This window comes from Cannabis sativa, chromosome 9 (assembly GCF_029168945.1).
Source record: "Cannabis sativa cultivar Pink pepper isolate KNU-18-1 chromosome 9, ASM2916894v1, whole genome shotgun sequence".
Classification (NCBI taxonomy): Eukaryota; Viridiplantae; Streptophyta; class Magnoliopsida; order Rosales; family Cannabaceae; genus Cannabis; species Cannabis sativa.
In genome coordinates this window covers 36,629,339-36,701,427 of record NC_083609.1, presented here as the reverse complement: position 1 = coordinate 36,701,427, position 72,089 = coordinate 36,629,339, and the positions used below count along the sequence as shown (strand labels likewise).

Below are 72,089 nucleotides of genomic sequence, written 5' to 3'. Positions count from 1 at the left end.
GTGTAAGTTTTCAAAACCTATTATTACTTGATTGCAAATAGCCATGGTTACCTTTTTGCCAGATCTAATGATCTGATGGCTCCCTTGGTCAAGATAATAATTTGTAACAGGTATATTTACAATCTTCTTTCATCTGTGTATGACCTAGCAACATGATAGGACCCATCCAAAGTGTGCCTGTGTGAGCCTATGTGTTTAATTTGATTATAGATACATATAGGTTGTTGTTGCTAAAATAAATTATCATAGTTCTTGATAGAATTTATTTAGGCCCATTTAGTTATTGGGCTTATTCAATTAATAACAGTTGTTCTTATTAAGGTTAAATTCCTCTCTTTTGGGCCTTGTGTGAGAGTTGGGAGCCATAGAAGTGGGTACGACATACTGAACCCAGCACCCCCTCACATGAACCACCCCAATTGTGAAGGCCCATTTGCTTGATTTGAACAACTGTACTAGGTTAATTACACTAGTTTAACCTAATAAAATTGATTAGCAACATAATTAATTTCATTTATTTTGAAATTAATTTAAGAAAATTATAGTTTAAAGAATTTTTTATTCTAAGCTAAACTATATGTATTTTCTTGTATTTAATTAAATATAGAATTATAACCATCTAGATTCTTTCTGGAACTTAATTTAAATTTTTCATTAAATATTCTTATTTAAGTTGATATTTAGTTATCTACAACTAACCAACTTAAATCTGAATATCTTTTGAATTTCAAATTTCAAAATTAAGTTGAGGAATTTTAGGCATTGGTTATTAATATTCTTTAGATATTTTTTAAGTTAATATATTTTCAAATATTAACTTAAAATGGAATATTTTCAAATTAAGTGGTTACAACTTAATTTTTGATATTTAATTAAATTTAAATTTGAAAAATATTTAAGTTCTAGATTTTTTCTAATACAACTTAAATTAGATATTTTTTTTAAATTTTGTGGAAAAGATACTTAGTCAAATAAGATATTTTCTAGATAGTTATTTCTAGACTACTTATTATTTCTAATATTAAATAGGAAAATATTATACATTGTGAAATTAATTATTTATATATAATTAATTTTGGTACAATTTATTTTAAGTATATTTTTCCTAGTATTAAACTAGAGATTAATAATTAAGCCTTCTCTACACTTAATTATTTATTTCTTGAATTTAATACATTTAATAAATTTGAAAATTAAATATCTAAGTTGATTTTTATCATCATACTTAAATATTTCTTTTTCATGACATTTAATTAAATAGAAAATTATTTTTAGTTGAAATTTATTTTTTCAACTAAATTTAAATAATTTTCAAAATATATTTTTTTTTCTTTATTTTATTAATCAAATTTCGAAATTGCATTTCTTAAATGCTAGAATTTTAAATTTTATTTGAAAAATAGATTAAGTTGTAAATTAATTATTTATTTTAATTAATTTTTGGATCAACTTAAATCAATGATTTTTTTCATTTATTGATTAATTTAAAATAAATTGAATTAAAGTATATTATTAGAAATTGAATGAATTAGTCAAAGGAAAATCTAGATAGATGATATTTTTGCTTGAAGTATTTTTCTAGTGTATTTAATTAAATAAAAAATTAATATTTAAGTTGATTTTCATCATCATACTTAAATATTTGAAATTTTTCTTATATATTTAATTAAATAGGAAAATTATATTTTTTGTTGTAAATTAATTTTATTAATTAATTTTGGGCCAACATTAAATTAGAATAATTTTTCCAGGATTAATTTTTTATTTTAACATGCATTTTCGAAAATTGTATTCTTAAATACTTTAATTTTTCGAAATGCAATATATATTTATAGAAAATTAAATTTGAGTTGTAAATTAATTTATATTAATTTTGTAACAACTTAAATTGAATATTTTTCTAAATATTTATTGGAAATTATTACTAAGATGGAAATAATTCATGTTATTTTCATATCCATCTAAGTAAAATTTATAAATATTAAATTAAAATTTATATTTAGAATTTTTCATTCTAAATTGGAAATTTTAAATAAATATATATTTAAAATAAATAAATTAAATAAAGAGAATCAAAGAAAATACAACTCACTTTAAATAATGAGCTTGATTATTATTAAGACATTCTATCTCCATTGTGGGTTTTACACCGCGTTTGTTTTAGTGAGTAATTCTCCCTAATGGAGGAACGTTCATTAGCAATTTCGCACCGTTTAACCTCGCATGATAAGTAGTTTGTAAGTGTTTTGTATGGTATGGATCACCCTAATGGTGGCGACCATACTTGACTTGCAAATTATGAAACAATGGTGGAAGCTCATAAGATAGAATTGCCTTGACTCTCGCCTAAACGGGACAACGCTGAATTCCAATCTTGATCGAATAAAAGGTTGCTAGAATGTTTAACATTTTAGATGAGCTGACAACTCTATTCAATGGATGATGCTTTGACTCTCGCCTAAACGGGACACTGTATCAGTTTGTTGAAAAACCTTGGAAATTATTTAGGATTGTATGTTTTAGTATTTTCACTAGTCATTCCTACTTGCTATATGTTTATAATTTCTGAATTGTGTATGAATTTATATTGAACCATGTTATTTTCTGTTATTAAGTTGTAGTTTAATTTCGAATCTTCATTGTTGGTCTAACATATTTGTTTTTCTAATGAGATAAATCCCTAATGGATTTTCACCATTAGACATACATAATAGTGTAAGATCTCGAAAGATAAATATTGTATATGCAACATCTAGCTGTTCATCAATTGATGACACCTTAGACTAGTATTTTTACAATATGAAATAAGAAGATTACATAAATAAGATTACTTTGTCTTTCGCTAATCGAAGCATCGTTGGATTCTTATTTATAAACGAAATTATCCTAATTCCTCTTAGCTTATTCATTTCGAATTAGCTCCATAATATATCATTGGATGAATGGTCTATAAATCATTTCATGTCATTCTATATTTTCTCTTAAGAAATTAAATAACGCATATGATTATAATCCCGAAATTCTATTCCCAATTGATATAAAACCTCAATCTTAGAAATCTCCTACTTGTATGGGCCAATCTGACTTAGAGTTTGTATTAGTAGTGCTGGTCCAAGATAGAATTACTCATTATTTTTGGTATAAATTTAAGTCTTTGACTTTAATTTTAAATTCCAAATAGAAATTTTCTTATATTTCTAATTCCAGAATACAATACAGTTACACTTTCTCAAGTGTTTAATATCCATCTTCTACTAATGGATTAAAACTGTATGGAATATGAGTTAGGTATTCTGTGACCAGGATCCACTTGCAGTATTCTAAGAACTCTTTGATGTAACTAAACCTATGTCATCAATAGACACTACCATTTTTTTAATCTATGGCATTTGTATCTTGTTCATAGTGGATTTGACAAGATCAATCTCTGCAAAGAGTTTAATATGCCTATATCCACTGAAAGTAGTTCATCTCATTCGCAGATGGATGTACATTCAGGGGTGGATATGAGTTTTTTCGTTGTATTCTTAAAACGATAACTCTAGATTATACCTTTTAGCAAAGAAATTTGAAATGTTTGAAAAATTTCATTAATTTCTAGCAATGGTTAAACCATTAAGGTAAGTGGTTAAAGATCTTGCGAACTGAAAGGGGTGGAGAAATAGTTAGTAGATATGCAGTTCAAAGATCATTAAATTGATTTTTGAATTATATCCAAACTTACCTCCCCAAAAATTTCGAGTTACATGTTGATGATTAGTTACTAGTCTGTTATAGTGAGATTTCTCTCGCCTAGAAACTCGAGACTAGATTCCTCCTTAAAAGGACACGTGTATTCAGATTCCCAATGAAAGCTGAAATGTCCGTGAGAGACTTCTCGAAGTTTAGACCTCGCCCAGGATAGAACCAGCGAGATATTGCGGGTGCGACCTAAGTCGCACCGCATAACCATAATCCTCATCATGCAGGGTAGACCCAACTCGCATATGTCAGAACATGTGCGAGTGTCCCCCTCTATACCTCCGCGACGAGTATGGAGACCGATGCTCTATGAGGCAGATTTGGTCCCAGCGACCCAACAGCCCTAACGGACCAATATAAGCTCGCATGTCCAGAAGTTACCAGCTTCAACATGCGACGTCTACAACAGGCGATTACTTAAGGACGCAGACGTTCCAAACGTATGTGCGATCCTACGAGCTCAACAGACGGAACATGAACGGTCAACTCGCAGATGCGAAAGACGCATACGTTGATGAATTCAGTATCTGTCATACATTTATTAATGTTAACGTTGTTTGAGTTTAATCATTGCAATTCAATGTGTAAATAATGGATTAACAATAAATGTGATCCTCTTGTAACCGATTGGGCACCTGCTTTGTATATAAAGGGGTGACCCACCGTGAAAATGGACCTACGAATCCCTTGCTACAGTGGACTAAGCAGAACGAAATCTGACTGAACCACTATAATTCACCGTCTCATCTATTTTTCCAGCTTTGTTGTTTACTCTCGCATTCCTAATTCGAGTACTCGCCATTCTAGGTCGAATACTCGCATTTGTCATCTCTCAAATAATTCTCTCTTTTTCCAGTTAAATTGTACTTTTTGGTGTTGCGAAATATCAGTAACAACATTTGGCGCCGTCTGTGGGAAATCGACTGTAAGATTCTGTTCACATTCAAAGAACATCACTCAACATGGCTGGAAATCACGCTAACGGAGCTAACAATGAATCCATCAACATTGGATCGATGAGCGTACCATTGCCTGGAACCGGAGTGCCACCTGTAGACGTCATCAACGGCGGGGTAGGGAGGAGCAATATCAGACCACTCAACCTATTTCCAGAGACGACTGGTCCTCAGGTCGGAGGCACGTCCACACCACCAGCAACCATGCACTTTCCCCCTGTCACCCCGGCGGTCGTGTCCGAAGGAGTGGTCCAGCTCACGACTGATCAATACGCTGCAATCCAGGATCAGTTGCGAGCACTACAAGCCGAGGTGGATGGACAGAGCCGAGCTCGACGCCCTCCTCGGGTCCCTGCCGTTCGTAACGAAAATCCTCAGGTAACGGTTTCTAGACGTCAAACTAACCATGCACGCAGGGAACGACGAACTGATCCTGAAGTCTTGGACTTGAATCACCCAACGTCAAGAGACCAATACGCAAGGTTACCTAACCAGAGCGCACAAACCGACGAGGATCCTGAGCGCCGCAACCCTCGCAGTCGTCACCCTCGGGATAACGACGCAGAGTCAGCCTCTTCCTCCTCGCATGACCGTACTCCAAGCAGGTATACGAGGTCTGGCTCTGTGCAGACACAGCAAGGAGGACGCTACCGTGTACACCGAGGTGATCTGCGTGATCATCTCAATGCAGTCTTTAGGGCGCGCTCCCGCGGTCCGCGTAACACGGAGACGCTCCATGATCCCCATACGGGCGATCAGGGTGTCAACACAGTTAACAACCCGCCCATCGCGCCGATCGCGACCACTGGGATTAATATCCCTTCGAACCTTGCCGCAGTGGCTGCGAGCCCTACTGTTGTAGCAACTCCGCCTCCTGCGACAGGAGGAATCGACCAAAGTATGCTTCTGTAAGCTTTGAAGATGCTCGAGCAGCAGCGTAAGCCCATTTACAAGCTGCACGGCACCTCGCCCTTCACCGCAGAAGTGCGACAGGCCCAACTTCCAAAGGGATTCCGTTTATCCGAATCCCTCAAATACAAAGGTACTTCTAACCCTTTAGACTACCTAGAAAAATTTAACACCATAATGGAAGTGGACCAGGTGCCGCAACTCGCGAAGTGTCGCATTCTCGCGGCCACACTCGAGGAGAATGCCCATGATTGGTTCACCCAATTACCAGAGGCATCAATATCGACATGGGAGAACTTCGTCGATCTGTTTCTCACACATTTCCAGGCCACAATGACGTATAGGCCACCCTATACGACTTTGGCGAACATCAAGCAAGAACCTGGTGAGTCTTTGCAGAATTATTTCAAGCGTTTTAACGCTGAAGTAACAAAAGTTGAGAAGGCCCCCGAGTCTTCGCTTGTGTGTATGTTAATAACAGGTGTCTTGCCAAGAACCGACTTTTGGAAAGAGTTACAGGCCCGCAGGCCAGAATCCTTGGTAGAATTCTTCGCCATGGCCGAACCTCATAAGAGGATCGAGAACTCCTTGGCGGAATTGGAGAAGGGCAAGAACAAGCGGCGATCACCCATACCGCGGTCGCGGTCCCGCAGTCCGCGAGGAAAGAATTCCAGGGGCCGAAGCCCCAGGAGACGCAGTCCACGCAAACCGCGAAGCCCGAAGTTGGCCAAGTCGCCTCCAAAAAAGGAGTCCTCACCCAAAAGAAAAGGAGGACCTCGCTTTGTCAATTACACCGAACTTGCCGTACCTCGAGACCACATCTATGCGGTTGAGGAAAGGAACGGCATCTTCAAGAAGCCACCCCCCATCAGGGGAAATCGCGATCGAAGAGACCCCAAAAAGTTCTGTAAGTACCACAAGGATATCGGCCACACTACCCTTGAGTGTTGGGTCTTGCAGGACGAAATTGAAGAACTGATCAGAAGGGGAAAATTCGATAAGTATAAAAGGAGCGAGGAAAGTCACCCCCGAGCGGATGACAAGGAAGAAAACCAGAATGCGAGTGGCTCTAGAGCACCTCGCAATATCTTGACTATAATCGGAGGGCCACACATCGCAGGCGACTCTCGCAAATCACAGGAACGATATGCCAGAGAAGCCAGAGAGAAGCCGCTTACCAATGTGAACAATCTTGGTGAACGGCCAGAGAAGCTCTTCAAAAGAGAATGCGAGGACATTGTCTTTATGGAGAGCGATACGAGATGGGTCCACCACCCGCATTCTGACGCACTTGTGATAGTCGCCAATGTAGGAGGAGACAATGTCCATCGCATATTGGTCGACAATGGAAGTTCAGTGAACTTATTGAACTTCCAAGCCTTCAAGCAAATGGGGCTACAAGAAAAAGATTTGCGGCCAATGACATCGAGCATCTACGGTTTCACGGGAGATGTCATAGCCATCAAAGGGATGATCAAACTCCCAATCACTTTGGGAACTGCCCCAATAACTGCCAAGTCGATGGCCGACTTCGCAGTAATTGATCAATACTCAGCATATAACGCCGTAATTGGACGGCCAATTCTGAAGGAGATGAAGATCGTGACTTCGATCTATCATCTAACCATGAAGTTCCCTACTCCCTCTGGAGTAGGGTCAGTGAGGGGAGTCCAATCTGACTCTCGAGAATGTTACAATGCGGCTGTCAAGCTCGCAGAAAAAAGGACGGTGAATGTTATCCACCTTTTGGACGCACCACCACCTCGCCAGGAGATCCTCAGGATCGAGGAGGTACCGCACATAGACAAACCGGACTTGGATCCAAGAATCCTTGATCACACCGCCGCAGCCCAAGCCGCGGAAGACACAATCGAGGTACCTATAGATCCTATAGATAATAACAAGGTTTTAAAAATTGGTTCTAGATTAAACATACAGTTGCGAGAACAATTAACAACTTTTCTGAAACAAAATCTTGATATCTTTGCCTGGAAACATTCAGATATGGTCGGGATATCTCCACAGGTCATGTGTCATCGCTTGAACATTGACCCCGAAGTGCGAGGTGTCCGACAAAAGCGCCGCAAAATGGACCCCGCGAGGTACCAAGCGCTGAAAGAAGAAGTTGACCGCCTCCTTGCCTGCGGCTTTATACGGGAGTCATTTTACCCCGACTGGTTAGCCAATCCGGTACTCGTGCCAAAGCCCAACGGCTCATGGCATACATGCGTCGACTTTACAGATTTGAACAAAGCCTGTCCCAAAGACAGCTTTCCTCTTCCTAGCATCGACCAGCTTGTCGATGCCACTGCAGGCCACGCACTTTTGAGCTTCATGGATGCATACTCGGGATACAATCAAATCCCGATGTACGAACCAGACCAAGAACATACCTCGTTCATTACTGATCGAGGATTATACTGTTACAAGGTCATGCCTTTTGGTTTAATAAACGCAGGTGCAACTTATCAAAGGCTAGTGAATATGATGTTCGCAGATTTGATTGGAAAGACGATGGAGGTATATGTTGACGATATGCTCGTAAAGTCGCAACGTGCGAAGGATCATATCACGCACTTGCAGGCCATGTTCGACATATTGCGACGATATAAGATGCGTCTAAACCCCTTGAAGTGCGTCTTTGGGGTGGGTTCCGGAAAATTCCTCGGTTTTATGGTGAATCAGCGAGGAATAGAGGCCAATCCTGCGAAGATTAGAGCATTGGTAGAAATGCCGTCTCCGACTAAGCCAAAGGAGGTTCAAAGCCTCACAGGTAAAGTCGCGGCCTTAAACCGCTTCATATCCAGATCCTCTGACAAGTGTAAAGAGTTTTTTCAGATCCTGAAGGGTAACAAGAGGTTTCATTGGGACGAGAAATGCGAGAAGGCTTTTCAAGCGTTAAAAGCGCATCTGGGGCAACCTCCAATTCTTTCAAAACCGTTGCACGGAGAGGTCTTGTCTATTTATTTAGCAGTCTCCGAGTATGCGATCAGTTCAGTACTTGTTCGCGAGGACCAAGGACGTCAGCACCCGGTGTACTATGTCAGTAAGCGGTTATTGGACGCCGAGACGCGTTACCCCCAGATGGAGAAACTAGCTTTTGCCTTGATAATATCCTCAAGAAAATTGCGACCTTATTTCCAGGCTCACAGCGTTGAAGTTTTGACAAACTTCCCCTTAAGGCAGATTCTGGCAAAGCCAGAGGCATCGGGGAGATTGTTAAAGTGGGCCATGGAGTTGAGTCAGTTCGACATCAAGTATAAACCAAGAACCGCGATCAAGGGGCAGGCCCTAGCAGATTTTATACTTGAGTTCCCGAGCACAGAGGTAGCGGTTGTAGAGGGTGGAAATGATATCGCCGTGATAGACAAAGAGGTATGGACATTGTATGTCGATGGGGCCTCAAATAATGAAGGTTCTGGCAGTGGGATATTGTTAATCAGTCCCAATAATTTCAAGGTACACGCTGCTCTACGTTTCGAATTCTCTGCATCTAACAATGAAGCCGAGTATGAGGCTTTAATCGCAGGTCTGAAATTGGCTCTCGAGATGAAAGTCGAATACCTACAAGCATTTAGCGACTCTCAAATCGTGGTATGTCAAGTAAGTGGAGAATACCTAGCGAGAGGCGGAAGATTGGTTAAATACTTAGCCATCGTTCGCGAAATCATGCAGAAGTTCAAACATGTAGTTGTATCTCGAGTACCGCGTACTCAAAATGCCCATGCAGACGCCTTGGCCCGACTGGCCTCCACTAGAGAAGCCGAATTACTCGATGTAATTCCGGTAGACGTATTGTCTCATCCAACCATAGATCGAGAAACAATCATGGAGATCGATGACGTTCAGGAGATTACCTGGATGACCCCTATCCTCGCATACCTCGACAAGGGGCTCTTACCTAATGATAAAGTAGAAGCAAGGAAATTGCGACAACGAGCAGCCCGCTATGTGATATATGACCAGAGCCTGTATCGCAGAAGTTTTAGTCAACCACTTCTCAAATGTATCAGTGGAGAAGACTGCGGTTATACACTGCGTGAAGTACACGAGGGAATTTGTGGCAATCATACTGGAGGTAATTCCCTTGCCCTAAAAATTATGCGACAAGGGTATTACTGGCCAACATTGCGACAAGATGCCCTCGCATTTGCAAAAAGATGTGATAGATGCCAGCGAATAGCCACTTACACACACCAGCCCCCAAGTAACCTCCATTTTATCACGAGTCCCTGGCCCTTTGCAATATGGGGAATTGATTTAATTGGCGAGTTACCCAAGGGAAAAGGAGGAGTCAAATATGCTGTAGTCGCGGTTGACTATTTCACAAAGTGGGCTGAAGCGAAAGCACTCGCGACCATCACAGCAACGAAGTTACGCGAGTTCGTCTACACTTCCATCATCTGTCGCTTTGGCATTCCGCACAAGCTCATTTCGGATAATGGGAAACAGTTTGACTGTAAAGAGATGCGACAGCTATGCGATGATTTAGGAATTAAAAAAGCCTTTTCTCGCAGCCGCTTACCCGCCGAGCAATGGGCGGGCGAAGCAATCAACAAAATAATTAAACACACCATAAAAGGAAAATTAGAAGACCGCAAAGGGGCATGGCCAGATGAATTACCGCAAGTCCTATGGTCTTACAATACAACCCCTCGATCTACAACTGGCGAAACACCCTTCTCACTTTCTTATGGGTGCGAAGCCATGTTACCAGTAGAAGTTGGGGCGGGATCCTTGCGCAGAGATGCTTTCGATATCTCGCAGAACAGCGAGAATCAGTTGTTTTGCCTTGACCTTTTAGAAGAAAAGCGTGATAAAGCGCAACTACAAAACGCGGCTTATCAACAACGAACAGCAAGGTACTTTAACTCGAAAGTAAAGATAAAACCTCTGCGAGTAGGAGATTTGGTCCTTAGAAAAGTAATGCCAAATACCAAAGTTCCAGCCCACGGGGTCTTTGGAGACAATTGGGAAGGACCATACAAAATCGCAGATCAAATTGGTGATGCCACTTATCGACTCGCAACACTCGATGGAACCGCGATTCCACGAGCATGGAATAGCGAGAGCTTGAAATTTTATTATCAGTAATATTTGCGTTATTCAGTTATGATAATTCGAGTACTTATACTTAGATATTTTTTGTTCAAAATACTTCCTAAGTATAGGGGCATGGTACCCGCATGTATTACTGATTGCTTGAATAAAATCACTTATTAAGTTTTTCGAGTAATTTAATTTACCGAGTTACACCAAGCTGTAATATATATAATTGCATTCACACCAAGCTGTGATCAAAGTTAAATATAATTGCGTTCACACCAAGCTGTGATCAAAGTTAAATATATATATAAAATCGCAAGTACCCGTGTACTGCGTAAATATAAAACGTAAGCTATCCCTGCGAGGATAGAAAGATGTCCAAAAGTAAGATAAAATTCTCCAAGTACAGAAGTGCGAGTACCCGTGTACCGCATATATAAAAAAACAAAGTAAGAGTGAAAATTAAACAAACAACATAAGATAGCAAATAATCAAACGCCTGGAACGATGGGAGTAGTCTCATCAGGAGCAGCCTCGTCTGCGATCTTGCTCACGACTTCATTCTCGACCTCTTCAGCCTGTACTCCCTCGGTTTCATCAAGAAGGTTACCCTGAGTCTGAGTAGGAGACATCGCGCGAAAAGCTTCAGCCATTTCCGCAGCCTCAGCTCCAAGCAGCGAGAAGTCGAAGTCAGGGACCTTGGAAAGAGTAGTGTAAATATAGTCAGACACAGCCTGATCGTACTGTTTCTTCCCACTCTCTTTTTCAGCCTCCAAGTCGCGAGCCATCTCAGCGTTAGCGTCCTGCGACTTCTTAAGCTCGAGCTCCACCTGTTCTTTGGCCCTGTTGACTTCCTCGAGCTCCTTCTCCTTGGCCTTGTTAAGCTCCTCCATCCTCGCCACCTCCTGCTTCAGCTTCTTTATGCTCTCTTGAAAATGGACGTTCTGCCTCTTCAGCGAGTCAGTTTCCTTTGAAGGAGTAGCCGCGGCTTTCATAAACAAAGCCATGGATTGCACGGCCAGTTCAGTAGATCGAGAAGCAAGATCCTCGTATGGAATCTCAGCCAGTAATTTTTCCTGCATGGCCAGAAAATCGCGAGCACGAACAGGAGAGTCGATGACGACTTTCTTCCCTTTGTCCTGAGTAGTCTTAGCCAACTTCTTGGAGGAATCTGCAGCAAGCGAAGTCATCACATCGCTCTTCCTCTTCTGGGCAACGACCGGCGAAGTCGCTGGTGTTCCACCCTTTTGCTTGATCTTCAGGACAGGGGCAGACTTCAAGAAAGTCATGTCTACAACACAAGGAACAGATAAGTAAAAATCACAATCCTATCCATCAATTTATAGCAAAAGGGCGAGTTACCTGAAGTTTGTCGAGGAGTTTGTTTAGAAAGACGTTTATCTATCCGCTCCTGCTGTTTCTCAGAAGGTTCTTTATATACTGGCTCCCGTTGAAGACTCGCGTTCTCAGGGATCAGTTTATGTTCTCGCAATTTGGCAGTCGTACACAGCAATCGCCAGTCGCGATCTTGTACCGGAAGACTCCCAAGAATTTCGGCTACCCCCTTCTTATTCGCGTCAAGCGTTGGTCGAGCTGGTCTATCTGCGATGACAACAAAGAAGAACGAGTTAGCAAAAGATCTCGAAAAGCAAAGTAACAAGTTTTATCTAAGTCAACAAAAATGCGACATACTGGGTCTGCGATTAAAGTCAGTCCTGATCCCAGGAACCTTAAAAATATAAAACCATTTCGACTTCCAATCGCCCATGTTCGAGACCATCCCCTCAATACCGTTTATTTCAGAAGTCGCCCATTTACTAAAGCAAAAGAAGCCATTATGAAGACCCACGCTCTTTATGTCATAGAAGTAACTAAACTCCTCTACTGACGGAGCCCTATGGGCGTACTCCATGTACATCGCATAGAATGCTAGAACAGTGCGATAACTGTTGGGTGTTAGCTGAAAAGGCGATACGTCATAACGTCTGAGAATCGCTGCAACGAAAGGATGAAACGGGACCGATACACCACATCGAAGAATGGGTATTGAGATGACCACGTCCTCTGTAGGGATGATCGCAGGGTTGGTGAACGGAAGATGCGCTCTAGGAGGGTTTGGGACTTTGAAACGCGAGTCGCAACAAATTCAACCTCACAAAGGTAGTGAAGTCAGATTTGACGACTCTCGAGACTAGGTCTTCGCATGAGAAAGGTTCGTTCAATTGGGAGTCATCAACTGAGTCCGTCCCACTCCCTTCCGCTTCCTCTTCTTCCTCACCTGACTCGCGGACTGGAGTAGTCCATTCCTCCTCCACCTCCTCGACCTCGATGTCGGGAGCGTGTCTCGTATGGATGAGGTAGTCGCGTGCTGACACTGTGGATTCGCTATCCCGGATATCGATTGTCCCAGGTTCAGCGAGCTCCTGTACCATCCTCTCGATGTCTACGGAGGACATCGGACCTAGCTCTATCTCCGCAGCCTCCATTTCGGAGATGTCCGTAGGGAGAAAACTGTCTCTCTCTTGTGACGACTCCCCGTCAAAAGCGCGACCTCCTGAGCCGAGCTGCTGGCTGTCCGATAGATCGCTCATCTGAAAGATAGAAGATCTTTTCAGCGTGATGAATGTGTGAAAAAATAAAGATAAGTGATCTCACCCGCAGTAAACTATAAAAGTCGCATTCAGCAAGAAAGTCAGACTCTGTGCGAAAACTGACCCTTCTATCGATATGCGAGAAGAAATGTAACTATCTTTGGGCGAGTAATTCACGCATCCTCGGTTGTGCGGTATACCTCCAGAAACGGCTGGGCGTTTCCCAGTGACTCAAGAAGTATGCATTTTCGAGCATAACCCTGAAGTTACTGGGAGACACCCACCGTTTCGAGACAACCTACCAACCAAAAAGTACGATCATTCGAGCATTAACGCACGTCAACAAATGGCTGGGCGTATCACAGTATCTCAAGGGACATATAATCGCATATATAGCCATTAGAATACTGTGACACACCCACCATTTGGAATGACAATTAATGCTCTCACCACTCAGCCCGCGACATGAAAAGATCCTAAAAAGTCTAGTCAACAGTTAAGCGAAAATAAGTCTTGGAAATATGCGAGTATTCAAGTTGTTCAACTGAATACCCGCGAGCATTCAAAATTGTTCATCCGAATGTCCGCGAGCATTCGAGACGTGAATCAGTGCATATGAGTTGTATGCGATTATGTCAGTTTACAGGTCCTACACTATGAATGTTGCCCAGTTTCATTGGCCCAGAACACATAAATACCCACTAGCATACACTCCTAAAAGTTTTCAAAAAAAAAAAAATCCTAACCCAGAAAACAAAGCACATTATCTCCAAAAACAGAAAGCGAAAATGCAGTAATTTAGAAGCTAACCTTTAGTTTTGATCCCTGCGGTTATTCTCGATCACTTCTGAGAATGAAAATGTTGTGGAGAAATTGCAGAAAATCTGGGAGTGGATTTTGTCTGAAGTATATGCACTGGAGGGAAGTTAAGAGAAAAGAGGGAAAAATGGGAAATTTGATTCGTATCAAAACATTTAAATACCCACATCCCTTATTAATTGGGATCGTGACACGTGGCGGTCGGAATGCCTAAGGTCGCCCAATCTAACGGCCAATTATGGCCACGCCTACACGAAAACCGAAGGGTTTTTGTGACGTGGCATCCTAGAGATAATGAAAATTAATCATTACAGCCGTCATTTTTCGAAACCCTCGATGGGACAACCAAAAGGTCACCTCCTCGTGACAACCTTTCACCTGTCTCTCGAGCAATAGTTTCCCTCAGTGACCGCACTAGTCACATCGCGAAACTAGGGGCATGTGTTATAGTGAGATTTCTCTCACCTAGAAACTCGAGACTAGATTCCTCCTTAAAAGGACACGTGTATTCAGATTCCCAATGAAAGCTGAAATGTCCGTGAGAGACTTCTCGAAGTTTAGACCTCGCCCAGGATAGAACCAGCGAGATATTGCGGGTGCGACCTAAGTCGCACCGCATAACCATAATCCTCATCATGCAGGGTAGACCCAACTCGCATATGTCAGAACATGTGCGAGTGTCCCCCTCTATACCTCCGCGACGAGTATGGAGACCGATGCTCTATGAGGCAGATTTGGTCCCAGCGACCCAACAGCCCTAACGGACCAATATAAGCTCGCATGTCCAGAAGTTACCAGCTTCAACATGCGACGTCTACAACAGGCGATTACTTAAGGACACAGACGTTCCAAACGTATGTGCGATCCTACGAGCTCAACAGACGGAACATGAACGGTCAACTCGCAGATGCGAAAGACGCATACGTTGATGAATTCAGTATCTGTCATACATTTATTAATGTTAACGTTGTTTGAGTTTAATCATTGCAATTCAATGTGTAAATAATGGATTAACAATAAATGTGATCCTCTTGTAACCGATTGGGCACCTGCTTTGTATATAAAGGGGTGACCCACCGTGAAAATGGACCTACGAATCCCTTGCTACAGTGGACTAAGCAGAACGAAATCTGACTGAACCACTATAATTCACCGTCTCATCTATTTTTCCAGCTTTGTTGTTTACTCTCGCATTCCTAATTCGAGTACTCGCCATTCTAGGTCGAATACTCGCATTTGTCATCTCTCAAATAATTCTCTCTTTTTCCAGTTAAATTGTACTTTTTGGTGTTGCGAAATATCAGTAACAACATAGTCGTTGCCTAAATCCTTCTATGGTAATACAATTTCAGAATGATGTAATGGTTGGGTACTTAATGTAAATCATTACTAGATTCATGGATGATCTAATCAAAATCTTAAGAAAAGCTAGACCTATTAACCATGGTTTGTTAGCTATTCTAAGTGATTAGGGGTGGACCATCCCATTGTCAATAGATAAGAAAGTGTTTGTTCAAACAAATACTACTTTTCTAAGAAAATGACTAAGTCTGAAAAACAAGTAGCAAATAAAGGAGATATTTAATTCTTGATTTCAAAAGTGTTCTATCATCTTATATAACATATGATGATCCCACTGCCTCTGTTGTCTTGTCACAACCGAAGAGATCAATACCATTTAGTTTTCTTAGACATAATTCACGGTGCCTTGTCGTAGTGGGAGAGTTTCTAGGAACTCACCTTCTTATGACTTGGGAGACACTAGTGATTAAAATCCATTGTGAGTTTAAACAAGTAATGGATTGTCAAGATAAGAAACTAAGAAGAAAGCCAATAGAACTATGGTTTAATCCATTCACATGGAGTAACCTAAAGTTTTCTATTACAAGGACATAAAAGGAAATTTTCGTTTATAAGTCCATTCAATGGACTTAACAAAACTTCTTGTTCCTAGTATTATAGGTTTGAGTTTATCTAAACCTATGGCTTGTGGTATACCTGGTAATTACTTACTCTAATGCAAGCAACTTACTTTAGTAAGATGCTGAAGCATTTTCTTTCTAATGGCAATCTATAGAAGCTTCACAACTTCTTAGGTATAGATTTTATTTATCTAAGGAAAAGTCTTAACTATTCCAGAAAAGATAAAGCCATGAAAGAATTTCTTATATCAACAGTGAGAGGTCTTAGATATGCTTTTGTATGCCTTAGACCAGACACCTGCTGTTGAGTGGGAGTAATGAGTAGGTATCAGATTAATCCAGGAGAAGAACATTGGAAGACAATCAAGTAAATCCTAAGATTAAGAAGAGGAACTATATGTTAGTCTATAAGAGTGTGTTTAAAACTCTTAGACTACACCACATCAGATTTCAAAATTTGCCTATGTGCTAGTAAATATTTCTGATAAGATGGTGGTTACTCTGGGGGTGGAATAGTGATTTTGGAGAAGTGTAAAAACCTATCTGAAGTCTCTAGGTCTACCAGAGAGGGACTGAATGTTAAGGTTGCAGGAAAGGTACTTATTCAGTCTAAGGAAAGTTCTATACATTTTTGGCATCATTCCAAATTGCCTTAAACTACTAGTGTTAATTTCCTGATTAACCAAAAGTAGTTGCCAAAGATATAGAATCCAGTATCCCAAGAGAGTAGACATATAGAGAGGAATTTCACATTATCAGTGATTTTTTGATTAAAGGAAGAGTAATGGTGGAGAAAAGGTTGTGTTTAATTCAACCTTTCAGATCCTATTACGAGGAGTTTACTACTACTACACTTGATTTGTATATCGAGGTGTTGAGATTATTTGAAACGCACTTTTTGTTTTATATTAGTGCAAGTGGGAGTTTGTTGGGTTTTATGCCCTAAATAAAACTCATTTCAATATAATCAGATTTACTTATTAATATAGATCAGAAATAACATTTAATGTTGCATGGTTCACATGATTTATTTCATGATTATATGTACATAATGTATAAATTCATCTGAAACCCTTTTCACATACTTGATCCTGTTTATTGTGCCGTCAACACATTGGAAAGTAAACATGACTATGTGAATAAAGTTTCCTAGATTTATCAGACACAGGGTTTTACTGATATGATAATCTACAACAAGAGTTTACTTGTATTTGGAGAAATACTATGTTCTTTCCAGGACATTGGTTAAAGTAAAGCTCAGGTTGGATGCATGGAGTATCATTGGAAGGGACCGATATTGAACTTTGACTTAGATTTAATTAAACTTACCGTAAAATCTATTCAAGTCAATATCGCCTAGTTGATCCTAGATCAAATGATCTTAATCCTGTTATGATTAGGCTCAATCTTGAAAGGCTATTCGTGTTCCTTGAATTGTTAGTTAAGCCTACTTTTAGGTCAGGGTGATACGTACTTTTTGGGAACACGGTAGTGCAATTGAGTGGGAGCGCTAGCATAAACATGGAATCTATAGCTTCTATCTGGCGAATAGTAAGCAAAGGATGATCTCCTTCGAGCTTGACCAAACAAAAATAAATGGTGGAGATCTCATTTCACATAAGCTGAAATATCATTTATACGGGGTCAAGTGTTTTAAGGATAAAATACATAGTAGGCTGTTACGGTAATTTAATCCCTTTACTGTGTAGATCATTCATATAGAGGATCATTGATCAAATTAGGATTATAACAATGGATAACTAATGATGTGTCTATATGGTTGAACATATAGAGCATTCTATATAATGAGAGTGCAATTCTAAGTTCTATGCGTGGATTCAACGAAGAATTAATAAGTTAGTGAATTTTAGTGCTAAATTCTTGATCTACTTATTGGAAGCTCGGCTATACAGACCCATGGTCCCCCCACTAGTTGAGATAATATTGCTTGTAAGACTCATGTAATTGGTTTTGATTAATCAATTATAATTCTCAAATTAGACTATGTCTATTTGTGAATTTTTCACTAAGTAAGGGCGAAATTGTAAAGAAAGAGTTAATAGGGGCATATTTGTTAATTATGATACTTTGTATGGTTCAATTAATAAATATGATAAATGACAATATTATTTAATAATTATTTATAGTTATTAAATAGTTAGAATTGGCATTTAAATGGTTGAATTAGGAAATTGGCATTTTTGAGAAAATCAGATACAAAAGGTGTTAAAATTGCAAAATTGCAAAAAGCAAGGCCCAATCCACTAAGTGTATGGCCGGCCACCTTTGTATGTATTTTAAGTTGATTTTTTCATTATTTTAATACCATATAATTCAAATCTAACCCTAGTGGAATGCTATAAATAGATAGTGAAGGCTTCAGGAAAATCAGACTTTTTCCTGACACTTTCTGAATCAGAAAAACCTGAGCCTTCTCTCTCCCTATCTGGCTGACCACTCCCTCTCTTCTTCTTTAATATTTCGAAATCCTTAGTGATTAGAGTAGTGCCCACACACATCAAGCAATACCTCAATCATAGTGAGGAAGATCGTGAAGAAAGATCATCAGCAAAGGAGTTTCAGCATCAAAGATTCAGAGAAAGAGATCCAGGTTCAGATATTGATAATGCTCTGCTACAGAAAGGAATCAAGGGCTAGATATCTGAACGGAAGGAGTCATATTATTCCGCTGCACCCAATGTAAGGTTTCCTAAACTTTATATGTGTTTAATTTATCGTTTTAGAAAGTTCATATTTAGGATGTTAATAAACATACTTGTGAGTAGATCTAAGATCCTGGTAAAATAATTTCCAACAGATTTCATCAAACCTTTTGTTCCAGGAGCGAGAAGCTTGCTTAAGTCCATAAATGGACCTATTGAGTTTACAAACTTTCTTTTCCCGCCCTTGAAAATCATAGCCTTCTGGTTGCTCCATATAGATGGTTTCTTCAAGAATTCCATTGAGGAAAGTTGTCTTGACATCCATTTGCCAGATTTCATAATTGAAAGCGGCTGCGATGGAGAGAAGAATTAGGATGGATTTGAGCATGGCGACCGGACTAAAAGTGTCCTCATAGTCCACGACTTCTCTTTGGGTGTAACCCTTGGCGACCAGTCTAGCTTTAAAAGTTTCAACTTCGCCTCCAGCGCCTCTTTTCTTCTTGTATACCCACTTACATCTAATTGGATGATAGTCATCGGGTGGGTCTACATATTCCCAGACTTTGTTCTTTTTCATGGAATCCATTTCTGAATCCATGCCGGCTGACCATCGTTTCCGTTCTAGACTTGCCATTGCCTGTTTATAGGTTAATGGGTCATCATCAATACCGTCACCAACGACCATATTGATTTCACCATCCAAGCCATAACGAGATGGTTTAGTAGAAACCCTCCCACTACGACGAGGAGCGGTGATCTTCTGAATAGGAACTTGAGTGGTAGTTCTCTCGGTTGTATCAACTTGTATAGGTTCACCCGAGGAAGTGGAATTATCCTCTACTTGAGTAGAAGAGGATGGAACATTAGAAGAACTTATATCTGAAAGTATTTCCTCCAATACTACTTTATTTTGTGGCATGAAATTCTTAATATATTCATCTTCAAGGAAAGTGGTGTTTGTGGAAACAAACACTTTATCATCCTTGCGACTATAAGATAGTCCACCCCTAGTCTCTTTAGAATTTCCAACAAACATGCAAACCTCAGTTTGTTTTTCAAGTTTGCCATCTTTCTTTCTTAAGACATGAGCAGGGCACCCCCAGATTCTATAATGGTGTAAACTAGGTGTACGACCATTCCATAGTTCTAAAGGTGTCTTAGGAACTGATTTAGATGGAACAACATTTAAAATGTCGGTTGCCATCTGAATTGCATATCCCCAGAAGGACGTAGGTAGAGTTGAGTAGCTAAGCATGGACCTAACCATTTCCAAAAGCGTGCAATTCCTTCTTTCTGCAACTCCATTTTGCTGTGGAGTGCTAGGGGCAGTTAATTGGGATTCAATGCCAAGTTCGATCAAAAGGTCTTTGAACTGCATATCCATATATTCTCCACCCCGATCAGTTCGCAAGATCTTTTAAGGTTTTACCCAATTGGTTTTGAGCCAATACAAGAAATTCCTGAAACTTTTCAAACGTTTCAGATTTCTTATGCATAAGGTAAATGTGACCATATCTAGAGTAATCGTCCATGAAAGTGACAAAGTACTCATAACCACCTCTAGCTTTGACATTCAGTGGTCCACATAGATCTGAATGTACTATGCCTAGTGGTTCCTTGGCACGCTCTCCCTTTGCAGAGAAAGAACGTTGGTCATCTTTCCTTCTAGGCAAGACTCGCATACAGGTAATTCACCTAAGATGACATTTTTCAATAGACCGTCTTTGGTTAACCTATTGAGTCTGTCATAGCCTATGTGACCTAAACGTAGATGACATATATATGTTTCATCATCATTATCGATATTTTACTTTTTATGGTTTCTAGGCTTAGCTACTTTAAACAGTTCGTTATGAAGCGCAAATGGTTCGTCTGGTCGTAGAGCATAAAGCCCCTATTCCATGGATGCAACACAAATATGAATGCCATTTGTAGAAACGGTTGAACCAGAACTCAAAAAATCTAATTTGTATTGTTGCATTTGTAAGCATGAAACAGAAATCAAGTTTCTACTGAAATTTGGAATGAATAAGACATTGTCTAATTCCAAAATTCTGTTATGAAACTTGAGTTTGGCTTTTCCTCTTTCTCTAACCGTACCATTTCGCCATTACCAACTTTAAGTTTCAACTCTCCGGATTTCAAATAATTCAGTTTTCAAGCAATTGCAATGAACAACTGACATGGTTTGTAGATCCAAAATCAAGAATCCAGATGGATTTATCATTCTCTAAAACACATGATTCAAAAACTAAAGCATCACTGCTTAATCGTTTTTGAATTGTTGTTATTGATGGTTCAATCTGTTGTGTAGGGTAATTTAAGGAAGTGGAAACACTTTCTCTATTCTTCTCAACTGAGCTTGAAGTAGTAGGATTGTCGGAGTTATGAACTCTTTGCTCTTCAGATTGAACAATTCCTAGCTTAGCTGCTTTGTGGAATTTCATGTTCATCATGAGCAAGTGTGAAGTATTACTCTGACTAGGAGTCTTATTCACACTTTCAAGTTTGTTCCTAAAAGAAATTTCTAGATGAGTGTTGGGATGTGGGTTGTACATTTTGGCACTACAAATATCAATAAACAAAAGTAAGCTTTTGGTTCAATAAATTCATACACAAGTTCAGAAAATAACAAGTAATCAGATATGTTTGCAAAAATACTAAAAACTCTAACATATTTTTATTTTCCAAGGTTTCCAACATAATAAAATACAGTGTCCCGGTAGGCGAGAGTCAAAGATAATATTTGTTGAATAGAGTAGTCAGCTCATCTAAAATGGAAACCATTTTAGCAACCCTCTATTCGATCAAAATAAGAATCCAACATTGTCCCGGTAGGCGAGAGTCAAGGTTATTCTCATTTTATGAGCTTCCACCATTGTTTCATGTTTTATAAGTTTATCTCTAAGTAGTCACCGTAGGGGAGAGTCCAATAGAGACGAAAACTTACAAAATACTTATCAAATGAGATCTTACGGTGTTAAATGCTTTCAACAGATAACCATCCATAAGGGGGACGAAGTCTAGCGTCTCGAGGTTATATTGAAACATTTAACTATTGTAAGACCAACAATGGAGATCGAATATCTCTTGATTAAAGCTCATTATTTAAAATAATGTATTTTTAATTAATCATTTATTTTAATCCATATATTTTAATAATGAAAATTAATTAATTTAAAGTTGGTGCAAAATTAATTAAAAATTAATTTCTAACTTTAATTTAATTTTCAATATTAAATTTTTGAAAATCATTATATAAAATTTCAAAAATATTTAAATATAATAAAATAAATACTTGAAAAATATCTAATTTAAGTTGTTCCAAAATAATAAAAATTTTAACTTAAATTATTTTTCAAATAAAATTAAATTAAGTTGTAACTACTTAATTTGAAAGATATTCCATTTTAAGTTGATCCAAAATCTTAAAAAAATTTCAAACTTAAAAAATATCCTAAGAATCTTTAATAACTAATTCCTAAAATTCCTCAACTTAATTTTGAAATCGAAAGAGATTCAAATTTAAGTTGACAAAAAAAAAATTAGTTAGAAATAACTAATTTACAACTTAAATAGGAACATTTAATGAAATATTAAAAAAAAAGCTTCAGAAGGAATCTAGTTAGTTATAATTCTATACTTAATCACATACAAGAAAAATACATATAGTTTATCTTGAATTAATTTCATTAAACTAATTGTATTTTTCTTAAATTAATTTCAAAATATACGAATGAAATATAATTCTATTTATTTTGAAATTAATTATGTTGCTAATCAATTTTTATTAGGTTAAACTAATTTAATTAACCTAGTACAGTTATTCAAATCAGGTAAATAGGCCTTCACTGTTGGGGTTGTTCATGTGAGGGAGGGTTGAGTTCAGTATGTCGTACCCACTGCTATTGGCCCCCTAACTCTCACACAAGGCCCAAAAGAGAGGAATTTAACCTTAAAATGAACAATTGATATTAATTGAATAGGCCCAAAAACCTAAATCGGCCTAAATAAAATCTATCATGGTGTGACATTTTATTTAGCAACCTAGTCCATATTAATTAAAAAATTAAATGAACTACCTATATGCATCTAAACACAAAGTAAACATATAGGCTCACACAGGCACACAGATTTGGATGGATACTATCATGTTACTAGGTCATACACAGATGAAAGAAGAATGTAAAATTTACCTATTACAAATTATTGTCTTGATTTATTGACAATTGAACCATGGGTTAAAATCAAATCATTGGATCTGTCAACAAGTTAACCATGGCAATTTGGATCAAGCAATAATAGGTTTTATAAAACTTACAAACAAGCTAAAAACACATACACCTTCAACAAGTTGGATAGTTGGATATAGGATTTATATAATTTTAAATTAATTAATTTAAAGTTGAACCTACAATTTTTGAAAAATTAGGTTTCAATTAACCTAAATATCTTTTCAAAAAAAATGCTAACTATCTATCAAATTTCATGTTATTTTATAAATTAAATATTCAAGATAATTTAATATCTTTTTTATGATTTTATAATTTAATTTAAATAAAAAAAATAACAAAATTTTAAAGTTAGCATAATATCATATTTCTATTCAAAATATCATCATTAAAATAATCTTATTTTAAATTTAAATAAGGTCAATATATTTTAAAATAGAATAATTTGAAAAATATTAATATCTGACCTTAAATTTAAAAATAAGATAAAATAATCAAATTTTAAAAATAAGATAATTAATTAAGCAAAAAAGATAGATTTTTACCTATTTCAAATTCAAATTACACTAATATCTTAAATTAATTTTAAAAATTACTAATTAATTTAATTCTGATAATTAGATTTGAAATATGAAAAGTAAAAAATCAAAGTACAAAACTACACAAAAAATCGAAAATTAATTCCATGAAAAAGCATGAAAAAATGAAGAAAATCGAAAAAAAAAATGTGAGTTGTCCGGATGGTATGCACAGCATACGCGCGCAGGGGAGAGGACACAGCTGAGGTTTCTTGGAGCTGGAGGCTGCAAGCAGCCATTCCGCGCGGAGGAAGGGATTTCGGACATCCCTGAGCGTGTTTCTTCAGATACAACATGTCTGAACACGCGTCTGACCGAGTGAAACTCAGTGTCCGCGCGCGTGAGGGTGTGTCATCACCCTATCTTTTTTCAAAACTTCAAAAAATCATAACTAATTCAAATAAAATCGAAATCAAGTTCTATAAAAAAGTGAATTGCTTAATTTTTTCCAAACTATCCAAAAAAAATAATTCTAGAAACGAAAATTCAATTATTTTTCATAAAATTTCACAAGCATCAATCAATCATCAAATAACACACAGATCAACATGAAACCATCCAAATCACACACAAATCGTTTTAAGCCTAAATTTCTTGAAAGTAAATCAATTACTATGGCTTTGAGGCCAGTTGTTGGAATTATTTTACCAGGATCTTAGATTTACTAACAAGTATGTTATTTAACATCTTAAATATGAACTTTTAAAACGATATGAAATAAACACATATAAAGTATAAGAAACCTTACAGTGGTTGCAGCGGAATATAATGTCTCCTTCCACTCAGATCTCTAACTCTTGTATTCTTTCTGTAGCACAGTATCACCAACATCTGAGCCTGAATGTCCTTCTCTTGAATCTGGATTCTTCACAGCCTTACACACTATGATTGAGATACCACTTGATTGTGTGGGCACTCACTCACTCACTATAGGGCTTCGGTTTTCAAAAGAGACGAAGAGAGAGAAGGTGGCGGCTAGGAATAGGAAGAAGGCTTTGAGTTTTTCTCTGAAGGAATGAGATGCATCATCTTTTTCCTAAAGCCATCACTATCTATTTATAGCAAACCACCTAGGGTTAGGTTAGATTTATTTGGCATTAAAATAATGAAAAAATAAATGATAAATTGCACTACATAGTGGCCGGCCATAGATAGGATAATGGGCCCCACTTTGTAATTTTGCCATTTTGTCATTTTTCCATCTCATTTTCTTAAAAACACCAATTTTCCAATTTAACCATTTAAATGTCAATTCTAATTATTTAATAACTAAAAATTAATTATTAAATAATATTGTCATTTAATATATTTATTAATTAGACTAATCAAAGTCTCTTAATTAACAAATGAACCCTAGAAACTCTTTCTTCACAATGTTGCCCTTGCTTAGTGAAAATTCATAAACTAGACATAGTCTAATTTTAGAATTATAATTGATTAATCAAAATCAATTAACTTAGTCTTACAAGCAGTATTGTCTCAACTAGTATGGGACCATGGGCCTATATATCTGAGCTTCCAATAAGCAGACCTAGAACTTACTAGGTAAATTCACTGACTTATTAATTCCTTGTTGCATCCACTCATAGAACTTGGAATTGCACTCTCAGTTATACAGAACGCTCTATATGTTCCACGATATAGATACGGTATCAATTATCCATTGTTATAATCCCAATAATCAATGATCCTCTATAGATGATTTACATTGTATAGGGATTAAATTACCGTTACACCCTTCAATTTATTTTATCCTTAAAACACTTAGCCACCTATAAATGATATTTCAGTGAACTAAATATAATCACTGAAATGAGTACTCAACCATTTATCTCTGTTTAGCCAAGCTCGAAGGAAATCATCATTTCACTTCTATTTGCTAGATAGAAGTTATAGATTCCATATCTATGTTTAGCGCTCCCACTCAATTGCACTACCATGTTCCCAAAATGTACGTATCACCCTGACCAAAAAGTAGGCTTAACTAACAAATCAAAGAACATGTATAATACTCTTGAGATCGAACCTAACCATATCAGGATTAAGATCATTTGATCTAGGATCAACTAGGTGATATTAAATTGAATAAATATTACGGTAAGTTTAATATATCTGAATCAAAGTTCAATATCGGTCCCTTCCAATGCATACTCCATACATCCAACCCAAGCTTTACTTTAACCAATGCCATGGAAAGAACATAGCACTTATCCAAGGTGCAAGTAAACTATGTTGTAGATTGTCATATTTGTTAAACCCTCTATGTACTGATAAAACTAGGAATATATATTTAATCACATAATCTTGATTACTTTCCACTGTGCTGACGACACAATAAACAAGAACATAAATGTGATAAGGATTTGGATGAATTTATAAATCAAATAAACATATAAATGATAACATGAACCAAATGACACACAAAGTGATGAAAAATACTTCTGATTCTTTATTGATATTTAAAAAGATAAAGATTACATTGAAAAGGAATTTTATTTAGGGCATAAAACCCAACATTATATGGCTTAATATGCAATATATACATTTCTGTAAACATCATTGTGGAGCAAAAGTATTTCCTTGCACCTATTGCATCTATAAAAATGTGCACCTGAAGCCCTACCCCCCTAAGAAGACAACTCAAGACGATTGGCCACAGCGCAGGCCCTACTTCTTTCTTTGCTTTCTGTATCCGCTCGACTAGTTCCATCGACGTGATTATGGAAACCACTTTTTCACTGAATCGAGCGCTTCCGAGGTCGGTTGGAACTCGACTATTGGTGTTTCGAACCCGATTATCCCATTGTAGCAGGAAAACAAACTATAAGGTAATCGGGAAAGGCAGAAAGTCAGAAAAGTATTCACTTCTTGCAAAGATGGACCTAGAATACTTTAAAGGACTAAGTAGGGAGGAGGGGTAAGCGTGATTTGGAAGCTTTCAATAGAGTCTGAGACTTCTCCCTGGCTTCGTATGGATAGACACACGTCTTCGAATCTCTAAACTCCCACCCTCTATCGGAACTCCCATACACTCATCTCCATACAACATGTCCGCCCGTATAAGCCAAAAGTCTAGTAGGTGTTATGTTAGTTGGTTCCTAAAGCTTATGTCAATAAAGTTAGTTGTTATGTTCAACATATTTTCAATTATTGTTAGTATTAAAAATAAAGTTCAAAATAGTATAATGTACACACAAATAAAATAATATGCATGTAAATGACTGTTTGAAGTACTATAAATTATTTTAAAATTTCTCATTGAACAAAAAAAGACAGAAAACAATTTAAAATGTACCAAAATTAGACATGACCGTAGGAGTTTTATTATGATTGTTTATATAATTGATTAAGATTTTTAAGGGAAAACAAAAAATTTAAAGTAAAAAAAAAAAGAGAAACTTTAAGAATAAAATATAGAAACTTTAATTAAAGTTTTTAGAAAAATGACACAAAATATCAAATAACAACACATAAGTCACTCTTATCTCAAACCAAAAAAAAAAAAAAAAAAAGACATAAGTGAGCATAGTAAGCTGAAGAATAGCAACACTGCTCCGCCTTTGCATTTTTGCTTGATTAAAGCCTATAAATGTAGCAGTCATTTTTAGTTTTGAAAAAGTTGAAGGCAGTGAAAAATTTAGACAATAAAATCAAGCAGTTTAAAGAAAATAATATGTACCTCTTTTCATGCTTTTGAACCTCTGATGCTAGGACAATTAACGGATCATGTACATAATCGTGATTAAGTGCAACCCACTGCTGCATTTGCGCTAACCCAGCAAATGTGTTTTTCTTAGAAACTTTAAAAATAAAATATAGAAACTTTTATTAAAGTTTTTAGGAAAATGACACAAAATATCAAATAACAACACATAAGTCGCTCATCCCCTGTTGATCGTCATCATGACGAGCTGCTCCGAGTTCGAGTACTTCCACCGATACGGCGTCGTTTCGGTTGCTGCTATGCGAGTCGCCACTGAGTTGGATATGTAGCTCAGCCGCGTTGATTTCTGGCTCGGAGAAAATTGACGTAGAAGAGAGCAACGACGAGGAAGAAGAAGAAGAGGAGGAGGAGTACTCTCCGTAGGGAACTCAATCTTTCGGCTCAGAAATTTGGGTTCTATGTTTCTTATCTTTTAGTTTTTGTTCCATTTTTTTTTTCAGGTTCTTCAAATCTGGATTTTAAAATTTCTTTTTGTTTTCTTGAAATATTTTTAAGAAATTAATGTGTTTTGCAATGATATTATGCAATGGTATTCATGGTGGATATTTCTATAATCTATAAGTTATATAAATGTAGTAAACTTTTGAATAAATTGAAATAAGAATGAATCAAAATAAAATTACAAAAAAAAAAAAAATGCACTAACATTCACCTTCACCGGAGAAGATGGTCTGGGCGAAACTTAAGAGAATGACTTCCTGTTTTCTTTTCCCTGAACTAATTTTTCATTTTAATCCTTTTTAACACTTTATGTTTAGCCGGTGGACTAATGAAATAGTAATTAAGGATATATATGAATGTTTCTATATTGACCAAATCAACTAAATAATAATAATAAAGTGTCTATCAGTATATCCCACTTTGACTAATTCAAATCCAATTTTAATTCAATACACTACAATCTACAATAACTTTCTAAAATTTTCCTATGTGGACCAATTATACTACACGATAGTGGAACTATTAATGAATTTCTTTTATGGGTGTCTATTAAAGAATTTCCCTATATTAATTATAGGGAAATTCTATAATGCACCCCCTTAAAAGAGGTATATCGATACATCTCTATCTGTTTTAGTATCCGAAATAATTTTTTAGTCAAAATTTTTTTCAAGGTCATGTAAATTATAGTTATTTAAGACATCCTGCAAAATTTTAAGAAATTCGAAAAAGTTTAACACGCTGAAAATTGCGTTCAAGCAGTGTGTTGCACGGGTGACTATTTTATTTTATACACGTGTAAAATAGACTGTTTGAACATTATTTTCTATATTGTAAATTATTTTGAATTTCTCAAAATTTTGTAGGATATCTTAGATAGCTATAACGTACATGGATATGAAAAAAAAAATAAACTAAAAAAATTTTGGATGCCAAAACAAGTAGAGAGTGCATCAGTACATCTCTTTTAAGGGGCTGCATTGTAAAATCGCTCTTAATTATATAAATTTAAATTTATTAATAAATAAATAAATAATAAAACTTTACAATTTTTATAATATAATAATTAATATATTTAATAAACATTAAAGAAAAATAAAAAATAATAAATAAAATTATTATTAGTAAGCAATTTAAATAGAAATTTTTACACCATAAATACAAAATGCATTCTTTATTACTGAAATACCCTCACACGGTTATTGTTACTTTTTTACTCATCAAGTTTATTTTATTACACTTTTACCACTTTGCACACACATTTTCATGCATCACACTTGTTGCTTACACGTGAGGGGTCTAGGATTGACTTCTATCAATCAATCCATCATTTCACTCTCTTTTTTTCTTCTTTTCTTTTTATTTTTAATTTTATTTCGGTTTTAAATTTTTAATTTTTAATTTTATTTCAGTTTTTAATTTTTAATTTTTTTCCATAACAATTCTTCTTTTCTTTTTATTTTAAATTTTTAATTGTAAAGCTAGTTTCTTATATATTGTTGCTTACACGTCAGGGGTCTAGGATTGACTTCTATCAATCAATCCATCATTTCACTCTCTTTTTTTCTTCTTTTCTTTTTATTTTTAATTTTATTTCAGTTTTTAATTTTTAATTTTTAATTTTATTTTAGTTTTTAATTTTTAATTTTTTTCCATAACAATTCTTCTTTTCTTTTTATTTTTAATTTTTAATTGGAAAGCTAGTTTCTTATATATTCTTACGAAGAAACGGACCTTGATAACATATGGAGCGACTGTGTAGAGAATAAAGCCAGAGAGGGTATAGACAACAAAAGCTAATACCTGAAGACAAAATTAAATAATAAAGAATAGTCGAAGTCAAGGAAAGTGTTCTGAGAAATGAAAAATATTTTCACTGGTTTTAGGCACAATCTTAGGAAATCATTGTGCTTCTTATGTATGTTTGCTCAACAAATAATGCAGAGATTTCATTGTCAACGTTTCTGGGAAAAAAGCTAATGTTGGTGCTGATGTTCGAACCGAGGTTTGTTTTCGGTTTCTTTTTGGTTTTCTCCCATATTTGAAATTTTACACCTTCTGTATGTATTTTTTTAATATGTTTTTTATCTAGTTGTTTCCTGTCCATTTTTATATCATCAATGGGTAACAATGAGATTTATCATGGATGTTGATGTTCAAAGAGTTTTTCCTGTATTTTAGTTTGTATACAGTTGTTTTGTAGTTTTATTATAGTTTTGCTACTTGCATATGTTATTTCACTATAAAATTAATATGCAACTATTTGCACAAAACTTACTATGTATAACTACTATTTCTTAGTCCCCATCAAATTAAATTCTTGCATAATATATAAACTATCATAAAACGATAATGCAACTATAAGGCAACTATTTGCACTTGCATACAGTTGTTTTGTAGTTTTATTATAGTTTTGCTACTTGCATATGTTATTTCACTATAAAATTAATATGCAACTATTTGCACAAAACTTACTGTGTATAACTACTATTTCTTAGTCCCCATCAAATTAAATTCTTGCATAATATATAAACTATCATAAAACGATAATGCAACTATAAGGCAACCAAAACAAAAAATAAACAGACTTATACATAATTGGTTGTACCTTAATTCGATTTTACTCTTCTTATTTTATTTTTCAAAAAATATATTTATATTGAAAACCAGTAATCAATCAAAATGTAACTGTATATAACGTAGATGTATTATTCATGAGGTTTTTTTAAAAAATTTCACATCATACATTGTTTTGAATTTGGTGGGAGCTCCAGATCTGTTTGTTACAGATCTACATTTCATGAATCTGGATTTCGATATTAAGGGGAGTTGTTTTGATCGAATAAAACAGAAAACAAATGTGTAATTTCAGTTTCTTCACAGTTTTTCTGATTTTTTTTTTTCGTCATTTTCAGTTTAGATCATTGCAGGTCTTCTTTTCCAGTTGATTTTGACAGAATTAATAGTTGTATTTTTCTCGTTTTGGTTTCATTTTGGTTGTTTTGCGGTTTTAAAACGAGCGCGTATTTTCATCTTCATGGTTCGCTCTGTACAGCTGAAGGCTTAGTGCATGTGGTATTTTTGTAAATATTTATATGTGGACTATATAAATGTTTAATGGGCCGGCCCAAAGTATTTTTGTAATTTTTTTTCCTTTTTTGTATTTTTCTATTTTTTTCCCATTTAAATATCATTATATATTAAAATAACATTTTTTTTTGTTTTCTTTTATTATTATATTAAGAAAATATTATGATAGAGTCGCGCGAAAAACTATATTACCTAGTTTATAGAAGAAAGAAGAAAGAGAAATATTTAATAAAGTTTTAATAAGTTTTTCTATTTAAATTTTTTTGACACATGATAATTTATTATGCATGCGACAGGCTTACTACAGATTACTGGCAACAGTAGATTTTAATCCTTCTTAAACTACAACAAACTACATTCCTTCATCTTTCCTTTGACTTTCAGCCTTGCCGTAAAATTTGTATGAAAACTCATTGCTCGAGCATTGTTCCACCAAGTTGCAAATTCCTTATTAAAGGGAGTTGTGTCCTGGCCAGGAAGTATCAAACCGGAAAGGACATGGTCCCACACCACAACAATGGATTGTAGTCCAAAACGATAAGGCTGTGATTTGATACATCCTGCTTAATAAAGGAATATAACTCAATTCCTTTGTTTTTTTTTATTTGAAAAACTCATTCCATTTGTTAGTAAACTGGAATCTATCCAATCTACAACAAACGGATTGTTCTGACCACGAAATATTTACCGTTATTCATGTTTACTAATGTCAGAAATATGATTGCTCATGTTTTTGTCAAATTTAATATGTTGCTGAATACAAAATGTATAGTTGGAGGTTACTAAGTGACACAGACAAGTTAACACCAAGCAACTCCTCGTGCCATGAGAAAGATGACAACAACGTTTAAATAAGCAATGGGAAAGAGGTAATGAACATCACTTCATTTTGTAGAAATAGTCTCTGCTAAAAAGAATATCACTTTTTCCACACATTACACATGAAACTTTACTAAAAAACCAAAAAAAAAAAGATACAAAGAAATACTCTGTAAAATAAATTATGACAAAAAGGAAAGAAAAAGAGAAGGGTCAGTAATACGAATTCACTGATGTTGCAAACCAAAGTCTTCTTCAGCTTGCTTCAGCACAGCTGAGACACTAGTGAAAAACTCTGGCTCGTGTGCTTTGATTTCATCAAGAGTCTTCGATTCGTGTTCATCCACCTGAAAACATGTAACAGCAAGGAAAGGACAAAGTTGTAAACCAAGAATCATTTATTATAAAACTGAACTTTTAATTATATCTAAAAAAAATACCTTTTATTAATAACAAAAGTCAATTACTGAAGTAATTTTTATATATTATATCTATTAAACGTTTTTTTTCATCCAAAAATATTAGGGGAGCCCATCCCTAATATACACAATGTTCGACCCCTGATTGTACCTATGTTTAGAGGAAATCTAGTAACATGGAGAAGCAGAAGTCAGAGCATTGCTCTTGGAGTTTGTGAACAAATGTGGATAAGAAGATTGCTGTGTCAACTACGAATAACTTTGACGAGATCAATCAAGATGCTATGTGATAGTCAATCAGCTATAGGTATTTCAAAAAGTCAAGTCCATCATATAATTAAAAATGCTGAATTAGATTGAGAATAAAATTGTGCAGACACTCCAACAAAGCTTGTGTATTCTTGTCAAATATTTTAAACACCTACAATTAAGTTATTGAGAATGCTCTCTTGTCTCTCCTCCCTCCTCCAAGTAAGTAGTTTATGGTTTCCATGAGTCCAGTTAGAATAGTGAAAAGGACTAGATTGTCGGGAAATGAGATTTCAACTACTGTGATGCTGCTTTCTGGCTTCTCGGATCAGTAGCAGAGTTGCTCAGAAAAGGGATAGCAGGGTAAGTTTAAAAGAAAGTATTTACGAAGATGAGTTTACTGGTGGGAGTCTTCAAGAATAGAAGAGGGGAATTCTAAAGAGTTCCAAAGTAGGCAACAGCTTGGCTTAGAGTGTTATTGTCCCGGCAGAGAGAGTTGAAATGGTGGAAAGAACTTCCAAACTGTTTGGATAACATAGTAGGAGCCAAGAAAAAGGATACAAGCCATAGTTTTCTAAACAAACAATGGCCCATAAGAACAGTCCAAGGAGGACATGGGCCAATGGTACGGCATGGAGGGAAGGAGAAAAGGCAGGGAGGATGAGGCTGGGGGCTAATGTCTGATTTTTACTTCCTCAGAAAAATCTGATTGGTAGAAAGATCAATGATTAATTTCACATGAAGAAGAAGACAGGGAAGAAATTCGAATAATTCAGGAAGGCTGGTAGGACGCAAACACTACAGCAATGCTGTCAGTGTTCGGGATTCCATGGGGCGATTCACTATGCAATGGAGACTTTTTCCTCAAAAGTCATCGAGATGAGTCCCTTGAAGGATGATAGAACCATTTTGTGGTGTTCTTTGAGTGAGGAAAGAGAAAGGTTGGAGGGTGTGGGACAAGTAAGATTACCTTATGAAATCATCTCAACTCTTCGAATAATAATCTACGATAAACAAGTTTTGAAATGAATTGGCAAATCAAGATATAAAAAAATGCATCAAACAAATATTAAGATGGATGTTGCATTCCAACACTTACTTCTTTAAATTTCAAGAGAACTAAATTAGAGACAGATGCAGGTTTTTCTCTATCCCACCTGGAAAAGTAAGAAGCACACAAATTCCAAGCATGTCAGTGTAGATCCGTACTGCATACTATAATAAAATATAAATTATGAATTCTGATTCTAATTTATATGGATAACATTTGTAATTTTATTTCTGTAATGTTATATTCTGTTTAGAATTAAAGCAACATTTTCCAATTTGTCACAAGAGCATTTAAACCTCCAGTATAGCTAATTTTTAACTAACTTACACAAGCATGACCTTATTGATCTGTGATTAAAGCACCGTACCTCACAAGCATTAACTCATTGACAGAGCGCCACATTCCACGCCCTACATCTTTAGGAAATGGCTCTCTTGCACTCCTTCCATGCCATAACTCTTTTGTCACATACATCACTTCATCAACATCTACCTGTAAGAAAGATAATTAATGTGCAACCAAAAGGTAAGAATGTAAGACTTGTTACCAATTGTGGTGTTGTTATATTATGTTGAAATGTCAGAAGAGTATTTTATATTTTAAAACCATTCAATATGACGAAGAAAAAGTATAAACTGCTGAGAATATTTACTTTCTATTAAGAGTAATTTTTGAGTACACATTACATAGTGTATATAGATATTTAAAACGTACATTAAGAGAGAATAAAACAACAAACTCTTATTTTCTAGGAATAACATTCTCTGACTAAAGCTGATTAATTTATTCATTTGAATAATTCAACACTTCCCGCTCAAGCTTGATCATATATACTATATAATCCAAGCTTGTCAATCAACCTTTCAAACAAAGGCACATGCCATGCCTCTGCAAACACTTTGAGAATTCTTTGATCAATCTTCTCCTTCATGAAATGACAATCAACTTCAACATGTTTTGTACAATCATGAAGAACTGGATTATAAGATATGGAAATAGCAACTTTCCCATGAATTTTCAACATGTAGCCTTTGTATATCCAAGCTTGTTGCAATGTTCACAAAAAGGGCGATTATGCCATGACCTAGGAGCATCAGTACATAGGGTTAGACATCAAGGGAGAGTGCTCAATTTCAGTAGTTGAGAGGATACCACATCTGTATGTAGCTTTCTTCACGACGAACCTCATCAAAGGCCGCAAAAATAGAGGACGGAGGATTTTTCCCAAGAAGACGACCATGAACCTCTTCATAATCCCAGTTCCGGCCATGCAAGAAATCACACAATCTTTCATGATCAAGCAATTTTTGATCACTTCATCTCACCGACATAAAACAAATCAATTTCTTGCCATAGATTATACAAACAACTATAATATTGTGTTGGAGTTAGGATTTGTTTTCGGGGGTCCCGAACTTGAGTTTTGTAGAGAATGGTGAATAGAATTATGTGTTGTATTCCATAAAATAGTATATATTTATATACAAAGCTAGGAGACAAAATGGGAAACTACTAATTGCAAAATAGAAAACTACTAAATACAAATTACCATAATTTTTACAACTAATATACAGTTAATATTCTAACACTCTCCCTAAAGGTGGAGCATAGATGTTAATCATGCCCAGCTTGTTACAAAGATAATCAACTCGCACCCCATTCAAATCCTTTGTAAAAATATCTCCAATCTATTCTCCGGTCTTCACATATCCTGTGGAGATCAGACCTTGTTGAATTTTCTCACGAACAAAATGACAATCAATCTCAATGTGCTTAGTTCGCTCGTGAAACACGGGATTCGAGGCAATATGACGAGCAGCTTGATTATCACACCACAATTTTGCTGAAATAGAAGTCTTAAATCCAAATTCAGTCAAAAGCTGATAAATCCATATTACCTCACACACAGATTGTGCCATAGCCCTATATTCTGATTCAGCACTGGATCTAGACACAACATTTTGTTTCTTACTCTTCCAAGAGATCAAATTGCCCCCAACAAATACACAATATCCTGAAGTGGATCGTCTGTCTACCTTGGAGCCTGCCCAATCTGCATCAAAAAAACACTCAATCCGGGTATGTCCATGATCCTTGTAAACAATACCTCATCCGGGTGCTCCTTTCAAATAACATAAAATTTGCTCTAGTGCCGCCCAATGATGAAGTGTTGGAGAAGACATAAACTGACTAATGACACTAACTGGGAATGCAATATCTGGACGGTCACAGTTAGATAATTCAACTTTCCAACCAATCTGCGATATTTCTCAGGATCTTTAAATGGTTCCCTGTCACGTGTAAGATGCACAGCTGGATTCATTGGAGCATTACAAGGTTTTGCTCCTAATTTTCCTGTCTCAGTTAACAAATCAAGTACATACTTCCTTTGAGACAGAAAAATACCTTGTTTACTACGAGTAACTTCAATACTTAAGAAATACTTGAGCTCCCCTAAGTCCTTCGTATGAAACTGGGTATGAATAAAAGACTTAAGGGATGAGATACCTTCAGTATCATTTCTAGTAATAACGATGTCATCAACATACACTACTAACAAAATGATGCCAGCAGTTGATCTTTTGTAGAAAACAGAATGATCTGACTTACTTCCAACAAACTAAATTTCTCAACAGCCTGACTAAATTTAACAAACCAAGCACGAGTGCTTTGTTTCAATCCATACAAAGATTAGCGAAAACAACAAACTTGCCCTAACTCCATAAACACTTCTTCCTCAAGATCTCCATGAAGAAAAGCATTTTTAATATCAAGTTGATGCAAAGGCCAATGATCAGTAGCTGTCATGGAAAGGAACAGTCGAATAGATGCGAGTTTAGCAACAGGAGAAAAAGTATCACAATAGTCCACTCCATATGTTTGAGCATAACCCTTGGCAACAAGACGGGCCTTTAAGCGAGCAATTGTTCCATCTTGATTGAATTTAACCGTAAACACCCATTTGCACCCTATGGCCCGTTTTCTTGAAGGTAAATTAACCAAGACCCAAGTACCATTTGCAACTAAAGCATTCATCTCTTCTATCATTACAGCAAGCCAACTAGGATGAGACATGGCTTCACGAACAGTTTTAGGAAAAGTGATAGAATCAAGAGAAGCAATAAAATAGCAAGAAGAAAAGGAGAGATGATTATAAGAAACAAAAGAAGAAATAGGAAAGTACATTGGCGTTTACCTTTACGTAGTGCAATGGGAAGATCATCTTTGATTTCCGAATCTAATGACGAAGATGCAGGTGAAGAACATGAAACAGGAGGTGGAGGAGGGGGCGCCTCGTGTATACTATAGGAGGCCGAGGGTGTGGTGGAGGTGGTGGAGGTGTAGACATTGTGGGGGTGACGACCGAGGCAGGTGAAGGAACAAGAGACTCGCCAGTACATGTATCAGGCGCAGAGGATTTGACAGAATAAACCAACAAATCATCATCCTCCCCCTAACTAGTAGGAGTAGTAGAAGATGAAAAATAATGTGTATTTGCTACAAAGGTAACATGAATAGAAACAAGATATTTGTTGAGATCAGAACAATAACACCTATACCCTTTCTGAAGACAAGAATAACCAAGAAAGACACACTTTAGTGCCTTAGGGTCTAATTTGGTGACAGATGGGCGGACATCGCGAGCAAAACAAACACTGCCAAATACTCGAGGAACAACTGGAAACAATAACTTATTAGGAAAAGGAATTTTAAATGGGATTTCACCATTAAGGACAAGGATGGCATGCGATTAATAAGAAAGCATGTCGTGGAAACTGCATCGGCCCAAAAAGGTTTAGGAACTTTCATTTGAAACAAGAGGGCACGTCAAGTTTCAAGAAGATGTCTATTTTTACGTTCTGCGACACCATTTTGAGGTGTCGTATCAACACAAAAAGTTTCATGAAGCATGCCATTAGAGGCCATGTAAGATTGAAATTGAGCAGATGTGTACTCTTTGGCATTATCACTTCTCAAAGTACGAACAGATACATTAAATTGATTTTAAATCTCAGCACAAAAAGCAAAGAACGATTTTTCATTAAATATAACTAAGTTGCACGAGAATAATCATCCACAAAAGTAACAAAATACTTGAATCCAAATTGAGACAAAAATAGGAGAAGGACCCCAAACATCAGAATGATCTAACTCAAAAGGAACACTAGCACGTTTATTGACTCGAGGACTCAAACTAACACGATGATGTTTGGCAAACTGACATGACTCACAATCTAATGAAGGTAACGTACTATATTGGGGACAAAGTTTCTTGAGCAAAGGAAGAGATGAATGACCCAAACGGCAATGAGCCTCAAAAGCGGAAACAACACTCGAACAAGCAATAGAGGTTGGTGGAAGTGAGTCAAGAACATGCAAGCCACCAGATTCATGCCCTTTGCCAATAATCTTCTTCGTCATAAGATCCCGAAACACACAATGATCAGGAAAGAACGAGATGCAACAATTTAGATTAAGAGTGAGTGAGTTGACTAACAAAAAGCAAATTAAAATATAAATTAGATAAATGTAAGACTGATGAGAAAGTGAGCAGAGGTGTAGGAATAACAGTGCCAGATCCAAAAACAGAAAATGGTGACCCATCAGCTAAGGTAACAATAGAAGTGGGACTATGAGACTGAAAAGTTGAAAATAGACTGGAATTACCTGTCATATGATCTGTGGCACCAGAATCAATGACCCATTTTGAGGATTTGGAAAGAAGACATGCATTAAAGTTACCTAAATCGGCAATCGCAATGACAGAAGGAGATGAAGACTTAAGTGTTTCCTGATACCTTGAGAACTTGGCGAATTCATCAGCAGAAATAAGGACCGATTTGTCAGATGCATCACTAGTGCTTGCAATATTAGTAGTGTTGTCGATTTTTGAACTGTAACTTCCTACACTCAAACTTAGTGTGACGTAGTTTCTTACAATAGTTGCACATGATGCTCCCAGAATCTGGTGTTCGATTATCAGGTCCTTGTGAATTACCTCATTTGTATCCGCTTGGAGTAGAGTTTTTTCCCGGTGTAGAATTGTTACGACTCACCAAGGCACTATTAAGAGGAGCTGAAGAGGTAGTTTCTGTGCGAAAAACACGAGTAAACACATCTTGTAAAGAGGAGACATCAGAACCAGAGAGAACTTGTGACTTTGCAGAGTCAAATTCAGATGAGAGTCCTGCAAGAAAACTCATAATAGCCATCTGCTCTCGTTGGCTCTGTTGCACTTTCACATCAAGACTAAATAGCAATAACTCATTAAGCTCATATTTTTTTTAAATGCCATAAAATAACGCATAAGAGACTTATCTTGTTTCTCCGCACGATAAAACGCTTTGAAAACATCATATATGCGAGATATGTTATCTTTGCCAGAATACAAAATCTCCAAGTAATCCATTAGTTCTTTAACCAATTCACAATAATTAATCAAACTAATTACTTCATTATCGATAGAATTTAGAATTTGAAGAAACAAGCGAGCATCCTCACAGAGCCATATTTTCCTTGAATCGTCTTTTTCTTTGGGAGGATCATCAGTCAAGTGATCATCTTTATCAACACTCCTCAAATACAGTCGAATAGTCTTACTCCATTCCAAATAATTCGAACCAATCAATTTATGGTCCGTAATTTTAGACATCACGGGAACCACATCAAAAACAACGATTGATTTCGAATCTGATTTTATCTCTGCCATAATCTCGAAAGAATAGATACCCAAACACAAAGAAGGCAAAAGTATCACACCACAAAATGCCAAGAACCGCCGGAGATCGATGCAAGGAGGACGAGGAAGGGGCAAGAGTGCGACGCGCGTCGACTGTCACCAGAGACGATGCCGGACGCGCCCTCACGGGCCGGTGCATGGGCCCACGCGCAGTGAATCTGGACGCCGGAATTTTGGGTTTTGCAGTGCGGCGGCTGGGCAGTCCTTCTATGTGGGCGGTGAGAAAAAAATTTTCACTCCAAATATGGTTTCCGAAAAACAACCCTAAACTCAAACCCTAATCTCATTTTTTTTATGAACTCTAATTTCGAATTTTGAATTATAATTCTAACCCTAGTGCTTTGATACCATGTAAAGAATGGTCAATAGAATTATGTGTTGTATTCCATAAAATAGTATATAGTTATATACTGTTAGAATATTAGTTGTCAAGAAATTAAGGTAACTTGTATTTTAGTAGTTTCTTATTTGTATTTAGTAGTTTCCCATTTAGTCTCTTAGTTTTGTATATAAATATGTACTATTCTATGAAATACATACACAATTCGATTCACTATTTTCTACATGGTATCAGAGCCATTGAGATTCGAAATTCAAAATTCGAAATTAGAGTTCATAAAAAAAAAAATTAGGGTTTGAGTTTAGGGTTCTTTTTCGAAAATCTTATTTGGAGTGCGAATTGATTCTCACCGCCCACTCAGGAGTGTTGCCCAGCCGCCGATCTACCAAACCCCCGAAGTCCGGTCGCCGGATTCCACGTACGTGGGGCTCACGTGCCGCCTAAAGTTTCTACGCGTTTTCCCACGTGCCGGAGGCGCGTGTGACGGCGTCTTCGACAGTGTTTTTTTGTCGTTTCTTTATTCTATTCTTCTAAGCCCACTCGCATCTGTTTAAGGTTGTAATTTGGTATTTTTTTTTGTCTTCTTCGTGTTTGGGTGTTCATTCTTTGGTGTTCTTTTTGGTCCTTTTCTCTGACAATTATTTTTGTTTTTGAGATTATAGCAGAGATAAAAATCAGTCATTGTTTCTAATGTGGTTCACGTGATGTCTACAATCACAGACCACAAGTTGATTGGTTCGAATTATTTAGAATGGAGTAAGACGATTCGACTGTATTTGATGAGTATTGACAAAGATGATCACTTGACTGACGATCCTCCCAAAGAAACAGACAATTCAAGGAAAACATAGCTCCGTTAGGATGCTCGCTTGTTCCTTCAAATTCGAAATTCTATCGATAATGAGGTAATTAGTTTGATTAATCATTGTGAATTGGTTAAAGAACTAATGGATTACTTGGAGTTTTTGTATTCTGGCAACGACAACATATCTCACATATATGATGTTTGCAAAGCCTTTTATTGAGCGGAGAAATAAGATAAGTCTCTTATGAATTATTTTATGGCTTTCAAGAAAACGTATGAAGAACTTAATGTGCTATTACCCTTTAGTCCTGATGTAAAAGTTCAACAGCGCCAACAAGAGCAGATGACTATTATGATTTTTCTTGCAGGACTCTCATCTGAATTTGACTCTGCAAAGAAGTTCTCTCTGGTTTTGATGTCTCCTCTTTACAAGATGTGTTTACTCGTGTTCTTCGCACAGAAACTACATCTTCAACTCCTCTTAATAGCGCCTTGGTGAGTTGTAATAATTCTGCACCGAAAAAAACTCTACTCCAAGTGGATTCAAAGGAGGTAATTCACAAGGACAAACACCAAATTCTGGGAGCATCATGTGCAACTATTGTAAGAAACCAGAGCACACCAAGTTTGAGTGTAGGAAGTTACAGTTTAAGAATCGACAACAATACTCTGTTAATATTGCAAGCACTAGTGATGCATCTGACAAATCGGTCCTTATTTCTGCTGATGAATTTGCCAAGTTCTCAAGGTATCAAGAAACACTTAAGTTTTCATCTTCTTTTGTCACTGCGATTGCTGATTCAGGTAACTCTAATGCATGCCTTCTTTCCAAATCCTCAAAATGGGTCATTGATTCTGGTGCCACAAATCATATGACAGGTAATTCCAGTCTCTTTTCCACTTTTTAGTCTCATAGTCCCACTTCTATTGTTACCTTAGCTAATGGATCAACAACTTTTGTTCTTGGATCTGGCACTATTGTTCCTATACCTATGCTCATTTTGTCATCAGTCTTACATTTACCTGATTTGTCTTTTAATTTGCTTTCTGTTAGTCAACTCACTCGTAATCTAAATCGGTGCATCTCATTCTTTCCTGATCATTGTTTGTTTCAGGATCTTATGACGAAGAAGATTATTGGTAAAGGACATGAATCTGGTGGCTTGTATGTTCTTGACCCACTTCCGCCAACCTCTATTGTTTGTTCGAGTGTTGCTTCCGCTTTTAAAGCTCATTGTCGTTTAGGTCATCCATCCCTTCCTTTGCTCAAGAAACTTTGTCCCCAATATAGTAAGCTATCTTCATTAGATTGTGAGTCATGTCAGTTTGCCAAACATCATCGTCTTAGTTTGAGTCCTAGAGTCAATAAACGTGCTAGTGTTCCTTTTGAGTTAGTTCATTCTGATGTTTGGAGTTCTTCTCCTATTTTGTCTCAACCTGGATTCAGGTATTTTGTTACTTTTGTGGATAATTATTCTCGTGTAACTTGGTTATATTTAATGAAAAATCGTTCTGAGTTGTTTTCTATATTCTATGCTTTTTGTGCTGAGATTCAAAATCAAATTAATGTATTTGTTCGTACTTTGAGAAGTGATAATGCCAAAAAGTACACATCTGATCACTTTCAATCTTACATGACCTCTAATGGCATGCTTCATGAAACTTCTTGTGTTGATACTGCACCTCAAAATGGTGTCGCAAAACGTAAAAACAGTCATCTTCTTGAAATTGCACGTGCCCTCTTGTTTCAAACGAAAGTTCCTAAATCTTTTTGGGCCGATGCAGTTTCCACGACATGCTTTCTTATTAATCGCATGTCATCCTCTGTCCTTAATGGTGAAATCCCATTTAAAATTCTTTTTCCTACTAAGTCATTGTTTCCAGTTGCTCCTCGAGTATTTGGCAGTGTTTGTTATGCTCGCGATGTTCGCCCATCTGTCACCAAATTAGACCCTAAGGCACTAAAGTGTGTCTTTCTAGGTTATTCTCGTCTTCAGATTGGGTATAGGTGTTATTGTTCAGATCTCAACAAATATCTTGTTTCTATTGATGTTACCTTTGTAGGAAATACACCTTATTTTTCATCTTCCACTACTCCTACTAGTCAGGGGAAGGATGATGATTTGCTGGTATATTCTGTCACATCATCTGCGCCTGCTACATGTTCTGACGAGTCTCTTGTTCCTTCACCTACCTCGGGCATAATCCCCACAATGTCTACACCTCCACCCCCTCCACCACCTCCTCCACCTCCACCACTCCCTCGGCCTCTTATAGTGTACACCAGGCGCCCCCCTCCACCTCAATACTTAATTCTCTACCCACTTAATTGAGTTCTAATCTCCTATATATAGATAATAAGCCTGCCACATCAGCAGCTTTAATTAAACCCAAGTGACCAATACAAAAAGACAACTCAGACCTAACATAAGGGACAAGATCTAACCAATGTCAAAGGAGCGGACACATCAGGGGTGACATCCAGCTTCTATTCTTCGGTAGGCTTCCGCGCACCCTATGGTACGCCTGGAGGGCTTCGTCCCTTATGCATTCCGGGAGGTTGGGCAGACTTCTGGGTCTTAGGAGATCATTGCGTTCAAGGGAAGGCCCTAACCCTCCACTGGGCTTGGGCCCAATCCGAATCTAGCTTAGCCTTCTGCGACTAGGGAAGCTTGAGTCCCAAATTGACACGGTGATTACCTTCACCTTCGTGCCACGTGTTTTCCTTCCGAAAACGTAAATAACAGCCATAAAAATATAGGGGTGTGCTGAAAGTCATCCAATCCAATTACAACCGACCGATCCAATAGAATCGAATATCCAATCATAATTGGATCGGATCGGATGTAAATTTTGAAAATCCAATCAGATCGGATCGACTGTTGGATGGGACATCCGATCCAATGGACAACCGACCAAACCGATCCAATTAGCATCCAATGGTCATCCAATTATATTTATATATTTTTAAAATACATTTATAATTTTATATATGTAATATATTTTATTTAAAAATATATATTAATTGATTTAATATACATTTATCACATGAGATTAAAGAATAAAAACTTTAGATCTAAAATATTAATTCTCATCTACTTAAATGCAAACAAAATTGTCAATGCGTATGAAATAAATTTTATTTTTAGCGAATTTTATTATGAGATCATGAGAATTAGGTTGAACTAAACTAATATTTATTATGTATGTTGGATTATAAAGTTTTAAATTATGTTTTTTTACATATATATTTTTTTTAATGAAATTAACTTAAATGGTAGCTAAATGGATTGGATGGATCCAATTCAATCCAATAAATATCCAGTCAAGACATCCAATGGTTGGAACCGATCCAATCCAATACATCTATTGGATCGGATCGAATGACTCAATTCGATTGGATTGGATTGGATCAGATGACGAAATTCAATATCCAATAAATAATTGGATTGAATCGGTTGGGTCCAAATCCATTAGATGTGATCCAATAAACACCCCTAAATTTTGCATGTTTCTTTTAATTTATGTAGTGCTTGATTCTAAGACTAATTAGTTGACCTATGATAGCTGATTTTGTATACAGCCCATAAATAGAATATATTTTAAATAATAGGTTATTTTGTTTAAAGATGAAAAAAACCAGATTTTATCCTTCTCCATACTAGTTTTGCTTTAAGACACAAGTAAATTCACACACAACACATCAATGGTAGTATTTGAGAGACCTACCTCAAGAGCACCAACTCCTAATCATACAACAATAACTTGAGATAATTTATAAATATAACACTAGCCCCTTCAATTTCTCCTACACTATCTAAATATATTCCCCATTCTAGAAAGTCTTGTACACTTCCCCAAAACCATCTTACACTCTTTTGTACCATTTTTTTATGGGACACTCTTTTGTACCCTTATTCCCATGTCTTCACTCCCCAGTACTTATTCCTATGAACCCTTGATTGGGGGCCTAACATTTTGTTTGATGCACGGGTACCATCAGAGATGAAAACTGCAATGGTCAAGTTTAGTATGTCTGAAAAAGGACATATTTAATTTATTTTATGTTTTGAAAATCTCTAATTTCCCGAATAATAATTCTTATTATTAATAAAGAAAACAAAATGAGGATAGAATAATATTCCGCGATGTAAACAGAAAACTTATGAAACGTTAACATGAAACTGAAGATACATTACGTGGACTTTCATACCTGGACTAGCTCGGAAGTGCCATATAATGACTCTTCATGCTCAATAAGCCGTTGGTGAAGAGTTCGATAATGATCCAAATCCAAACTTACCACAGGTTCTGTATGAATTTGCAACCCTGCCAATTGTGTGACAACATAGGAGGCCATCACTTGTCCAAATATTGCTGGGATGGTCCCTAGTACAGGTATGATACGAACCCTAAAACCTGGCACTATCTGAAATACAATATGCCTTACAAAGTCAACCAAAGAAGAAATAATAACAGCAACAAAGCAACACTAGATAACATAATATTTAAAAAAAACACCATTAGCTAGAAAGAATGTCATAGAAAAATTGACAATAAATTTACTTTTCTGCCTATATTACAGGTTCATGTGTCTGCTAAGCATTTTCTTTATTCTTTTGATAAAAATAGAGTTGCCAAACATGGGTTTGTCATGTTTTTCGTTGTATAACAAGGATAATGGGTAGGCATTTATGGTCCTTCCAGAACATAAGAAATAGATACTCTGTGCATTGTAATATAAATTTTATATTTGAATATTGAATCGTCATTTCATATCGGATGGCCAAGAGTAATTTTGTCTTTTATTAAGATACAGAAATATAGGTTGCAGAAAATAGTGTATATAGAGGCATTTACTCGGTATTAATCCAATATGGAAACCAAGCTCTATAAGTTGGATAATAGCGGTGTAAATTGTGTAGTTATTGTATTTGAATGATTTAGTCTTTAGGCTAATTGATGTACCCTAGAATTGTGTTTACACTGGAATATATGGTATTTAATACCAGATTTGTACCTCTCAGTACGGTGCCTAATTAAAGGCCTAATACTCTATCAATAAGATGATAAAAGTCTTATTATTCACGTAGTTAAAATTTTGTTTGAGATGAATGAAGAGCTTACAGTCACTTGGTACTAGGAAAAGATCTGTAAACCTAGACTACAAGGTGGCTTGGGAATAAGTAACTTGGAGAAACGTAATATACTTTTCTCCAAATTCATCAAATCAAGAGTCTAATAGCGAATAGCGATGATCTCATGCTTAGTGATCAAATCATCAAATCACTCCACCACTTATTGATATCACCGTTGGGGACGATATCATATTGTTATTCCAAATTTCGCCCACATGACGTGGTATATCCACGTAGGCAAGATTGGGGCCACGTGAAATACAGTATGTTTATAGGTATGCAAAATCACCATGCACAACACATCAATTGGCAAAAGATCCAAACACTCGGGCAAGGTCAAATTACAAGAAAATGGCCAGCTAGAGGGTCTGGCCCGACCATACCCTGGCTGGCCAAGGATGAGTATGTGCCGGCCAGCCCCAGACAGAAGGTCGGCCAGCCAGCACAGATAAAGAGCAGCGAAAGGAAGCCCAATTGGAGAGTGGGGGTCTAGAGCCATTCTCCTGGACTGATCACAACTCAGTTTCACCCACCAGACAGCTCCAACAACCCACAAAAGTAGGGTTTCAACCCCAAAACATCTATCAATCTTTTAGGGAGATTAGTTAGTTATTTTTGTAACTTAAATATATGATAAAAGAGTAATATCTCTTATTTTTGAGGGATATTAGTTTATTTGAATATAGATCTTTTGTAAGCTCTAAACTATATAAAGAGCATTAGGGTAAGTGAAAAGGGACCTAAATTCTAAGTCCTTCAAGCCCTAGAGCACTCTTGCTTCTCCTCTCTCACACGCCACTTACCATTCACTAGACACTTAGTCTGTTTTCTCATCTCACTTATTCAAAAATCTGTCATATCTCAGTCTTCACTATTGTAACATTCAAAGAGAGTCATAGCTAGAAATTACAAGGTAAAAACCTATAATCTGGGTGGTGTTATCTCTCGAATTAATACAACTAAAAGGGAAATAAATCATTACCTGCTAAACAAGGAAACCGAACCTTTATAAATTTTTGTGTCAATTTTTTTATTTGCTTTTACAATTCACACGTGGTGATTGTCAGTCATAAATAAGGCTCCGCTGTCAATTGACCAAAGCTGAGGTCAACATTTTGGTGTTTTTATTGAGAGCATTGTTTATCATCATGACTACTCATCATGGTTGTAACGAGGAGAACCACTACCTCCACTTCCTTAGGTCTTCCTCAAGATCCTATGGCAACTGATCCCAATGTTCGAGTTCCTCCCACCACGGAAGGCATCACTAATCCGACTCATACTGTCGATCCGACGAATCCTGCAACTCCAACCAATACCACTAATCTTGTTGGTCCTACCGACACGGTGAATCCTAGTGACCCACCTTTGTTGCCCAGAACAGATCCGCCAACAACACCTCAAAGAAAAGGTCCTGTCAACACAAAACAACCTCTACGGAGCGAAACTGGACTGGTCCCCAATATTATGCCGGAGAAACAAGGCCAGGAATTGACGAACTAGCTATTAGTGAGCCTCATGTGGACCTAAGAGAGGACATCGAGCTGCCTAGGCTCAGAAAAGTCGTGGGCCAGGTCACCCAAACAGAAGAACCACACGTTGGTTGCGATGCTTTCACCCAACAGAGACGCGAATTCCTGAGATGGATGGACGACCAAGAGGCCATCCCTGGGCCCATCAGGCAGAGCTGGACCGCCGTTATAGGGAGGCCAGTAACCTGATAAGGCGATTCAATGAGAGAACTGCCATAAGAGGTCAGGATCTAATTAGAGATCCTTTGCAAGGAAGGCTCATCAACCAGGTCCCTCGAGCACGAGGACAGGCCTTCCCCTGCCAAAAGACAGTCAAATCTTGTTAAACAGATCGTACAGCAGGAGTAGCCAGTCCCTGGCACCAGGAGGTGTTGGGGGACGACCAAACATTTCGAGAACATGAGATTCACCAATCGGCCAGCCAGCATAGTGATTCTCAAGCCCAAAACATTCAAGAACACGTCGTTCTAAGGCCTATTTTTGACAGGCTAGGTCTTAGAATAAGCAAAAACACCCAAGACAACGTCAACTCGTGGAGCAAGAACTGAAATAACTTTGTTCTGCCATTGAACAATAATTTCAGGCAGGTGGATTCGCCAAACCCAACTATTTACCGAAATTTTCAAAAACCGATTAATTAGAGCTTAAGGAAAATGCAAAGCGATAAATAATCGACACGTAATTTATACGTGATTCGGGCATTAATAATCCCTAGTCCACGAGTCCATTGTATTAGCCTTGCAGGCAAGTGTTTAAATATTACAAGTGTTTACTGTATGAATACTGCTCTGTATTCCTTTAGTTTCTCTTGGAGAAAAAAAAAGTTTATAGGAATTTTGACAAAGGTTCTGTAAGTATGAAAAAATTGTTCAGTTTTGTATACTAAAAAAAACTCAATTTCAATGTAATTTTGAATATTCATTTATCAATAAAGAAACAGATTTATTTCATTACTTGATTAATGTGTTATTTTGTTCATGTGACCACTTGTATGATTTATAAGTTCATCTAATTTCTTATCACATTGATATTCTTGTTTATTGTGATGTCAACATAATGAAAAATAATCAAGATTATGTGATTAAATGTATTCCTATGATTTATCAGTACACAGGATTTAACTGATAGGATAATCTACAATGTAGTTTACTTGCACCTTAAATAAGTACTATGTCCTTTTCAGGGCATTGGTTAAAGTAAGCTTGAGTTGAATATATGGAGTATGCATCGGAAAGAACAAATATTGAACTTGAATAAAATATAATAAACTTACCGTAATATCTATCTAATTCAATATCACCTAATTGATCTAGATCAAATGATCTCAATCCTGAGATGGTTAGGTTCTAATTCATTTGTATTATTTATGTTCTTCAATTTGTTCGTTAAAGTCGACCAATGGATCTTCTCATGACATACAGATTAAGGATATGGTAGTTCAATTGAGTGGGAGCACTAATCATAGATACAGAATCTATAGCTTCTATCTGAACATAGAAGTGAAATGATGATTTCCTTCGAGCTTGGCTAAATAGAGATAAATGGTTGAGTACTCATTTCATTAATTATATTAGTTTACTGAAATATCATTTATAGGTAACTAAGTATTTTAAGGATAAAAAACATTGAAGGGTGTAACGGTAAATTTGTCCCTACTCGATGTGAATCATTTATAGAGGATCATTAATTATTAAGATTATTACAATGGATAATTCACAGCGTATCTATATCGTGGAACATATAGAGCGCTCTATATAATTAAGAGTGCAATTCCAAATCTATAATGGTGCAAGAAGAAATTAAGAAGTTAGAGAATTTACAAGTAAATTCTAAAGCTACTTATTGGAAGCTTGATTATATAAGTCCATAATCCACACACTAGTTGAGACAATACTGCTTGTAAGACTCAGTTAATTGATTTTAATTAATCAAATATAATTCTAAAATTAGACTATGTCTTATTTATGAATTTTCACTAAGCAATGGCTTAATTGTGAAGAAAAGATATTTTAGAATTTATTTGTTAAGGGAAATTGGATTATATATGCATACTAATGGAGGAAATTGTTTCCCTAAACTTATGCATTTAAAAATTAAAAAAATATGACCACTTTACATTAAACCCAAAAATACTCCTCTCATTTTTCAAACCTCAACTCTCTCTCTTCCTCTATTTCTCTCGTTGTTCTCTCACCGCCTCACCCTCACCAAATCACCACCACCGAGCACCAAATCACCGCCTACCCAGACCACCGACCACCGTGAGACGCGACTCCAACGCTCTACCACCGAGCTTCGAACGGAGATGTCGAAGGTAAGCCTTTGGATCTTTTTTTTTATTATTTTCGCCGGATGTGATTTGGGCAAAATCTAGGTTTGGGGTTTGATTTCGTCGAGCTCGATGCAACCCGATACAGGCCCGACACCGGTCCGATGGTATCACAGGAAAATTAAGGAAGACAAAAGCCTGATAGGCCCGATGGGTCCGATGGTGGGCCCGATGGGGCTCGATGCCTGTGTAAAAAAAATAGAATTTGATATGGGCCCGATGGTGGGCTCGATGGGCCCGATAGTGGGTCAGATGGGGCCCGAAGGCTTGACAGTGTAGTGAAATAAAAGAGAGAAGAAGAGAGAGGAGGGTGATGTAAATGGGGGGTATTTTAAGGATATTATAAAATGTGTCATATTCCATAAATATTAAATATTATGAGTTTAGGGAAAAAATTTTAAGTATATGTAAGCATAAAAAATCAAATTTCCCTTTGTTAATTAAGAGACTTAGTGGAATTTAATTAATAAATAAGATAAATGACAATTTTATTTGATAATTAATTATAATTATTAAATAAATAGTTTTGTATTTATAAAATTAAAATTGAAAAATATGGCATTTGTCAAATAAACGATAAATGGTTGAAAAAATGACAATTATAATTAGTGGGGCCATCTATATGGCCAGCCACTTAAGGCTTATTTTTGCTATTATTTTATCATTTTTTATTCTATATAATTTAAATCTTAACCCTAGGTGAAATAGTATAAGGAATAGGATAGTCTCATTATCCAACAACTCTTATAACCTAGTTTACATGCTTTGGAGGACTGCAATTTTAGCATTATTATGGGCTGTGTGGAATGAGAGAAATAGCAGAACTTTCAAAAGGGTGGAGAAATCAACAGACCTTGTTTAGGAGAGAACTAAATTTTGGACAGCCTCTTGGGTCTTTAAAACCAAACACTTTGAGGTTTTTTCTTTTCTAAACTTAAGCAGGGATTGGAGTGTTTTGCTGTAAAATTCTGAGATCTTTTTGTTTGCTGGGTCACTCAGTTTTATTACACTGTATCTGTTTTACATTTTGTATACCACGATTTTCCTCTGCCACAAGTGAGGCTTTAATCTTTGCAGGGGAGACCTGTCAAGTGGTCTCCTTCTCCTTTTCAAAAAAAAAAAAAAATCTAGATCCTGGTAAAATATATTCCAACAAAAATGTTCACTCTTTGCACATGAAAAATAAGGGTATTTATAAGCACATGTATGGATGAGAACATACCCTTCACCGACCTAGGGTTTCATATTCAACGGGTAACACTGGCTGATAACTCAACCTGGCGATCCAACTGTTGGTTGATAAGGAGTCTCCTCATCGTGTGGTGTGTGGCTACTGCAATCAAATTCGTGGGGCGAAAGACACGTGTAGCCCAAAGGTTTTACCTTGCAAAGTTGATAATTTGGTGTCTAGACAAGTCGTTGGACAAAAGAGAGTTGCAGAAGCACATACACGCACTACCAAGGTCTAACGTAGGTGACAAAATCTGATTTGGTGTCAAGAAGGAATGCAACCGTCGCCTTGAGTTCCGGATAAGACACCCGAATAAGTTCCAAGAACATCTAGCCAGAGCTTTCCCGAACCAGACTAACCTGCTAACCTCCTGGAACACCCATAACTTTTGATCCTTCTCAATAATAGTTTATTAATGAGAATCTCAGAGTTCTTTCTGCCTTTGCTGACAGGGAGAGCCTCCGAATAACTTCTGGTATATAGCACCTTCCGTGACACCGAAGGACGGAAGATATATACTAACCATGCATGATCTGTACGTGGCATCCTTCTGTGATTGTCACGTACACAGCATCTGGAAATACAAATAACACCAACCAATTGGTATGATCATACATGTAGCCAGCTGATCATGTGCAAGCTGAAAGGAGGGTGGAGAACCAAACAATTGTGGACAGCAGCAGTTTTTGGCTATATTTTGGGGTGGTTGGCTGGAAAGAAATGGGAGGACCTTTGCAAGAGTTCAAAATGGGGCTGAAGTGGTTTAGGGAAAGATTAAATTCTGGGTGGCCACCTGCTTATTTAAGTGAATGGTTTGAAAGGTTAGCATTTCAAGATTTGACTAGAGAATGGAGTCTCATTTTACACTAGGAAAACATAGTCAGCTGTAATTAAGATTCATGTTTGTATTTATTTATTATTTTTGTGTCTTATGCTTGTGTTGTAACCACAATTTTCATCCTCCATAAGCAAGACCCGAATAAAATTTGGGAGGGGGTCAATCTAACACAAGTGACTTCTTTTTCAGAAAAAAAAAAAAAAAAGTTTTCTTTACACACACAACAGAGTTGTTAGAGCTAAACAGATCTGTTACTGAAAGTCCTCTTTCTCTTTTATTGATAACTTGTTCTAAAGGAGAGAACAATCAAGAATTACAACTGAACATTTAGACTGATTAAAGGCAGTCAAACCTCTCTATACAGATGATCTCTTATGATACTTTTACAGAGTCTACAAGTCTCTTTTTACACAGTTAATAGGTCCTGATATGTCAATAAATTTTCTCTCTCCTTTCTTCTCTCTCCTCTGATTGAGAACTGAGCCATGCACACGAGGGGGTTCCATGGCCCTTCTGTCCATGGAATGCACCGAAACCCCACTGGTTTTGGGAAGAAAAAAGGTCACTACCCCACTGGTTTTGACTGGAAAAATAATACTGCTTCGACTTATAATCAGAATCTCCGAAAATATTGGAGTTTCCACACCAAACACAAGGTGTTCATGATTACTTTGACGTCCGATGGCGGCTCTGTCCGCATTTGTGAAAGAACTAGACATTTTGGGTATGAAGTTGCTATAAGGATTGATGTTGTGGATTGGATCATCGAGACCTTGAAGGAAGTCCAGCAGAAAGAGGAAAGGCGAAGAGTCAGCTTCAAAAGATCGTTTCAAAATAGTTCTGGTTGCTATCTCGTGGAGTGCTTTTCGAATACAAAAGGATGTTTTTTGAAAATTTCAGTGCTTAAGAACAACGTGATGAAAACAGTCATCATACCTGAAGAAGAGAAGGCGAAGGGGTGGTCTGATTTTTTAAGGTGTCTCAACAGCACTATGAAGAGAGAGCAAGCTATTGTTAACGGGAATAGGCTTCAGCAGAAAGCAGAGACAAACAATAGAAGATTATTGAATCAGCGATCGTGGGCGAATGTAGTGAAGGAGCCGTGGAAACCAACGATCAAACAGAACATTCAGGTGGAGAATGCTAATGCAAAAAAGTTTGTATCTGCTAAAGAGTTTGGCCGCAGGAAAGGAGATATTGAGTGGATGGAATTATTCCCAGCCATCAATCCTAGCTTCAAACCAAAAAATCCTTATCCAGAGAAGAGATTCCACCAACCAAAGTTTTATGAATACATGAGATCGAGGGCGCAAATCAGAAATTGGGAGCTGGCCACTATCCTTATCCGAGACAACAGCCATGCATCCTGGAGTGTCATATTCTATAATCTCTCTAGGGAGTTAGGGAGAAAATTGGTGGTTAGTCAATTATTTGATGACAGATGCATAGTTTGGTGTAAGGACAAGATGGATAGAGATGACTTAATCAAAATTCAAAAAATGAGTGTTCCAGGGGCACAAACTGTAGTGTCTTTTTGTCCATGGAGTTGGGAGTCACAAAAGGAAAATATTAAAGTGGAGTGCAGGGACTCTTGGATTGGAATACAAGGTTTGCCTCTGAACCTTTGGCATATGAAAATGTTCAGAAAAATTGGTGATTGTTGTGGTGGTCTCTTGGATGTGGATAAAGACACGGCTGAAGCAAGCATGCTCTCGCATATGAGACTTCAGTTGAGGGGTGATGATACTGGTTTTGTACCAGAATCTGTGGTCTTAGAGCACGAAGGTAAACGGGTGGAATTGAAAATGTTCAAACTTAATGATTTAAGTTATAGGTTTCATGGATATTTTGGTACTTGTTGGTATCAAGATTTTGATCACAACAAGGTCTTTGGGAATGGTAATGAGTCTGCCGTAGAAGGAAAAGATGGAGTAAATGGAGTGGAGGTAGTCGAAAAGGTTGGAGATGGTAGGGATGAAGAAGAAATATTGGCAGTGGCTGGCAGTGTTGAGAATCATGGTGGAGCCGAGCCTCCTGTTCACCAAGAGGCTGAGAACTGGTTCATGAACGAAGATGAGATCGATAGAGAATCTGCAACAACTTTTTCAGAGAAAATAGTGGAGTCGGCATCGGAGAACTCAGTAGCTCCGGGGATCATGGTGGCCGGTGCTCATTCAGGGAAGATTTTAACGGGCAGAAACAATTTTGTGACTATCGATACTGATTTTCATGCGAGGATTAATGGTGTGGAGGCGGTTGGTATTTTCAAAAAGAAATCACAGGAATCTAGGGAATAATAACTATTCATAGTATATTTAGGAGGCTGGTGAGGGACCTAGAAGGGCCACGTGTTAGGTGTTCCTTAATACCTAGTACTTTTATTAATTTAAAGTACATGTGGCAGATATATGAAGATGATACCTTTATTAAAATGGGCCAGGACAGTATTGTACCTGAGGTGGGCCGAATATATGTTGGGGAGAGGTCCGAGATTAATTACTTGGAAGGGGTAGGGCCAAAGGAATGTTTGGGCCAGATTGTAAGTGGGCCGGTTGGTGTGGCTGCTCCTTTATTGGGATTGGAGGTGCTGAGTAGTGACATGGGTCATCCTAATTACAAACATTTGGGCCTATATACAATTTTACTGGATAAAAGGTCAGTTCGGGTGCCCTTATCAGATCAATTAAAAGCTGCCTTGAATGAGCTAAATGTAATTTTTGAAGGCATTCTCAAGAAAGTTAGACCGAAGAGAAGAGAGGATTTTAAAAATACAACTATTAATTTATGGGAAGACTTCATGGCTACAGGAAGACTTATTTCAAACTCAGTATTACAAGCATCAGAAAAAGTTTTACTTGGGGAGGAAATTATTAGCAAAAAAATGCTGAAAGTATACATTAGCAAAAGAAAATTCATTTCTTCTGGCAGCGTTGATGTAATGGAGCAGATAGGTGGGGAAGATCACCTTGAGGAGTTGGACAAGGATGAAGACCCAAGTGTGGAAGCAATTAACAAATTCAGCTCAGAAGATGACAATTCGGAAGAGGAAGATGGTTCTTGTACTGAAGAGGAAGACGAAGAAGAAGAAGTAGAAGAAGAAGAAGCGGAAGAAAATGAAGATATTTTATGTCATATCAAGGAGCTTTGGCAAGAGGATGATAGATTTAAAGGTGATTCAGAGCCTCATGAGCTAGTTACTGAGCAAGCAAGAACGGAAATGGCCGATCCAGACGAGAGAGATAATTTGTTGTTTTCTGAATCGGAGCTAGTTGAATCCATGGCAGAATTGGGCATGAATCTAATACTTAAAGAGAAGGAAGAGAATCAAAAGAATCAGTGTCCCAAAGGTGGAAGGAAGAGCAATAGAGAGCTTAAAAACTTGACCTTTAACATAAATTATGAGAAAGGTCAGAAAACAGAGGGGCTTCCAAAAAGATCAATATGAGAATCCTAACTTGGAATGTTAGAGGAAGTGGAGACAAGATGAAGAGAAAGGCAATCAAGGCTACAATCAGTAAGGTGAATCCGGATTTGGTGGTGTTACAAGAAGTGAAGAAGGAATCTGTTGACAGAAAGTTCATTGGTAGTATTTGGAGATCCCGGTTTAAAGCATGGATTTTGATGCCTGCCATAGGAAGATCAAGAGGTACGTTGGTAGTATGGGATACTAGAAGTACCAATGTGTTGGAGTCCATGGTCGGTGAGTTTTCCATTTCAGTATTAATTGAAGCAGAAGGTCGAAGACCGTGGTGGTTCTCGGGGGTCTACGACCCATGTTCATATAAAGAAAGGTCAGTATTTTGGGATGAGATGGCGAGTCTAAGTGCAATTTGTGGTTATATGTGGTGTTTAGGAGGGGATTTTAATGTGGTTAGGAGAGTGCAAGAGAAACTTAATAGTAACTCTTGGACTAAGAGTATGAAGATGTTTGATCAATTGGTGCGAGAATTGAAGTTAATGGACCCGCAGTTGAATAATGGAAAATTTACTTGGTTGAATTTTCGAAACAAGCCTATTTGTCAGTACAGACAGATTTTTATTCACCAACAGCTGGAGTAATGCGTTCACTTTTGTGAGACAAGAGATGTTGGTCAGGATTGTTTCGGACCATAGTCCAGTTGTACTTGATTCTAATCCCCCTTCCTGGGGTCCTAGCCCTTTCGTTTTGATAATCAATGGCTAGAGCACAGTACGTTCTCCAAGAGTTTGAAAGTTGGTGGCAGAAGGCTGAAGGAGCTGGTTGGGAGGGCACTAAGTTTATGAGTAAATTGAGGGAAGTCAAAGGCAACATTAAGGAATGGAGCAAAAAGATATACGGTAATAAACACTTGACAAAAAATGCAATGGAAAGAAGACTGATGAAGCTAGACAGTTTGGAAGCCTCTGATGAGTGGAACCAATCATTAATGGAGGAAAGAAGGGCAATCAAAAAAGAATGGCAGCAACTGGTCTTCGAAGAGGAAAGAGGTGTATGGTTGAAATCAAAATGCAAATGGGCTAAGTAAGGCGATGCAAATTCAAGATTCTTTCATAATCTGCTGAATGCAAGGAAATCCAGGAACACAATATCACGACTTGAGAGAGAAGATGGATCAATTATTGAGGAGAAGGAAGAAATAGTCAAGGAGATAACTTCTTTTTTCTCAAGTCTGTATACTTCTGAAAGAAGAGTGGGTAGTAGTATTGAAGGAATTGATTAGCATGCAATACCAGATGACTCCGCTAGGCATTTAGAAAGACCGTTTGATGAAAGCGAAGTCAGAGAGGCAGTTTTCAGCTGTGAAGGCAGTAAAGCACCGGGGCCGGATGGTTTCAGTTTGGCTTTGTTTCAGTCTCAGTGGGAGGTAATCAAAGAAGATTTGATGAAAGTGGTTAAGTCGTTCGAAAGAGATGGTATTATTCAAGGAAGCATCAACGAAACATTCATTTGCTTAATTCCTAAGAAGCTTGGCAGTTGCAGGGTTAGAGATTACAGACCAATCAGTCTGATAACAAGCGTTTATAAGGTTATTGCTAAGATGCTCTCTATCAGACTCAGGGGCGTTTTGGGTGAGACTATCCTTGAAACTCAGTCGGCCTTTGTTGAGGGTCGACAAATACTGGACTCAGTTCTCATCGCTAACGAGACAGTAGAAGACTATAGAAGTAGAGGTCGAAGCGGTTTGGTCTTCAAAATTGATTTTGAAAAAGCTTATGACCGAGTCGAATGGGAATTCGTGGACTTAGTCTTGTGTAAGAAAGGTTTTGGAGAAATTTGGAGGAAGTGGATCAAAGGGTGTATATCATCTACCTCATTTTCAGTCTTCGTCAATGGAGCACCAAGGGGAAAGTTTTCTGGGTCGCGAGGACTCAGACAAGGTGACCCACTTTCGCCCTTCCTATTTACCCTGGTTGCAGATGTGCTGGGGAGAATGACGAATAAGGCTGTCAGCTCAGGTAATATTTCTGGATTCTTGGTAGGAAAGGAGAGAGTCCAAGTTAGTCACCTTCAGTTCGCAGATGATACGCTATTCTTTGTTGAGAATGAACAATCGTTACACAAGTTGTTGAGGGTAGTAGAAGCATTTTGTGCTTTATCTGGATTAAAGATTAACTTGAGCAAAAGCCAATTGTTGGGAATTTGTACGAATGAGGAAATGGTTTCAAGGCTTGCAAGGAGGATTGGATGTGAAGTAGGAAGCTGGCCATTGCAATATCCTGGGCCGCTCGGGGGTTCGCCTAGGAAATGGAGTTTTTGGGAACCAGTTCTGGACAAGTGCGCCAACAGACTCGATGGATGGAAATGTGCATTTTTATCTAAAGGGGGTAGGCTGACTCTCATTCAGTCAGTTCTATCTTCCCTTCCTTTATATTTCCTTTCATTATTTAAAGCACCTAAGTCAGTAACTAAAGCATTGGAGAAGATGATGAGAGATTTTTTGTGGGAAGGTAGTGAGTCAACAGGTGGGGAGCATTTAGTGGCTTGGGATGAGGTTTGTAGGCCTCGACATGAGGGAGGCCTAGGAATTGGGAGGTTAGAATTAAGAAACAGAAGTTTGCTTATGAAGTGGTTGTGGAGATTTCCCTTAGAGCAAAACTCGTTGTGGCATAGGGTGGTGGTCAGTAGATATGGTAGGGCTGATAATCTCTGGGACTCTAAGAAAGGTAGTCGTCTATCTCCTAAAGGTCCGTGGAGAGATATCTCAGATTTGTATGACGAGTTTCTGGGTTTGGTACATTTTAAAATAGGAAGAGATAGAATTCGGTTTTGGGAAGACGTCTGGATTGACGATCGTCCTTTGGTTAGTGCATTCCCTGATTTAGCAGTGATCTCAAAAGGAAGAAACGCTCCTATAAAGGAAATGTTAGTTGACGGGGGATTACCAGGTGGATGGGTGGAGAGTTGGAATTTCAAATTCAGAAGGAACTTAATGGATAGAGAGATACCAAGCCTTATTTCATTGATGCAAAAAGTGGAACATGTAAAAGTGCTGAGTATCTCGGAGGATAGCCGTATTTGGAGACCAGATCCCTCTGGTGTTTTCTCTTGTAAATCAGCTTTTTCCTGGCTGACATCAAATCCATCAGTTAGGGGCCTGGATTGGACAAAGTCCCTATGGAAAAGTTGTGTTCCATCAAAAGTTAAGGTGTTTGGCTGGCTTGTGGTTTTGAAAAAAGTAAATGTCCATGATAAGGTGCAAAAAAGGAAGCCTTTTCTTTGTATTTCCCCGGGGTGGTGTGTCTGCTGTAAAGGCAGCGGAGAAACTGTTGGCCACCTTTTCTTGGAATGCAAATATATTCGTCGAATATGGACATATGTGTTGGGAGAATTTGAATTATCATGGGCTATGCCAAGGTCTGTATCACATTTGATAGTGTCCAAGTTAAATGGAAGTAAACGCAAAACAAAGTTATGGAAAACAACGATATTAGCAACAATTTGGGCCGTATGGCTTGAAAGAAATGCCAGAATCTTTGAAGGGACTACTAAATCAGAAGAGGATGTGTGGGAGCAAGTCAAATTTTGGACAGCTACTTGGGTCTTTAAAACTAAATATTTTGAGGACCTATCTTTTTTAGATTTGTGTAGAGAATGGAAATCATTTGTATAGGGTCAGTATGTGGATGTATTTTCTTCTTTTTCTTCTGAGGCAAAGTGGGGGAATACTCTTGCCTTAGAATTTTTGTTTTGTTCTTATTTGTAATTATGGTTTTCTTCCACCATAAGGGAGGCTTTTAATATATATCGGGGAGGATCCTGTCAAAGACATAAGGATCTCTTCTCCTTTTTCAAAAAAAAAGTATCATAACTAACCAGCCCCCTCTTAAGCAAGCCACCTAAAGCCACCTAAGTATTTAGATCCCCTAACATAAGTATATGATAGGAAGTCTAACACAAGTAAATGACTAAATACACACTAAAAAGGTGAGACGTGTAAGCCCCAAAAAACACAAAAACAAGAGCAACATAATTACAAGTTCTGGTGTGTAGCTAAATCAGAAAACTAACAATTACAAAAAAGTAGAATGCAGTTTAAATTTACAACTGTCTTAACCTGATAAGCTGATGGGTTTTCTTCTTCTCCGCTTGGTCCCTTGAATGGAAGAAGCTTAGCCTTAGGCTTCTCCAAAGAAAACACAACAGGAATGCCACCCTCAATCCCATAAGTTTTCTTCAAACGATGTCTTACCTGTAATTAGTGCATATAAAAGAATGTGAAAATTGCCCTCAAATGTTTCATTTTCAGATTAAAGAAAGAATACTACTAATAAGTAAACTCTATCAGTAGCAAATTAAACTAATTACACAATAATAATTTCCCAAAGTTAAATATAAAATCACTGATCATTGAACTCAGACATAGAACTGTAGGTATCTTTGCTTTTACATAATGCACTGCCACTTCCTAACAAGATCAGAGCAACAAAAAATGAAATTAAAGCCAATTCAGTTTACCTTGCAAACCTTGCACTCCAATTCAGTTTACAAACATAAGAAAGCTCTCATTTATCCTTATCATTATACTAGACAGCCACTCAAGACAGAGCAACAAAAAACAAAATTAAATCAACCTTTGAAGGATATTACATACATGGTACTGTTCTCCCTAATAATACCTCTGAAAACCAAATAAAATCCATTAAAACAGAAAATGTTTAAGCAAGAAGAGAAAATAGCGGCAGAGACATTACAGAACGTGATAATGGATCATTTGTTGATTCCCTCAGATCAGCCACGCGTATTCTTGTAGGATCAGCTCTAGCACCAGCTCCCATTGCTGATAAGACTTTCAAACCCCGACGCACACATGCTGCAAGAAGTGCAACCTAAACATACACACATGAAGATATAAAAATTGATAGAGCAACTCAATTCATTTCTCTTTTATAGATCTGTGTAGAGAATGGTGGTAAAATATATAAAGCTAGTGTCATGTGACTCTACTTTTCATTTCCATACATCGTTTTGTATTTTATTTTTATTTTAATTTTTATACTTCGTATTTTCCCCAAATTTGAAATAATATTTTTCTCTGCCATAAGTGAGGAATTATAAATAACTTGGGAGGGGTCGGTCTAACACATATGACATCTATTTCTTCAAAAAAAAAAATCATTTTTCTTTAGAGGAGGAACAATTTTTTTTTTTTTGAAAAGAGAAAGAGGTCACTTAGATCGGTCCCCACTCAAATTTATTGACAACCTCACTTGTGGCGGAGAAAAATCGTGGTAACAATAATTTATAGCACAACTAGCTAAATACAAAAACTCAAAACAAACTTTGCACTTAATCCTAGTACGTCAAAATATTCCACTCTACATAAATCTAAGAATGAAAAATCCTCAAAATGTTTAGTCTTAAAAACCCAAGAAACTATCCAAAACCTGATTTTCTCTCAGAAATGTTTAGAGGAAACCATATAGACATACTAAAAGAAAAAGGAGTACAAAACTAGAAGGAAAATTCCCCACGCTAAATAAACAAAAATGTTCAAAAAAGGTTAATCTAAAAGTATATTACAAGCATAATACCCGTAATTTATTTTGCATCTTTCACTTTAATATGGAAATCTCACGTCCCATTTGAGCATGGTGGAAGGTTTGAGTCATTTTGCACCTTTTCTTTATTTGAAAAACTATGCCCTATCAAAGTGTTTGGGGTTGTTGGCATAGAGAAACCTTCATACTCAAAAAAATATCCAGCATAAGAAAGCTTTCCTGTATGTTAGAATATATTAGCCGAACAATAGTTGAAAATGAGCTAATTACTTAGTTTTCTATTCTCTTACTTAGTTTCCTAGTTTAGACTCCGTAATTTTGTATAAATACATATCATTTGCTTGAATAAAAGATACAATTTCATTTACCATTTTATACATGGTATCAGAGCATCTCTTAAAATTGAGATTCGAAATTCAAAATTAGAGTTCATCTCAAAATTAGAATTTTTTTTAGAGTTTGATATTTTTTAGGGTTTCTTTATCAAAGAGTGGTTCCTTGTTCTCACCGCCTGTCCACAGAAAAATCCCACCTACCACTCTGCCTGTCGTCGAACTTTGGTGCCCAAAAGCCCTGCAAGTGAGCCACATGCACCGCCGTCCTCCGCTATGAAAGCTCCCACACGCTGGCACGTGAGAGCAAGTGCTGATGACTCTAGTGGTCAGTTTTGGTTCGGTCGTTCACTTCTAGTTTTTCAGTCGTTCAGTGCTCATGTTTTTCAATCACTTTTCCAGATTTATGGCTCACAAGGTTTAGTTCTCCTAGTGTTGGGCTTTCAATCCTTTTGTTAATCTCTTTATTTTTTTGTTCTCTTATTGGATTTTGGTTGTGAGATTTTGATTGATGGCTCGCTATCTCAGTTTGTTCCCAACTTTTGTCTCAATTTGTTTGCTTCTTTATCGGATTTGGATGTTGGTTTGTTGTTTGAGTTAGTTTGGTGGGACGAACATAGTATTTATAATGGCTTCTAAAAGACTAGTTCTTGTTTTTGCAGATGAATATGCCAAATTCATACAGTATCAAGAGTATGTCTTTTAAATATTCACATCTCCTTCTATCACCACTATTGTTGATTCTGGTAAAACAAATGTATGTTTTCTTTCTTCAAGTTTCAAATGGGTCAATGATTCTGACAGACCATATGACAAATAATTCTAGCCTCTTTTCTAATCTTCAACCTCATGCTTCCACTTCTATTCTTACCTTTGCCGATGGATCACCATCTCGTGTATCTCGTGTTCTTGAGTCTGGGACAATTACTCCTACTCCAATGCTTCCTTTGTCATCAGTCTTACATATAAATAATTATTCTTTTAATTTATTTTTTCGTGATCTTAATTGTTGTATCTCTTTTTTATCTGATCTTTGCTTATTTCAAGATCTTATGACGAAGCAAAATATAGGTAAAAAACATGAATCTGGAGGCCTTTACATTCTTGATACACCAATACTTAAATCTGTTGCTAGTTCTGGTGTACAATCTCCCTTTGAGGCACATTGTAGGTTGGGCCACTCATCTCTTCCTTTGCTTAAAAAATTGTGTCCATAATGTAGTAAGTTGTCTATAATAGATTGTGAATCATTTCAGTTTTCCAAACATCATCGCACTAATTCAAGCCCTAGAGTCAATAAGCATGCTAATGTTTCATTTTTAGTCATTCTAATGTTTAGGGTCTTTCTCCTATCTTCTCTAAACCTAATTTATGTTATTTTGTTACTTTTGTGGATGATTATTCTCATGTCACTTAATTGTTTATGATGAAAAAGTGTTCTCTATTTTCTGTGCCTTTAGTGATGAAATTCAAAATCAATTTGATGTGTTTGTTTGTACTTTGAGAAGTGATAATGCCAAAGAGTACAAATCTGGTTTATTTCGCTTTTATATGGATCAAAATTGAATACTTCATGAAACTTCTTGTATTGATACTCCATCTCAAAATAGTGTAGCGGAACGAAAAAATAGGTATCTCCTTGAAACAATTAGAGCCCTCTTATTTCAAATGCATGTTCCTAAACTGTTTTGCCCCGTGTTATTTCTTCTGCATGTTTTTTGATTAACCACATGCCATCTTTTATTCTTCATGGTGAGATCTCTTACAAAATTATTTTTCCCAATAACCCACTATTTCCTATTGAGCTAAGGATTTATAGTAGCACTTGCTTTATTCGTAAAGTTCTTCCACAGGTAACCAAATTAGATCTCAAATCATTGAACTGTGTATTCCTTAGTTATTCTCGTCTTCAAAAAGAGCACAAGTGCTATTGTCCCATCTTAAGAAATATTATGTCTCCATTACTGTTACTTTCATGGAATACGCACCCTGTGTTATGTCTCTATCAATTCTTACTCATCATGGGCAAGATGATGATTTGTTGGTATATTCTATCACATTCCAAACGGGTAACCTATTCCTCACCCTGTATACTTCCTAAAAAGACTTCCATTACTTAACATATCTCAACCACAGCCCCTAACAGGCCTATGCCTCCTCCGCCTCTAACTCCTATTAAAGTGTACTCCAGGCGTCCACCTCCTGCTTCATATCCTGAACCTACTTCTTCGTCATCAGATCCAGAGCCCGGCGATGATGATCTTCCCATTACTCTATGTAAAGGTAAAAGTGTACTTATCCTATTTCTTCTTTCATTTCTTATACTCATTTGTCTTCTTCTTCTTGCTCTTTTATTGTTTCTCTTGATTCTATCTCAATTCCTAAAACTGCTCGTGAAGCCATATCTCATTCTGGTTGACTTGCTGCAATGATAGAATAAATGCCTTAAATACAAATGGTACTTGTGACTTGGTTGATTTTCCTTCAGGAAAACAAGTCATAGGGTGCAAACAGGTATTCACAGTTAAGGTCAATATAGACAAATCAATTGCTCGATTAAAGGCTCGTCTTGTTGCTAAGGGTCATGCTTAAACTTATGGAATGGACTATTGTGATACTCTTTCTTCTGTTGTTAAACTAACATTTGTTTGACTATTTATTTCCATGGCAACTAAAATCATTGGTCATTGTATTAGCTTGATATTAAAAATATTTTTCCTCATGGCGATCTTTAGGAAAAGGTGTATATGGAGCAACCCTCTAGGTTTGTTGCTCAGAGGGAGTTAAAGCGAGTTTGTCGTCTGACAAATATTTATATGGTTTGAAACAAAGTCCTCGAGCTTGGTTTAGTAAATTTAGTTAAGTTGTTGAGCAATTTGGCATGTTGAAAAGTAAGTCCGACCATTCTATATTCTATAAAAGATCAATTGTCGGTGTATTATGTTGGTTGTGTATGTGGATGACATTGTTATTACTAAAAGCGATACTAGGGGCATTTCTTCCCTTAAATCTTTCATTCATGCCCAGTTTCACACACAGGATTTGGAAGTGCTCAAGTATTTCATAGGAGTTGAAGTCACTTGAGGTAAACAAAGAATTTTTCTATCTCAAATGAAGTATGTACTTGATTTGTTAACTAAGACAAAAATTGGGAGCAAAACCTTATAGTACTCCAATGAATCCAGTTGTGCACCTTACAAGTGGGGAATCATTTGAAGATCCTAAGAAATTTTGCATATTGGTTGGAAAGTTGATTTATCTAACTCGTCCAGACATTACATTCACTGTTAGTGTTGTTAGTCAGTTTATGTCATCTCCAACAATTCATCATTAGGTAGCATTATTTTAGAAGAAATTTGTTAGACAGGGAAATCCCAAGTCTAATGGATCTAGTGCAGCGCTTGGAACACGTGAATTTGGCCCACTCCTCAATCAACCGTAGGTGTTGGAAGCCAGAATATGGAGGCTCTTTCTCTTGCAAATCTGCCTTCCATTGGCTTACCTCAAGTCACGGCTCAAGTGACTTAGTTTGGACTAAAATTTTTTGGAAATGTTGTGTACCGGTTAAAGTAAAAGTTTTTGGTTGGGTGGTGGCTCTAAGGAAAGCAAATGTCCACGAGGTGCTACAAAAGAGAAGACCATTCATGGCCTCATCTCCGAGCTGGTGTATCTGTTGCAAAGCCAGTTATGAAACGATCGAACATTTGTTCCTAGAATGCACATACACTCAAAAAATTTGGTCATTACTATTCAAAGAACTTAGCCTGCACTGGGTACTACCTTGTTTGGTGTCACAAGTCATACTAAGTAAACCGATGGGAAGCAAAAGGAGAGTTAAGCTTTGGAGGACGGCAATTTTAGCATTACTATGGGCTGTGTGGAACAAGAGAAATAGCAGAACTTTCGAAGGGGTGGAGAAATCAGCAGACCTTGTTTAAGAGAGAATTAAATTTTGGACAGCCACTTGGGTCTTTAAAACCAAACATTTTGAGGTTTTTTCTTTTCTAGACTTAAGCAGAGAATGGAGTGTTATGCTGTAAAATTCTAGGATCTTTTTGTTTTGATGGGTCACTCATAGTTGTATTACACTGTAACTGTTTTACATCCTGTATACCACGGTTTTCCTCCGCCATAAGTGAGGCTTTAATCTTTGCAAGGGAGACCTGTTAAGTGGTCTCCTCCTCCTTTTCAAAAAAAAAATCATTAGGTAGCATTAGGGCAAATTTTGTGTACTTGAAAGAAACACAGGACGAGGTATTGTTTACAAGGATTATGAGCACACCCAGATCCCAGGTTGAGTGTTTCTCAGATGCAGATTGAGCAGGTTCCAAGGTAGAAAGAAATTCCACTTCAAGTTATTGTGTCTTTGTTGGGGCAATCTAGTCTCTTGGAAGAGTAAGAAGCAGAATATTGTGTCTAAATCCAATGCAGAATAAGAATATAGAGCTATGGCACAGCCAGTGTGTGAGATAGTGTAGATTTATCAGATTGCTTTTGACTGAAGTCGGATTTAAAACTTCAGTACCAGCAAAATTGTGTGATAATCAAGTTGCTTTTCATATTGCCTCAAATCCCGTGTTCCATGAGCGAACTAAGCACATTGTGATTGATTGTCATTTTGTTCATAAAAAAATTCAACAAGATTTTATCTCCACAGGATATGTGAAGGTTGGAAAACAATTAATGGACATCTTCACAAAGGTTTTGAATGGGGAGCGAGTTGATTAATTTTGTAACAAGTTGGGCATGATTAAAATTTATGCTCTAGCTTAAGGGGAAGTGTTAGAATTTATTAGCTAGATATTAGTTGTAAATGAATTAATTACTTAGTTTTCGATTCTCTTTCCTAGTTTCTTAGTTTAGACTCCCTAATCTTGTCTAAATACATATTATTTGCTTAAATAAAAGATGTAAAATCATTCACCATTTTCTACTCAATACAATTCACATAGATGGTGTGATGTGCTATGTGAAAAAATAGTAGTGAACTAGCAACCATATCTATGTACACTACCATTCATTGGAATCGAAGTTTCTTTTTCATAAAAAATAATGTTACAGAAATTTAATCTATATTGGGTTGGCACTGGCAGGCTGGTTGCCAAGATTTAATGCACCCAAATGGATGGCCTCCATCTGGTTTACTTTCGTTTTGTAGTAAACGAAGCTTATCTTATTGTAACCCCGATTTTCCTTTGCCATAAGTGAGGGTTTCATATTTATATCAGGGAGAGGTCAGTCTAAGACAAGTGGCCTCTTTCTCTTTTCCAAAACAAAATGCACCCAAATGGATGGACTAGGTGGTTTTAAGGGTGCCATTATCTACAAAGATTACGTAAAATTTATACATAGATATTCTTTTCTTTTCTATACATGAGAATGCATTTTATGCAAATGATTCATGATTCCACGTATTAATTTAATTATTATTTCTAAAAATTCTTTGTTAGCAATAAAAAGTTATAGAAAATTAACTTGATTATTTGCAAAAATTACCTTTGTGTCGATGTTATCGATGCAGTCCAAAACAAAATCAGGGTGGCCGGAAAGAATTTCGTCTTCTGATGATGAATCATACAGCATGACTTTGGCCTCTATGTGGCATTCAGGAAAGATTGACAAAAAATGCTCTTTGAGACACGAGGCTTTTGGAGTACCAACATCTGATCTTGTTGCAACAGCATGTCTATTTAATGATGAAAGAGATACCTTCACACAATCATTAGCTAAGTATCACAAATTTATTTTAATTCTTAAAGAAAGGAAGTAAAAATGATTCCTTAGGCTTGAAAGAAAACAAAGGTAACAAGGTAACCCTTCTACTCATTTACGAATTTGTTTCACTTTTTTATAATAAAATAGATTTCCTAATATTTTGAATATGGATTCTCATTTTTGAATGGGGAAAATAAGAACTACCTTCGATTGAATAATACAAACGATTTCTCTTTTATTTATGGTATATTATACTATTTAAATGTTAAATATTTCTTAGACCAACATAAATTTGTAGCCACTACAAATACATGTATAGAATAAAATTCTATGGTGCGGGTAACACTTTTGTCCCTATTAATAGAGACATCTTCATCTTTAATACTTAGAAAAATTATAACTCAAATTTTATTATATAACTGTATGCATTCCACCTGTTTTCGAAACATTTTGAATAATTTAATGTGCCAAAAACAATATTCAAACATTAGTTGATGTGTGCTTCTTTTTTTTTATGCGTGCAATTAATTGTTTTGAGCTCTAATTTTGGTATCGTAAATTATTTAGAATTTTTCAAAAAAAGAAATGGATGAGATGCATGCGATAGACTGTCATTAAAAAAAAAACTAGGTTAAAAAATTTCCAAATGATGAAAACATAAATGACCCTACCGATAGAGACAAAAGTGATACCCCTACTATAGTTGCATCCCATATTTAATATACATAATTTGTACTCAAAAACTATTAAGTGGGAAAAAAATGTATGTCCACATTTCTATCAAATGTCGAAGAAATATCAAACAATATCTATAATGTACAATTGATATCATCAAAGTTTTGAAATCAAATATTCATTCTCAAAAATTCAACAAAAAATCTATATTTCACCAATATTTCAAATGTCTTTCATGTTGTTTAGAATTATAAATAAAATCATGTGAGGTTTGAAAATTTATTTCCAAAGAGATTGGAATCTCTGAAACTACCCATAACAACAATGAGAAAACAAACGTTCTTTTTCATTGGCACACTTGTTGCCTAATTAGCCTCATCCTAGGTTCGAACTTGGGCGTCACCACATTTCCCAAGCCGCTGTCAGTGTCACCCTAGACCAACATAGTGGTTTACAAATACATACATTTAAAAAAAAAAAATCATGTAATGTGTGTACGTATAAAAAAAATTTACTCAGCATTTTGACACTACAAATTAAGCCCCACATTTGGTTGAGAAAAGAAACCAAACAAGTAATTCTAGGATATCAAAATTCAAAGTATTTAGTAAAACTAAAAATAAAATACTATTTTAAGTGATGTCACCAATGTTTACTAAAGAAAAACTAAAAACATAGGCCAAATGTACCTGGTCAAAATCTACAAGTAGGAGTCTGCCAATTCCAGATCGCAAAAGCATAGATGCAGCATGACTCCCCACTCCTCCAAGGCCGATGACCACAACATATGATCCAATAACTTTGTGTTGAGACTCAAGACCAAGAAACTGAATATTCCTAAGTATACAAGAAAACACATACGTGACATTTAAAAGATGAATTTTATTGCTTCCATATTGAAAACCTTCACAAAGCAATTTGCTGTAAGGAAACCTGCTCAATTGTTCAGAAACGATGTCATCACTTAAAATGTCTGCACAAGCCATTCCATGATTTGAAGTTGGATCCTCACCAACTGCATGGCATTTAGTATTTGCTGAAGAAACCCAATTTTCTTTTAGACAAAAAAAAAACAAAACAAAAATAAAATTACAAGAAAAGACAATCACAAGTAGTCTATAATATGACCAAATCATATGAGATGATTCACATACAATTCAACTCAATTGCGTTTTCGCTGCGTTGGATTGCCACCTTTCTGTAACAATATAAAGCAAAACATCTTGGTCACTGTGAGCGTCTAACTAACCAATTATTCCAGTGCCCAAAAAAAAATACATAACACTAAAACTTCCACCATTTTTTAGGTATAGAAGATAATCTGATTTCTGGAGTCCGAACTGAAATTCCTTATTCTGCCAGGAAATAAAGGCATAACTAAGCCATGTCATGACTCGTGCAGATATGTAAGAAAGTATACATAAACATAAAATATTTGAGGAAAAAAATTGACAAAACAAGAGGCACACAATTGAATTTTGAAGGTTGTAAAAGATGTAGAATGGAAAACAATTATAATAGAATCAATGAATAAGGAAGTGAAGTGAATGGGAGTTGCCTTGAATTTATTTTTATTTTTTTTTCGTACATGAAAGTTGCCTTGGATTTTTGTCGGTGGTACAAAAAAGAATAAATAGGGAATTAGAATCAGTATTAAGAAGCTCAATTAGAAACGAAAGTGAATGGGAGTTACCTTGACATGAGTCTGAGAAGAAACAAGGTAGAAGCTGAGCCAAGAAGAATACCCGCACCCATCAATGCTAAGCTCTTAGCTCTCTCCCCCATCTTCCTATGTTGCGCAACTGGGAAGTCGCGGGTAGCAGAGCCGCCGAAAGTTGTTGTGGTCGGAAGTCACGGCAAAGAAAGCGAACGGCAGTTAGTCGGGGAGAGGAGTGCAGAGCAGGAATCTCGTGGTAGAGAAGCAGCGGGAGAATCAGGAAAAAGCGGGAAAAATGAAACGCAGAAGTGGCTTTTTGTGCCCTAATTTCCATAGCCGTACCTTTCAAATTTGGAATTATTTCAAATACAAATAAATAAAAAAAATTACAAAAATAAAATTGTACGACATTTTAAATATTTTTACGATTTTTATGCTTTTATTTATCGAAAATACAGTGTTTTTATATTGTACTCTGGTTAATTTATTGTTGATTTTTTATTATATGTATATTATTTTTTGTTGTTGCTTTTTGTTGTTGTTTTTTGTTGTTGTTTTGATATTGTTTGGATGTTATTTTCTTAATACTTTTATGTAATTTTCTTATTATTTTTGTTGTAGTTTTCTTGTTACTTTTTTGTTGTTTCTATAGAAAATCCTAAAAAATAAAAAAAAAAAAAAAAAAAAATCAGTAAACGTAAAAATATAATTTTTTTTACAAAAAAATGGTACTTTATGTAATTATTCCTTAAAATTTTATTATTTTTTTACTGAACAATGACATAAATATACATATGTGTACATGTCATATTAAAATTTCAAAAGTCAATATTAACGGTGAGATTTAACTAGCATCTCAAAATTTATAAGAAAAAATAAAATTAAAAGAGTTTTGCCACCAAAAAAAATTAGAGATTAAATGTATAAAATAAAAATATAAAAGAGTTTCACCGCCAATAACTCTTTTAAATACTTGTTTGTGTTATTTTTACAATTTTATTCTTTTATATTTTTACAAAATTAAATTTTAAAAAATATTATTTTAAAGTTATAAAAATATTGTACTTTAATTAAAAAAAAATAACTTAGAAAAAGTACTTTTTAGAAGCAAAAAAATCCATCTAGGCCCAATATGAAAAGTTGGGCACGAATGACAGCACCACAGTCACTGGACGCCCAAGTTGACATAGCCTCACTTTTGGTGGTTCCGTCGACCCGATTGTGATTCCGTCTTGAGCATTATTCTTGTTTTGCTCCAAAAACAAGATATGATTATTTGAATCAGGAGAAATTATCATTCAAGTAGTGAGTTAGCCCCCAAGCATCACCAGGCACTAATGTGCAAGCACACTGGGTGCCCAAGTTAACATTAGCTTGGGGCTCTGTGTTCTGTCCTTCAAACAGTAGTTTTGCTTCAGGCATCAGTCTTGTTTTGCTCCCAAAATAAGATTGGGATGCTTCCGCAAGTCAATATCTCATGTACATGTGTCATGCGCAAGTCCACCGACACCCATGTGCACTAGTGATCACCCAGGTGTCATCTATTCGTCATTAGTGATTCATTGGGCAGCACCCGTGCATATCAAGTAAAATTGCCAAGATAACTTCCCCAAGGTCAAAGAATGAACTAAGGATAGCTATCAAATAATTCAAGCATCTCAAAATATGCCTAAAGCCCAAGAAACCAAGTTTTAGGCGCCCAAGTTGATGTTCATGCAACCTGGCGCCAAAAAATCAGCCGGATCTCTTAGTCACTTTTCAGTAGAGCACACCACTCTGTAACATGGCCATAACTCTCTCTTTTTGTATTCAAATGACGCGATTTGAGTGGAAAATGAAAGATATTTTTAAGACGCATCTAAGTGTGCCTCGCACCCTTGCCGCAATTCCAAAGTTTCGTGCCTCAAAAATTGACTTGCGAGCTAGTGTAGGATTATTTTCCAACGAATATTGTGCGAATTTTCTATTATTTTATTGTAATTTAATTGGACATCGCTCCCTATAAAAGGATAGCTTCCTTAGCTCATTATTCATACATTCTATTATCTTTACAAGGTAAGAACTTCTCTCTATTTACACTTTCTCTCCCTAGAAATTGTAACGTGAAGCTAGACTTAGTCATTTTTTCTGAAGTTATCTTGTAAGGAAATTAGCTTTTTGTGATAGTAAAAGCTCTAAGTAGACGTAGCTTCATTACCATCGTGATATATGGAGTGAAGTACTATATATTGTAATGTTCTCTCTTTAATTCCTATTATTTTTTGTTTGTCATTATTGCTAATCAGAGGATACAGAGTTGACAATTTTTAGCGTCAACAAATATCATCAAGAATATTAATCTGCTGGAGCAACTCTTCACATTTTAACATGCACTTTTAATGAAAACACAATTCTTTGTGAGCCATGGGAAGTTGTTTGTAGAAGAAAGATTACAATGATAATATTATTCTAATTTTTGCACTCTGACGTGGCATCACAAGAATGGTGACACGTGGAGTCCACTTGGAACATCTGCTCAGGAATGATAGGCCGAGCAGGATGCCTCGCTGGCATGCCCAGAGCAAGGTATTTAGCGACCCGCGTAGGGCAACCAACACTTAGCAAATTCAGCTTTCGCATCATGAGTCATCAGCTCAATCCCTATAACTCAGGGATCAATTTACATGGATATGGCATACACACGATCCCACTATCAGTGTATTCAGCCTCAATCCCATGATCCTTGCATTTAGCATTGATCCCACGATATTTCTGTTTATACGCATTGTAACGAGAGAGGAAACTCTTCCTCCTCAAGCTTCCTAGCCCTATAAATAGTGATGTATATTCACTGGGCAGAGGGTCGGTTGAAAAGCAGCTAAGCGAAGACTATACTATTATCTAAGAATTATATATTCAGAGATACTGTTGTAAGAGCTATAAGAAAAGCAATCTTTCTCCTTGATCTTAAGTCAATACAAATAACGAGAATTAGGCTATTACCGAACTGCTCGGGGCTGAACCTCTATAAAATTCCTGTGTCTTATTATTGCTTTATCGTATATCTGTTACTACATATCGTGTATTGCTTATAAAATAAACTCATTGTCGTTGGCTAAAAGCGAAGTCAACATTTTGGTGCTTTCATTGAGAGAAGGATTAGAAATCGCTCTTTATTTGACATCCAACCGCCAATACGATGGTGCAAACTCGTAGAGGTCTGTCTGATCCGGAAAATTCACAGACGCTGGATCCTACATCACAGAACCCAGGGAGTTCAAGGGTTCTGCCTGGTCTTAATCTCGGACAGATGGGAAGTGCGGGGAATGGTGAAACAGTTCCTATTAATAGAATTGCGCCTGGTGTGCAAGAGACTGGGAATAACAGTTTTGCACCCAACTAGGGCATCCACAATACGACTGTTCCGCCTGGAACCAACGCCCAGACGACCATCGGAAATGCCACCGAACTACCAAATCTCTGTGACGCGCTCGGACTCATGCAGGGTCATAACAACACTCTGCATCATGATCAGGACAAACTGCGTGC

General features: G+C 36.7%; 2 protein-coding genes across 6 annotated transcripts; both read right to left on the bottom strand.

Moving 5' to 3' along the window:
* Positions 1-11,143: 11,143 nt before the first annotated feature.
* LOC133031382 (uncharacterized) lies at positions 11,144-12,300 on the bottom strand. Its single transcript, XM_061104866.1, has 2 exons — positions 12,015-12,300; positions 11,144-11,943 (listed from the first exon to the last, which is right to left on the bottom strand). Exon 2 carries the CDS (start codon positions 11,939-11,941, stop codon positions 11,144-11,146), a length of 798 nt encoding a protein of 265 aa, XP_060960849.1. The 5' UTR covers positions 11,942-11,943; positions 12,015-12,300.
* Positions 12,301-31,599: 19,299 nt separating this feature from the next.
* LOC115719684 (tRNA threonylcarbamoyladenosine dehydratase) lies at positions 31,600-68,895 on the bottom strand. 5 transcript variants are annotated; one of them, XM_030648822.2, is made up of 12 exons: positions 68,598-68,894; positions 68,202-68,259; positions 68,059-68,102; positions 67,838-67,958; positions 67,594-67,741; positions 66,011-66,223; positions 59,376-59,510; positions 58,739-58,873; positions 44,349-44,564; positions 33,618-33,742; positions 33,299-33,356; positions 31,600-31,878 (listed from the first exon to the last, which is right to left on the bottom strand). In XM_030648822.2, the coding sequence occupies exons 4-12, from the start codon at positions 67,888-67,890 to the stop codon at positions 31,759-31,761; spliced, it is 1,203 nt and encodes a 400-aa protein (XP_030504682.2). In that variant the 5' UTR covers positions 67,891-67,958; positions 68,059-68,102; positions 68,202-68,259; positions 68,598-68,894; the 3' UTR covers positions 31,600-31,758. The 5 variants fall into 5 exon arrangements, with proteins under 5 accessions (XP_030504682.2, XP_030504681.2, XP_030504683.2 ...); XM_030648821.2 differs by having other exon boundaries at positions 67,838-67,940; XM_030648823.2 differs by having other exon boundaries at positions 67,838-67,919.
* Positions 68,896-72,089: the final 3,194 nt, after the last annotated feature.

Excerpts from the sequence above, each read along its gene's own strand:
- LOC133031382 (XM_061104866.1), bottom strand. The coding sequence starts at position 11,941 with ATGACTTTCTTGAAGTCTGCCCCTGTCCTGAAGATCAAGCAAAAGGGT.
- LOC115719684 (XM_030648818.2), bottom strand. The coding sequence starts at position 68,689 with ATGGGGGAGAGAGCTAAGAGCTTAGCATTGATGGGTGCGGGTATTCTT. Across the intron at positions 66,224-67,593 it reads TACTTGTAGATTTTGACCAG|GTATCTCTTTCATCATTAAA; the intron begins GTACATTTGGCC and ends GATTGTGTGAAG. Across the intron at positions 33,743-44,348 it reads GCACTTCCGAGCTAGTCCAG|GTAGATGTTGATGAAGTGAT; the intron begins GTATGAAAGTCC and ends TCTTTCTTACAG.